The sequence below is a fragment of the Vicugna pacos genome, chromosome 1 (assembly GCF_048564905.1).
Source record: "Vicugna pacos chromosome 1, VicPac4, whole genome shotgun sequence".
NCBI classification, from domain to species: Eukaryota; Metazoa; Chordata; class Mammalia; order Artiodactyla; family Camelidae; genus Vicugna; species Vicugna pacos.
Window position 1 is genome coordinate 57,738,260 of NC_132987.1, and position 72,089 is coordinate 57,810,348.

At 38.7% G+C, this 72,089-nt stretch overlaps 1 protein-coding gene across 2 annotated transcripts; it reads right to left on the minus strand.

Annotated features, from left to right (window-relative positions):
- Positions 1 to 2,637: 2,637 nt before the first annotated feature.
- Positions 2,638 to 19,938, minus strand: CLDN1 (claudin 1). 2 transcript variants are annotated; one of them, XR_012073416.1, is made up of 5 exons: positions 19,469 to 19,938; positions 10,842 to 11,006; positions 8,514 to 8,598; positions 3,878 to 6,783; positions 2,638 to 3,317 (listed from the first exon to the last, which is right to left on the minus strand). XR_012073416.1 is itself a non-coding variant. In XM_006200963.4 (4 exons), exons 1-4 carry the CDS (start codon positions 19,689 to 19,691, stop codon positions 6,621 to 6,623), a joined length of 636 nt encoding a protein of 211 aa, XP_006201025.1. In that variant the 5' UTR covers positions 19,692 to 19,938; the 3' UTR covers positions 2,638 to 6,620. The 2 variants fall into 2 exon arrangements, 1 of the variants encoding a protein (XP_006201025.1); XM_006200963.4 differs by having other exon boundaries at positions 2,638 to 6,783.
- Between the last annotated feature and the right edge of the window lie 52,151 nt (positions 19,939 to 72,089).

Here is a 72,089-nt window from a genome sequence, read left to right on the forward strand (position 1 = left end):
ATCATTCCTATGTTTTCCTTTTTCCATTGAATAAGGTAATAAGGGTGAAGGCTGAGTAGTATTCTTGAGGCCATAAAGTAGCCATGAGAATGGAGCCACACACTGAGGATGATAGAGTAAGAAGATGGGATATACCTGGTTATTGATGATGTTACAGATTCTTCATGCCATCCCTGGTTTACCTACCTCTGGATGACTTGTTATATGAGACAAACCTCTATGTGGTTAATTCTCTGTACTTTCATGTGGCATGCAGGAAGTGCACTATTTACACCCCTCTTTTAACAGAGTCTGCCATGTTGGGGACAGTTTGCCAACAGCTTTTAGTTGCAGTGCCATTAGGGTCTGCTGCAGCCTTCTGGTTGAAACCACTCTCTTGCTGGACAGCTCTCAGATGATGACTAAGCACAGCAGGGGTACGAGAGTCTGGCCATTTCTGCCCAGTGAAGGTTTCTTTTATGGACATCCTTTAAACCAGGGCTCCCTTCCTCTCTCCTTTCACAGTTGTCAGACCAGATTGTGTTGACAAACTATGGCCAATGAGCCAAATCTGGACCACAGCTTCTTTTTGGACATCCCATAAACAGAATTTTTCTAACAAAAAGCAAAGAAGAATATGTGACAGAGACTATATGCATTCCACAGAGCCTAAAATATTTACCATCTGGCCCTTCACAGAAAGTTTGCCAATCCCTGGTAAAGCCTTTCTTGTCCACTCCTGCTTTCTTTCCCCTTTCTCTTCCACAAGCATTAACATTCCATCTCTTGCAATTCTGTCTTGACATCCTGCTTCCAAGAATACCTAACCTGGCACATTTGGTCTTGACTACTACATTAAATTACTAAAATGTAATCATTAAAAGATACTCTTAGTGAAGGGCAGAATCAGGACCAAAATCTAGGGCAGGCCTAAGACTCTAATACACCGCACTTCTTTGGGGATACTCTTGACAATACTGGAATAAAAAGTTTGGAAGATAATAAAAGATTCAATAATGGGTAAAATAGATTTAATTTCTACTTTTACTGACTTTTTAGTCTAGTGATGATAAACCTAATTTTCTCTTCCAAATCTACCCTTCCATACTTTTCCCTCCCTGGTTTCTGGCAGCTCCAGACTATTAATTGCTCAGGCAGGCCCAAAGTCTTGGAGTCATCTTTGACCCCTCTTTTAATCTGAAATCTCATTTCCAGTCAATCAGCAAAACTGGCGGGCTCTACTTTAGAATGAGATCCAGATTCTAAGCACTTCTTACTGCACATGCTATCACCAAGCCATCTCTGGCCAGGCTTATTGTGGTAACTTTCCATCTGAACTCATCGCCTTTTCTCCTTGCTCTCCTATAGACTATTCTCAACACAACAGGGAAAATTACCCCTTAATTTAGCTCTTGTGGTTTCTTTTCTCAAAAATGAACACTCTTTTACTGAAATGAAAGATGAAGTGCTTACAGTGGTCCACCACGTCCTGTACAGTTTAGGTGCCCTTTCCCATCATGCCTTCCTCTCTTACCACTCTCTTCCTAGCTTAAAGCGTTCCAGCCTCCTTACTCTTTCTTGAACATTTTTTACATTTATACATTTCATACCCTGTAGAGCATTTAGACCTGCTTTTTCTGGAATGTTCTTTCCTCTAGATAACCACTTGATTTTCTGCTTCATCTCCTTTAGGCTGTTTCTTAAACATCATCTTCTCATTGAGGACTTCCAAGACCTCATTATTTTTAATTGCTACCCTCCCCACACCCTCTCAGTCCTTGCCTACTTTAGTTTTTATCTATATGGCTTACCACTATTTAATATGCTACATATTTAGCATATATATTTTATTGTCTATGTTTCCCATCTAGAATATAAATTCCTGGAGTGGAAAGTGCTTTGTCTATTTTATTCATGGTTTCTATGTTGCACAAATCCAGGGCACCATTTCCGTTGTGGTAGAAAATATTTAACAAATATTAACTTCTTAAAAATATTACCTGAATGAATGAATGACTGTTTATGAAGTCTGCATGGTAGCAGTATATTACTATATACATGAATAGAAAACAGGACAGAAATCAAAATTATTTTTTCCATGTGATTAAAAAGTAAAAAATAACAACAAGCTCCAAAGCTTATCTTTAGGAAAGAAGAAAGACTAAGACGATCACATCAAATTGTTAATAGTTTTGCTTTTGAGTAATATGGTTATTATAGTCTTTAAAATAATTATCTCTACTTTACTTTTCTACTTTAATGATTAATAAGTTTTGATTTTATTATCAGAAAAATAAATATTATGGTAAAAATAATCATCAAAAATAAAGTCTTTTGTCCTTACTGTATTAGAGCTCACTTCTCTTTTTTTTTTTAATTTTTATTTAAGTATAGAAGTATCAATTTCTGGCATACAGCATAATGTTTCATTCATACACATACATACATTTATTTGTTTTCATATTCTTTTTCATTATAGGTGACTACAAGATATTGAATGTAGTACCCTGGGCTATAGAGAAGAAATTTGTTTTTTATCTGTTTTTATATATAGTAGTTAATATTTGTAAATCTTGAACTCTCAATTTTTCCCTTCCCACTCTCTTCCCCCCACCAGTAACCATAAGATTGTTTACTATGTCTATGAGTCTATTCCTGTTTTGTAGGTGAGTTCATTAGTGTCCTCTTTTTTCTTTTTTTTTTTTTTTAGATTCCACATATGAGTTCAGTAAACATTAATTACATAAATTCATATCTCCTGTCTAATTGCTGATACTGGCCATGTGGGGAAAAACCTGTCAATGGAAGATGGGTATACAAAATGCCATGAGGTCTGCAGTGTTTCAGAGCCTTGAGAACGTTTCTCACTGTGTTTTTAAACTCAACAAGCTGTCCCCACATAACCCTAGAACCTGCAGTGACTTCTGCCAGTTTCCATGGTACCACCTATTTGTAGAGATTTTAGGGCAGGCTGGAGGTACACGAGGTATGTCTGGGGTGGTGGAGGAGGAGGCTGTGGAAATCTTATACCCGAGCCACACACAAAGAGAAGGGAAAAAAATCCACTACCAGATTTTACTAGAATTAACAATAGGCTTTAAAATGTGGGAAAATGGGAATGGTACAAAGATTTCCTTGGACCAGGGCACAGGTCCACATAGAAAGTACTAAATGATGGGGGTGAGAAATGACATGGCTTTCAGGACAATGGCGTCTGATAAGGATGAGCTTACATAGAGATGAATGTCTACTTGGTATGATTGACAATCCAGGTTTTCCTTTGAAGAGTTTTCGTCAGAAGCACTGAGGAATTTTATTTTCTCTCAAACTTCATGAGCCTGGAACCCACCCCAGAGATTTAAATTCAGTAGAAAGAATGGGGATTCTGATGCATCTGCTTAATTTAAGGGGAATTCATGGGGAGGGTGTAGCTCAGGAGTAGAGTGCTTGCTTAGCATGCACGAGGTCCTGGGTTCAATCCCCACTCCCTCAGTTTAAAAAAAAAAAAGAAAAAATAGTCTAAAACAAATAAAACAAACAACAATTTAAGGGGAGTTCAGATCAAACTGCCTGACAATAATCTTAGTCTCTTACCCTTAGTGCTAATGTCTGAGACTCCACATAGAGCAGCAATCCTTTGCTTACAAGGCTGTCTCTTTATTATGAAAATTGCTTAGGGAGAGGTTTCAATTAAGGCTTTATCAATTATTGACATTTTCAGATAATGAGTGGATGAGTTTTATCATTTGCCAACCTAAAACTTAGTTTTAATAATAATCATTACAAAAACAATAATGGATTTCTGGCTATCTTCCTCTCTTCCAACCTGTGAGGAACACAACCACCTTAAGTTTTCACAGTACTTTACAGTTGGCTGTTTTTTCACTTAATTACTTACCATAGCATGTCCCTTTTCTATGGGTGAGGAAAATTAAGTAACTTCTCCTGACATTCTCTTCTATCACCGCCCTTGATGAAGAAGAAGCACAGTGTGTGAGAAATAGGGCATCCCGGTGGGTGGAGTCACTCAAATAGCTGACAGATGGCCCAGAGGCACCACAGCTCTTTCCCAGGGACACACAGTGAGTCAGGTGCTGTCCCAAGCCATCTTCTTTTCCAAGCATGGCAATCTTGAAATAAATGATTAAAAAAACAAACCAAGGATTTGTTTTATATTACAAAAAAAACCAATTTATTGAAAAAAGAGTAATGCTTTATACAAATTCCCATTACAAAACCCCAAGTATCTATTTGTCTGTTTCCAGGTATGTAGCAGAGTACAAAAATATCAAAATTAGATAAATTCTGGTGTAACAATCCTGTTGGCCACTTTGGACTATAGATTTCTTTTTAGAGTTTAGCAACTAGTAACCCCATGTATTTATATCTACCCATCATTAGGCTCTATGCATGTAGCAGAGGTTCTTTGAACTACACATTCTAGGAGCACAGACTTTTGGAAGATACACTGAAATTTATGAGGTTCAGATTCTATGATGCAGTCCTTTGGATAATTTCCCCATGTGGTTTCACTATGACTTACAGTCCCCAACTCCCTTTTCTAGCAGTGCTAGCTGCCAGCTGATAGCAACACCTCCAGTGACATCACTTGAGAGATATCCACCTTGTTTACCCTTGTAAGTCATTATAATTCAAAAAAATCTTCCATTCTTTGGTTTGCCAACACTGACACTTCTGTTTTATCCATCACATCTGCAAAATTGTCCTAGGTCAAGTCTGCATTCCTAATAGGAGAAAAGCTTACCCACAAAAAGCATCAGGCCATTCTGACTGAAGAAAACTAACACTTTCTTAGAATCCTTTTCACTTAAAAGCTGAATTCCACTTTAGTGTCTCATCACTGGAAAGAATGGTTAAGGCAAGAAACCCATGTCTTAAAATTTCTCTCTTTTCAGTCATTTGAAAAGTAATCCCAAACCCATGCACTTGAATTCCTTAATTCTTTCCCCTAGTCCAATATTTCTCATCCTACAAAATCACATTCACATACATCCCATCTCCTGGGATCCCCACAACAGCCCTGTGAGGTAGGCAGGTCAGGAATACAATCCTCTTTTTATAAATGAAGCAATAAATCTAGGGCAACCAAGTGCCTTGCCCAAACTCACACAGTAATTGATAGCACCAAGACTCAAATTAGGTCTCCAGACACTGAAGTCAACACCCTTTCCATTACATCATCTTGTTCAAGTGAAGGAGCATTTTCCACAGACCAGAAAACTAAGAGCAATTGTTAAAATGGGACAGAGCACCAACAACATGGTGGCCGCAGCTGAGAGGAAGGACATGGACCTGTGGAGAAAAGAAGGTGCTGAACAACGTGAATGCCTGCATGTAGGTCTGGTTCAATGACTTCTTAACAGCCAATTTAGCAAATACAAATACTACTTAGGCATATTTCATGTTCAAAGAATGAGCATAATATCAGCTAATTAATACTTACACCACTTTACCAGCTGGTTAAGTATCATTATTTCAATTTGACAGATGGGAAAAGAGGAGAAAGAGTAAATGACTCCCTTACAGAAACAGAGGGAATATCTGTCATCAGATTGTCACTGCAGATAGTCCAACACTCCATGCAGACAAGCAGGCTACCCGTCTCTGACAAGAGGTAAAGTGTATGGGAAAGCAGTACAGTTGAGGAAGGAGGGGAAGAAAAAGGTAGTTTGGGAGGATATACAACTGGGAAAAAGTAGCTCAAAAAATTCAATCAATGAAACTGTGTTACAACACCTGGGAAAGCAGCACACAGCTCCTCAATGTAACAAATATTTTCAAAGCAAACAGGCATGTTCTAGGTCAGAGTACAGGGAGCGTGTGGGAAGGTCAACAGGAATATACCATCTAGTCGCACAGAATGATTTGCTCCCAACGCTCTGATTTGTAAGAGATTCTTATAGACTTTAAGAATTAAATTATAGGCATATAAAATGTGTTGTCAGATTCAAGAGTTAAGCCCAACCTCACAAAAAGCAAAGGCATGAAGAATGACCGATGACAAAGCAAATACTGTAAGATCATAGTAAAAAGTATATGTAAGTATACGTAAAGGGCACATGGGAAGAATTGAAATAATTCATACTTGGTAAAGTAGGTCAGGTCTTCTGTGAAAGACACTATAAGCTGGTGAAGGACGGTAAATGATATTTGACTTATTATCTATGTGTACATAAACAAAGAAGAGGAAAATATCATATAAACTACCTATTTAATCAATATAGAATTAAATATATTTTTCTTTTTTAGATATATTTTAAGTATGCTGGTACCCACATAAGGAAAATAAGATTTTTCACCATCTAATTTTTTTTATAGAAAAACATGTATATGTACATATCTATATATATTTAAGGAGCGCCCTCCTCCCACAACTGAGATGATTACTCAATGGGAAGCAGTGATACAAATGGAAAATACTTCCCTCCTGTATTGAGGAAAGGAGCTAAAATAAGAAAAAGCCATTTTTAGTAATGGGTATTTAAAAAAATACGGTTTTTTAGTAACACCATAGTTCAGACTACAAGAGCCAAAAGTCTAAGCTCTTAATGTCAGTGACAGTATTTCCATGTCCATTTCCTGTTTTCTCCCCCACAGAGTTGTCTCCGCTTGCTTCTGTGTCACACATAGTCTTTCCCACTGGAAGGCGCAGGTTTCGGGTAGGGCCGTGGCGTTGGGTAAGATGTTGTTTTCCGGGGACACGAGCAGCAAAGCAGGGCACCTCCCAGGAGGGTGAGAGAAGCAGCAGCCCAGCCAGTGAAGAGAGCATGTCCAAATTCATACCTAGAAAGAAAAGATCATGCGCACCTGTTTAATCAATGAATCACTGGAAGTGTTTCTAACGTAATTAAGGAAAGAAATCAGTATCATACTTACTACGTTTTCCCACTGAAATAACTCCTCATCATCTCTTTAAGTTTTATGAAGTACTTTGAGGTTTGTGAACACACACACAAGAATGTTGACAATGCCGTCGTTGACAATTTGCAATAGTAGATCAGGCAACACAACATGCAATAGCAGGTTAATTTCACAACTATTACACAACTAAAATGAAAGACTCTCCCACGTGTAGGAGACTTGTAAAGCATGTTCACATGTTTCAGAAGTCAGCTTGGTCCTCGGATCCTAGGCTGACACTTAACAAGGCGTGGTAGCACGAAGCAGCAGCCATACTTTTTAAAGAAACTGCTACAGTGTGGTGGAGACTGCTAACGTTTGGCATAGTTAATCCCAGGTACCTATAAACACTAAAATCTGAAATTTGTGGTTTTGTGCAGAAGACTTCTCAGCAGCCCACAGGTTGTTCTAGATTAAGTTGACCCAGGCGGATGTATGAAGCCATACTTCTGGGGAGAAGACCTGCGATTGATGGTGGACAATAAGAATAGAGAAGGGCTGCATCTGGAGTGAAAAGGCCTGGGTTTAAATCTTAAAGCAAATTCTCAAGTGCTGCAACACTGGGCTGGGAACTCCACCGCTCAGCCTCAGTTACTGCTTCTCGTAAAGCAGGTTGATCCCATCCGTGTCACAGAACGGCTTTGGGGATCATGTGAGACAATGCAAACAAGTGTACAGCGCCTAGCAATTTGTACTGTGCTTTCATATCCATTACTGGTAAAATTTTAGCCTATTGACCTCCAGCAGTTTCTGCCCCTATGTGGTAAATCTTATGGGATGGGTTCCAACACAATCATCGCGGTACGTGTCCTCCTATGCATGGGTGATCATCACAAAGAGAAACACACCTTCTCTCTCCAACCACTAGAGTTTTCATCCATTCATCTTAGCACTTAACAAACAATAATTACAGCCTAACATCCTGATCCTAAATGTAGTTATTAGCCTCTAAAGATGTGAATACAATGAGACAAGGAGCCTTGTTCTGATCAAACAGTGTCATTAAGTGAGAGCCCGGAGTCAGCTCTTTAACTTCCACAACTTGCAGTATTAAGAAGGAAGACTTTTGTAAAGTTAATTTTATGGTTGAGATGAGACACAGAATTTCAAAGCGGTAACTTATCATTTTCATAAATAGATTGTTTTCCATAAATAAGATTAATAAACTGTTAGAAATGAAGTGTTATTTATTAACCTCTACAGGAGATACTATTTTTTCGATCAATCATAAGCTGTGTTCAGTTACAAATAGTCACAATTAAGTATTATAAGTATCAGAATACACTTCAAAATGAAATTTCAAATATATTGGTATCTTTATTAATAATATTTTTTTAAATATGGAAAAACATACATTTTGGCATACATTTGAAAAGCACACACCTTGGAACTTTTCTACCTTGAAGTTCATTTTGTCATTAATATAGGCTGTTAAAGCAAGTACCAAACTTAGTTTAACATGAGTTACAGGCCATTCAAATTATTTCAAGTTTGACAGAAAATTGCATAAAATTCTGGATGGCAAATCTGGAAGCTATAGCACGACCCAGACTATGCAGAACATAACAAGGGTATTTTCTCAGAGAGCAAACTATACGCGTGAACAGCATTACCTGGCATTGACCGGGGTCATGGGGTCATAGAATTCCTGAACAATTCTATTGCCATACCACGCTGTGGCGACTAAAACGGCCAGACCTACAGAAATTCAAAACAAAAGACTGTTAATCACCATGGAACGTGGAGCATAAATATACGGCTCATTACATGTATAAGTATTTTACTAGAATTAACTCTCATCAACAGTCCTGACATTTTTAATTTAGTCCATTTTAATTCAGATGACTTTAGGGAGATTAGTGGTTCAGGCATGATTTATCCTAAATATTCTCTTAAGACAGACAAAATATTAGGTTGGAGTTAGGCATAGCTTATACTCTTCACGTCATCTTATTCACTTATAGTTCAAGGTCATCGGCATAAGTAACACTTTTTGGGGAACAGTTCAGCAGGTTCATGTCATTTAAGATCTCTCTCAAATACAGCGCTATACGTTAGTGCACTTGACTACTTTGGATAAAGTCGAAGTCCTTATTAGTATAGCCAGTCCCATAGAAAAGGGAGGATGAAAACCCTTCTACATTCTTCTTGGCCAAGATTCAAAATTTACACTTCTGAAGGATCAAATCAAAGTAAAGATTCCTAGGTAGCAGGAAGGAGCAGGACCTGTCTCAGAGTGGGCCAGATCGCCTAAACTCCTACAGCCCACTGGCCAGACGTGCTAGGGGTTGCCTTGAGATTCGCTGACCACATCAGATCGACACGGACAGTACACTCCCAATTTCTCCTGCCTTTCATATTTCAGTAATAGAGAAACTGTATAGTCAAAGTAATCCAGTCTATCACTTATAAGAAGCATACAACACCTCAATTTTTCTTATCCAAAGAAACTAAATAATTCTTTTTACAGTAATTCTAAAAATTCATCAATTTAGACAGATTAAATGTTTCTATGCTACCCCCCTTCCTCCTTCCTCCCACAGAAAAGTGGTGCAATCTAATTGCCTCTAAATACTCAGGAGAAAACACTCCTGCTTTGGGCTGCTCAAATAGATCTTGAGAATGCTCTGGAACTTGTAACCCTCCCTCCCTAGGAAGTCCCAGAAACTGAAGTGGGAGTGATGGGTGAGACTTACAAGAGACAAGCAAAAGGAAGGGTCTACACAGTAACTTTTATTCATAGCCTTTGATGTAAAATCAAACTTCTGGGAATAAAATGCTATCCATGCTTTTCCTGATAGGAGCAATTTGAATAAACTAAATGCCCAGTCATGTTAAACTAATTAAGCCTTTAGCAAACCCACACGTACTCCTACATTACTGATGAAATCCACATACATGCTGGGGGCAGGACCCCTCCTCTTGTTAAAAACAAAATGAGAGAAGGAAGTCTAATTCTAGTGGTAGAATTTTCTAGTGGTAGATTATATCATTGGTGTCATTTTCAAAAATAATAGACTACTATATACACTTTATATAGTATACATAATAGTCTATTTCAAAACAATAGACCACTACATATAGTATATGACACATATACTATAGATAATACATAGTAATATAGCCTACTGCTTTATACACACACAATTTTATACCCACACTATCTCATTTAATATAAACCTCATTATAAGGCTTTACAAAGTGTCGATGTCTTCCTCCGGCTCTCATTTTCTCGAAGGTCACAGGATCTTAACTCTTTAATCAACATGTGAATAAAACAATAAATACATAATGATTTTCTATGGAAAAGACAACCTCATTCTTTTATCAAGGTTTTTCTCAAGACCTCGTTGTATTATTTTCTTTCCAAACTCATTTACTCTCATTTCCTAGGATTCCAATGTTCCACCTCCACTCCAATTGGCATTTCTCTCCACTGATGGATAGATGGCGGCGTGTTTGTTCTGAAATCAGACCTGCCCACGTGGAATGATGTCCTCATCTTCCTCCAATAACCCCAGCCCCATCCATTCTCCACACACCTGCATGGCTGACATGTTCTTCACGTTCTCTTTCAGTATCCCCCATCTTTTCCACACGGTGTCTGCAGGGACACTATGGAAAGTCTCTACATTATATAGAATTGCTCCTTAGTGTGTGCTAGGTAAGAAATCTCACTCTTTGCCTGGAGAAACCGGTTCGAACAAACCAGTTGGTACCTGAAACTTCAGGGAATAGACCTGTCCATTATGGGCAGCAATCTCAAATTTTCATGTAAAGGTCAACTGGACTTATGGTTTTCTGTCTTCAGATTTTAAAGGAACTGAATTAAATCGATCCAAGTGCAACAAAACCAATGTAATTAAGGAAACCAAAAACTAGATCTTAAACCATGCCAGAGAGAGTTTAATAAGGCCAACGGGGGACAGGACGGCTCTTACCTGAAATAAGAAATATCACGCCCCCAATGACAGCCATCCGCATCTTCTGCACCTCATCATCTTCCAGGCACTTCATACACTTCATGCCAACAGTGGCCACACAAATGGCTATCAGTCCCAGCAGGATGCCAATCACCATCAAGGCGCGGGTTGCTTGCAAAGTACCTGGCAGAAAACATTTCAGAACGTGTAAAAATCATGTCTAGACCAACAAGAGAAGAGTTGTAGAGGGCCAAGTATATTTCAGTGTTGTATGGAAGAGAGACAACATAACTAGGAATCAAGAGAGCCCAGTTCTAGTGATCTTTTTTTTTTTGCAGGTAATCAACATAGTTTCTTCTCCAGAAAAACAAACGCCTGAATGATGAGTAAGAATCCTTGCAGCTCTAGCACTTTGTGTTTTCAACATTCAGTTCAAAACCCTCTGACTAAATGATCACTGATCTAGTTCAATAGGTTTAGCTGAATTAATACATTTTTAATCCTTAACAATGGAGTATTTTAAATTTGAAATAACAATCATATGTGCCCTCTTCAATGTTAAAACATTCATAATTAAAACAGTTTACAATATATCTTGGTAATAGTCAATAGCTTTATACTCCAGTCATCAAGCTGCAGAGAATCTGGGTGGGCGAATACGGAAGACAAGAAATGAATTTCTAATACATTATCATGGCTGGATAAGGACCACTTGTATCTCCAGTGACGAGTGTGGGTTGGGGGATGTGCGTACTATTTCCTCAGAACAAAACAGAATACACTTTGAGACATTATTTTGGAACATAGTAGATTTATGTTCAGAGAGATCACCAGTTTCTAGAACTATTCAAACTGTCATGTTGTAAAACAGCAGAAAATAATTCAATGTAGTATTTCTCAGGATTCCACTAATTTTCAAATTCCCTGCTGTTGTCATTGGTGTACTAAGTCATTATCAAATAAATAGGGTCAGGTTTGAGAGCCTATGCCAGTAAAGTTCTTAAAAGAGTGAAAACCTGATACCATCCCTGTGGCATAAAGGCACAGACTTTCAAAGAAAAATGAGAAATAATAGTTGGATGAGTTTGATGATGTCCAGATTTATTTCCTTCTCCAAATAAAGATCATTATTTCATTGACAGTGCGAACACGTGACAAGCATTTTTGCATGTATAAATATTATTTACACTGCAAGCAAACATGCTATCTTGGGCAAGCTACTTATTATTCTTTGGGGCCATGCTTTTATTATGTAAAGTGTGAATGATGATATCTCTAACCAGGAAGTTTGAACAATTGACTTCCTGATGGTTTTCAAAAGTGGCGGACAAGATGGAGCTTCTATGTCTCACTATCTAATGTAGACCTAGGCTCAGCTTCAGTATTTTCTAAGGTTGAAAACTTAGGTTACAAATCATAACTAACACTAAAGATTTTTAGAACATCAATCAATTTGAATTTGTTAATATTGCCACCCTTGCCATTGCCAGACAATCTGTGATAACACTTTCTGAGAAGTATCCAAGGCTTCTTTTACAGTAATTTGAGAGATATTTTGAAAGCCACAATAAATTTTTACTTGATTTAATTAAAAGGCAAACCACAGACACTCCCCTGCTCCCCTTACAGATCCACTTTCCCATAAATGTGCGTGGGCAAATGGGCACCTACCCATACACTAATCGTAAGATCCCAGGGTGGTACAAGAACTCCTGAATCAAAACACGGTGTCATGGACCGTGGGGTTACCAGATAATACAGCTGCAAATAAGATTATTGTGAAACTTCTTCCTTGGAATCATAAACCACATCGGGACATCCAGAGGAAAGCTCCACGGACTCCGTTGCTGTGGTGCCTCCTGCGTTCCGATTAACCAGCAGTTTTTGCAAAGACAATCATTACTTAGAAGGAAAATGAAAAATGAAATAATTTAGCTCTTAGACATAATGCAGGTTGCAGATTGGTCCTAAGTTCCACTCAGAAGGAAAGCATTTCAGGCAAAGGAACACTGAAGAGGAGATGCTGAAGGTAACAAAGATAATCCATGTGACTGGAGGTTAGGGTGATCGCTTGTCCGTTTGCCTGGGACTCTATCAGTATTAAAACTATGAGTCCTGCCTCCTGAGAAGGCCTTCAATCCTGGACAAACTGGGGTCACTAATCACTCTACTAGAGGACGATAGGATGTGGAAAGTAAGAAGAGGTGGGTTTAGCAAGGTAGGCAGAAGGCATCTATCATGTAGGGCCTTGCAAGCTGGGGGTAGGGGTTTGGAATTTATTCTAAATGTAATAGAAGTCATTGGAGACTCTTAAAGAAGGGGTGAGAGGATTTTTATGCTGTCTTCTATGACAGCCCTTTAAATATGTATAGCCTCTTACATCTCTCAACCACCTTCTGCTTTGTTTACCCATAAAGCTCACTTTTCCAACCCTTTATTCATCACTTTTTGTTGCTTTCTCCGTTGACCTCCCTCTAAGTTTTCCACTTTGTTGGAGTTGGAGGGCCCCAAACCAGACTCAGCTTCGATAATAATCTTTCTGATCTGTACTTCACGTAAGAACACCAGGCCACCAGCCCAGCAGGTCTGAGCACTCGGATCACAAGGAGTCTGCTGGCCTCAACCTCCTGAGTCAGCTGTGTGTAAAACCACCCGGGCAGGGAGCACACGCGGATCCACCCCTCTAGGGCTCCACCTGCACTCGCCTGGAGTGAGCTCACCCCCACAGTCCCGATCTCTAAGTGTGTTCCTCTTCCAGTGCTCAAAGGAAACACATTGAGTTCCATGCCATACCCATTTTACTCTTCCCACGATTTCTACAAAGTTTCTAAGGAGGACGGAACAGATAATTTGATCTGTTGGCTACAAACTATAGTATGTTTCCTTTCTTTATGGGATAATGTATAATTTGCATAGTATGCACAAAATAATGGGGAAAATGGGGGAAAAACCCTATGCTTAGGAATTATACAAACCATATAGAGCAAGGGGATCATGTTTCATTTTTTTAAAATCTGATAAAGCAATAATTCTATTCTGCAAAGCGATATTTTTTTCATTTATATCCTGGCATCCATCGGCTTAGGAAATGTCTTACAAGTTTACAATACTAGATGGGGATCAAACACAAAGTCTCATCTTGCATCACTGGAAATATTTGGGTGAATTCTTAACTATAGTGATATGGGGAGGGAAAATGTAAAAATACAAAAAAAAAAAAAAACAGGCTGAGAATCCGAACGGTATGAAAACTCACTAGTTGGGCATATATGTAACGGTGGATTACAACTCCAAGTAAGCAAGTGTTGTGCTACAGTAATGAGAATTTAATGTGTGGATAGAATATAAATTGCACAGTCTTAAGCTGGAACCAGATGAATCCTTCACATTAAGGTCTTATGGAAGGCTTTTAAGTCAGAGAGCTAAAATATGTAATTGTGAGCTCCTTGATGACGTGGGCCAAGTATTTGTTCATGTTTCCAGCCACAGCACTAAGAACCGTGCCTGGCAAGCTTCCTGGATTATTTGATCTGTGTTCCACGAATTTAAATCCGAGCAGGTTTTTTCCTTTAAAAAATTCTAATACGATAGGTAAAAATACTCTCTTGTGTTAAGCTTAATCTTTGAAATAATACTGAGAAACACCTGCCTAGGGAGCCTAAGAGTAATAAAAATTTGCTACCTAAAACCAGACTTAGTTTAGATCATTAAAAGCTAGAAATTCACCTGGGGAGAAAAAAAGTTCAGACTTTTAGTTGAACCCAATCTTTTTTTTTTCATTTTTTTCTAAAATCTTAAATTATGCATCTAATTTTATAAGATGAAATTTTCCAGGTAGAACAGTAATTGTCAGGGCAGATAAATTGAGAAATGTTTGAAAACTACAAAATATTTTAGACCAGAGAGATACAGCCTTCAGCTGTTAACTCTGAGCTGGTCTGATTGGATCAAATCTAGAAGCAAATATGCTCCTTTCTGGCCCATTAAATTTGCAGATACCTCTACAATATTATTACCACTGACTAAAATTGTCCGTGGAGAACATGGTTAGCAAACATTCAGAAAGTTACACTACTGTTTCTCATCATTACTCAGCAGTACAGAGAGAAGGCAGTCTTTTAATTATACTTAGCTAGACTGATAATCTTGAGATTAAAGACTCCCTAAGGAGTTCTTGCCACTTGCAACTTGAAAGTACCATTTGAAAACATTCTTACAAAGATCTCTACTTATAAGACAAGAAATGAGTTAGAAGTTACTGACCTACTCCAGTGAGGGTAATCAACATAAGAGTAGAAAGACAAGCATAGACAAGTCAGTGGATTGTTTTTTCTGAAGTTTTTTTTCTTTTTCTGAAGTCTTACTATACAAGCAGCAGAATCGCCTTTAAATACCTGATATTGTTCAAGCCATTTACTAGCCATACTACTCCATCATTACCTTCTGGGCTCTGTATCACAATCAAGGTCGATTTTAATTATATCTGCATCTTCACATAGTCCCTCTTTGCATCAGTAGTTGCTTAGTAAGTATTAGGCAAATAAATGAACTACTCACTGCGTGACTAGAGCAAAAACTCTCTTTTTCTCGTCTGCACTTAAATGAGCTCATCACAGAGTGTCAGAACTATACTCTCAGCTTTTTCACTTATTAAATATTTCACTTTTACTCAAGTTCAAAGCTTCTCAAGAGTCCTCATTGTTAGTATTTCCATTTTATGGATGCATGAACTGGTGGCCACTGGGTGTGACCTCAGGACACCCAGCATAGTCGGTAACTGAAGTGGTCGGGGATGAGGCAGGACTTAGCACTTTTCTGGATGTCCTGAGCGGTCTTGCTCTCGTCTTTTGTTTCTTAGAGGAACTGTCTCATGATTAAATGTATTCTTCTTTGTTCCTTCTATGCCACTTAACTTATCACTCTAATCAAGGAAACCTAAACTATGCCACTTGCCTGTTTTCCTTCCATCACTGGAGTTAGTAACAAAGAATGTTGGCACTGGAAGGAACCAACCTTGGCACCTTACCAATCATCTTAGCTGCATCCCGAGAAGCAAGGACAGGGCCTGGCTCATGCTTGTTGAATGGATGAATGAATCATGGATTTGCCTCCCGAGTCCTCCCACTCGGCCCTATTTTGTAAGTGGGGAAACTACAGCCCAGAGAGACTGAGTGGCTCACCATGACACACATGGCTAGTTAGTGCAAAACCAGAGTAAGAACTGAGAACTTCTGATCTCAAGCCTGGGTTTGGGTTTTGACTTTCATCTTTCCCAGAGTCAGAACTAATGCTTAAAACAGTTCTGAACACCAGTGGCCCCTTGAACACCCTTGGTTTAACAGGGAAGTGTAAGTGGGTGCCCTCCTCTCTGCCTATGCTTCAAAGACTGTACAAGGCAGTGATTTTTGTCTCTTTGAGTGAGCTGACATCATGGTGAGAGTGCTGGGAAACTTCACTGACAACCAGTACTCATTAAAGCACACCTACACACATGTGGATTCATGCAAAGCGAGTTGAACAGGCTAGAGGAGCTTACAAACAAATTACAGAATCCTAAGGTTAGATGAGACTCAAAGAGACTCTGGCTTAACCTCCCATTTGTCTGGAGCTTGGATTTTCCCTACAACATTCCTTCAGAATGCTTACTTATTTCTCTGCTTGTACACCTCCCACCATGCAACCCAATGTTTGGACAGCTCTAGCCATTAAAGTCAAGCCAGAAGAAGCAATTAACTAAGCACATAAAATAGGCTCTAGCTTGCCAAAAGTTTGAGAACTGGATCAAAACAAGGCAAGACGTACAGTTTAATCAAGAAAAGCCTACTGCAACTCAGTCTGGCATTCTTTTTTGGATATTCCAACCAGCAGCTGCAGGAGTCATCAATGTCAATAAACATCACATACTTGGATAGAAGTGTCTTTATTGTCTCAGCAGTAGTAAAACCACAATAGACAGTTTCCCCAGGCAGTTCCTCACTTGTATTTTCAAAAACTGCTTTGCAAGAACCACCTAAGAGAAGTTTATATTGGTGTCAGTACGCTGCATCCCTTTAGACGCCCGTCATGTGCTTTTTTTTTTTTAGCTGACATTAGTTAGAGCAGGGGAACGAGGGCTTTTAACATGGCTAGTGCTACAACCTGGACAAATCTTGGAAGCTCGGCCCTAAGTTGTCAAGTGGGCTCCACTGGCAAAGAGAACAAGACACAATTTCAAGAAACTTCTAACTAAGCTATTCACCTAAAAGTACTTTGTAGAACGCAGCCTTTTACAAGGAACAGTACTTATATGTACAGCTAATCCTATTCACCTCTAGATGTCACAGAACTAAACCAAAACCAACCAATGATTCACCTCTCTGGGTCTCTGCATCAGGTGGGCGTGAGCACAACTGTCCAGGTGGAGAAAGGGAGACAGGTAGGTTCTCTGGGCTCCATCCAAAGGCATCTAGTGAGTCACTGGCAGGTTGGGGAGGGTACATGTGAGTCAAGGCTTCCTCTTTTGGGAATCAGTTTTGAGAGGAGAGCCTCAGCCCCACCTTGGATGAACCCTGGCTTTAGCCAAAAAGAAAAGGAGAATTTGATTTGGAGTTAAAAAAATTCATCAAGAATAAATCTCCAAAATGTGTACGGGGGGAAAAGGGAGGTATTATTTAGTTATTCCACCACAGCTTTAAAAACTGTAAGAGCTATATTAACTAAAATTAAGTGAAAATAAAACATTTAACACATCATGAGTAGGGATGACCTGTCTGAGTATTTACTACATGGATCAATCTGATTTCATTTGGTCATTTAAGGAAGTCAAAAGGACACCTATTTAAACATGTTGAAGATGAACTATTTAGCTCAGAGAAATCAGAGACCTCTCTGTAATTGCCCTTAGAACCATTTCCATCTGCCAGCCCCTCAATATGACACCCCAAACGCCTGACATAATTTCTACATCTATTTATCTTTCCACAGGGGGATTCAATGATTATATAAAGGAGAATGCCTAATATACTCCTTATATTTGGCATCAAGGAATCCTAACATGGGAACTTCGAAAAGCTGGAATGACAACACTAAAAACCACCATGTGTACATTGACTAACCAAATTCCACAGATACTCAAGAGGGTTCAACAGATTGCAACAGATTTAATAACTAAAGTGTGTGGCTTTTGACAAAACCACATGCAGGAAACGGACAAGCAACTGAAGTATAATATACCTGAGGGGTGACAACACTGCTCACCGTCAGCACATAAAGGGGCTGCTGGGCAGGCTTGTTCATCTAGGTGAAGACTAAGGAAGTTTTGTTGTTGTTGTTGAAGTGAGGAGGTAATTAGGTTTATTTATAAGTATTTTATTTTATTTATTTTTTCCTTTTTTTTTGGTTATTGGTGGAGGTACTGGGGATTGAACCCAGGACTTTGCGCATGTTAGGCAGGCACTCTACCACTGAGCTATACCTTCCTCCTTAGGAAGCTTTTCTTCAAGTTAGTTCAAGGGCATGACAGACACAAGGTTCAGGACAACTAACGTAGTATCTCAAGGAAGATACTCTAGCCACGAATTGTTATGACTCAAGTAAGTGGGAATTTAATGAGTTTTTGACAAGACACTCAAAAGCTTTTATTAAAAAAAAAATAATAAAAAGAAAAATGCCATCCTGTCATCCTTCTTCCCCCTTCCATCCTTAGGACTATTTCTTTCTATATAATCCTTTCCAACGTGACAGAGGTAAGCCAGCACCTGCCGCACAGAAACTCCTTTCCAGAAGAAAGAGACTTAAGACCTGCCCTCTCTCTCCTGACCTCTGCACTCATCAGCTGAGGCATTTGTCTCCAGTGCTTTCACTCACTTCTTCATATTATGAAGGGAGGTTATTTAGAAATTTTCTTTCTTGTCATCCTTTTTTTACCTGCCACCAATCTTCACTTTCTAAAATAACAGTACATGGTCTGTCTCTTCTGAAGACCCCTGGCTTTAAAGCTAAACTCTTCTGGGGAATCTTAAGAGGCTTCTTCAAGGAGTCACAAAAGGAGATGTATAGGGGCCTCCCCCACACTTACTGGATCTTAAAAGTCAAGAGAATCAAAAGATTCAGACTCAAGTGTGAGTTGAAGACACTAGGTTGGGAAATTCCATGTAGGAAGGTGAATTTTCCCTATGAAAACTGATAGTAAAGATAGAGTAAAAAACGTATCTAATAACTTTGGGATTATCTGTTTAATTTTACAAACTTGACAAGCTACCAAGCTCCGGACTTTTCAAGGCATAGCATATTCTCATCCCAACACTACAATTGACACAGAATCTTGGAATGTCCAAGGGAGGACTAAGAGCTCAAGTTCAAGTTTGGCCTTCACTTGCTCAATCGTCACCCCACCTCCATGGACATGTCAGATGAAACCACACACCGAGGAGCCGAGTGTCACCCAGGGAGCTCGAGAAAACCTTAGGACTGGGCTGCCCTTTCCCCAAACCACGGTCCCCTCCGCTTCCACGGGACAGAGCACACGATCAAAAGACTTGATCCACGTAAGGTTTACAGCCATGTCATCACACAACGAATTGGCTGTTAGCCACTAGTCCCAAAGTGAAGCCACTGAGGGGTTGGGGCCCCTGGGTCACAGCCGTGGGAGTGGGGAATGCACTTACTGTGTAGATTCAGCAAGGAGTCGAAGACTTTGCACTGGATCTGCCCGGTGCTCTGCGACACACAGGACATCCACAGCCCCTCGTAGATGGCCTGGGCTGTTACGATGTTGTCGCTGGCGTAGGAGTAAATCTTCCACTGGGGCAGCGCCGTGCTGACGATGGTGCCGATCCAGCCCAGGAAGGCCAGGATGAAGCCCAGCAGCTGCAGCCCCGCGTTGGCCATGGTTCGCTTGGCGCCCGCGCAGGCTCAGGGGCGGCAGGTGCACAAGGCGGAGTTGGCAGGTGCGCACGGAGGACTCCCGGGGATAGCGGAGCCGCGCCGAGGAAGTTACAGCGCGGAGCCCTGCTCCCTGCGCCGCCGCTGGAGAAACTCTGGGTCCGGGTCCGGGTCCGGGTCGGCGCCAGAGTCGAGAGTCAAGAAGCTTTAGCTGCTCCCGGGCCGGGACTGAGATGCGGACCCGCTGGGCGCCGCGATTTAAAGCAGCTCCACCCCCTCGCCGGGCACGGCCCTGCTGCCTCAGAGCAGCGCCCCCTGGCGGCCTCGGGGCGGCTCACCGGGAAGCGAGAGCGAGCGCGGGAGCCCGCTCCGGTCCACGCGCCGCGGGGGAACAGCCGGGGGAGGATCAGGTCTGCAGAGTACCCTAGTGCTCGCTTCCTCTCTCTCCTCCCTTCGCTCTTTCCTCCGTGAACCTTCCCAGGCTTTCCGTTCATTCAGTCTACATTGATCCCCAAATTATTGTGTATGGCTAAACACTAAAAATGCCTAAAGATGAAAACTCGAGCCCTCAAGAGACGCACGGTTTCATTTTCAACTTTTTTTCACCATCTGATTAAAAGGTATTTCCTATCTCTGTCCACTCTTCTTCCCTCCCTCACACATACTTCCCTCCCGGTTTCCCGCCCCGTTTCTCCTTTTTCCTCCCTCTGTCCCCTTCTTCCCTTCAGGGTCTCTGGTAGAATCATACATTTTTGCCAGGGCTGTAAAAAATCTTTACACTTTATAGATTAAGGGAACTGAGACCCAGAGAGTAAACACGATTTTCATAAGATCACACAGCTTGTTAGTAGCATGTCCAGTATTTGGTTCTCAGTCTACTTTGCTTCCTACTACATCTCAGCTTGACTGAAATCTATTTCCTTTAATCTATTATCATCCTTATGAAAATGCAGCCTACCCTCACCCACCCCTGCACACACACAGACACACACACACACATCCCAGCCTCTTTCCCACAGCAGTTTGTCTTAAAGCAGTGATTCATTCTCAGAGAGACCTGGCCAGTGGGCCCCACACACCCCTAAAAGGGTGTTGCAAGCGAATTATTAGAAGCTATTCATGAAATGTGACAACATCTAAAAAGCACCGCTACTCCCTACCCCCTCACCAAGTAGAAAGGGGCCTGGGCCAGATTTAGGAAGTCCAGTTTCTGGCTGTTTTTGCAGTGTCTGGCTTTGGCCAGGTTTTGGTCTAGTTCACTTTTTAGTTTCCCTCTATGGGTCTCTAGAGCTTCCTTCTTTGTAGTTACTCAGAAATTTACCTTAGGGATTGCGGTTTGGAATAATTAAAATGTTTTCCCAACTGCTTTGTGTGTGTGGTGTGAGTGTGGTGGAAGGAGAGGCTTCTATGGTTTTAGTTAAAAAAGGACCACCTCAGGGGCAGAAGTAAACATGCGAAGGAAAAACCAAGATATGTTCCAATGTTTACTATGGCAGCTGCCAGTTTGTAACAAGGAGAGAACAGTAAAAAAAAAAAAAAAAAAAAAAGAAAAGAAAAAAAGTTCAGGGTGTGAGTGAGTGGAGTGAAAGAACTCTACCATTAAAGGGATGTTGGTAAAGGAGGAGGCCCTGCACCTGATGGGGCAGAGTGTGTAAGGGAGTCTCTGTACCTTCTGTTCAGTTTTGCTGTGAACTTAAAACTGCCTGAATAAAGTTACAAAGAAGCAACCCCCCCCCCAATCCCACCACCCTCTCTTCCGCCTGGCTATCTCCAGATACCTTTTGAAAGTTTAAATCCAAACGATAGGTCTGCATGGAGATTTGGAGATGAGCAATGAAGAGGGTCATACATGAACTGGTTGATGAGATTTACTTTGGTGTAAGCAAGGTTAAAACAAGGGGGTGCCATCCCTTATCTGGAAGCCTCCCCAGACCCCAGGAAGGCTCTCAGGCAGCTCTGGGGGGCAGGACCACATCCAGGATGAGTCCTCAGAGTCTGGACCCGCAGTTAGTAATCCTTTCTAAGTCCAGATGGATGTTCTGTGGCTCTGGATACATCTCCGTCCACACATGAAGATGAAGAGCTGTGGGTGTGTAAATAAATCAGATGTGACTGTTGAGCTCAGCTCAGAGAAGGTGCCCAGAATCTGCTGTGGGACTAGACCACTACCATGTGAAGCAAACAGTCTTATCTTTTTTGTTCCAGTCAGTTCCAAATTATAAATATTTTTAGATGTTTCTTTGTTGTTCAGACTGGTTTAATGAAGAAAAGATTTGAGTTCAGTGAATACTTTTGGGCACAGGCCCTTTTAAGCTACATTACGACCTGTTTTTATCAACCTACAGTTGTCAGGGAGTTAGAGGGATGAACTCTGTGGTGAGTCTGGCCCCGTGTTTTTGTTTTTTTCCTTCCAGGTCTGTGTGAGGTTGATTACCTCACCGCCCACAGCACCTTTGTACATGTTGTTTACGCCGCGGTGATCTCTGACATCCCAAATCCTGTCTGGTTTTCTGTCCTTCTCTCAGAGCAGAGAGGTGAGATAATGGCTTAGCAGAAATCCATCAGCTCAAAAGGAAAAACAACTTACAGACACCGGCCTTTAATATATGAAGCATAAATAAGAGAGGCAACAAGAAGTTTCTAGAAAGGCCATGATAGTGCATCACATGTCCTGGCCTGGTGAGGAGGAACATCAGCTATGTAACTCAGCCAGATCTCTTCCTTTCTTCTCTCAGCTTCCCTATCAATGAAAGTGAGGAGTCGACCTCTAAAAGGTCACCCTAGTCTAACGCTTTGTGATGCTGAGTAGTGATAACTGACGCTGGTGGGGACGTGCTGTCATCGCCAGGTGCGGAACCCTGAGGTTTACATGCACCATCTCCTGGGTGAAGGCGACAGAGACACAGATGTCAGATCACCTACCCAGGATCGAATTCGGTAAACAGCAGCGCTGGGATTCCAGGCGATCCACTTTGACCCCGGAGCGCGTGCCTTTAAGCGCTGTCCTACGGGAGTGCGCTTGTGAACCAAATCTTCTGAGAATCTTTGGCTTTTAGGGATTAGGCACCCTATTCATGTGTTTCTCCCTCCAGGGAGATGTTCCGCACAGTGACTGCCCTTCCGCTCCTTCGTGTCCCGTCTCAGTCTCCTGGGGGCTGCAGAGTCATGCAGGGGAGGCGTTGCTGCCTAGGAAGCAAGTACGGGTGAAAAGAGCAAGCAGCCTGCTGGCTCCCTCCTATGTGACTGATGCTTGGGCTCAGCCACGATCCTGAGAACCAGGAATAAGTACAAGAGATACACAGAGAGATGAAAGCAAAGGTGAGAATAAGAGCAGTAGAAGAGAGTATAGACAAAGAAACGGCGTTCCAAGGGGCAGCGTGGCAAATTCTCAGAAACGGTAAATGATGAGAGGATGGAGGGCTGGCAGAGGTAAATGTTTCACTGAGTGACGATGCATGTTAATGCTGACTCTCCAGGGCTTCTCGGGTCGTAAAAACAGAATGGACGAACACACCTCTAAGTGAACAATCAGCTGTATCATTACTGAGGGCTTGAGAGAGGGATTGGAGTGCAAATGGGAAAACGGAACATGAATTCTAGTATTAGATCATGAAAGTCACTAAAAAGCCATTGGTGCTTGCCTGTCATAACTACTGCTTACAATAGTCCTTTGAAGCTCTCTGGAGGTTTTGAGAAAGCCATGAGGTGCAAGTGGTTAAAAGCATGAACCTTCTGAATCTTGATTTTGTCACTTACTAGTAGAGTAACTTTGGAAAATGTATACAACATATTTGAACTTGAGATTTTCCCTCTTTCAGATGAAAAAGTAAACACTTACTTCATCGTATTGTGATGATTAAGCAAGTTAACATGTGTGCATTACTTAGAACGTAATTAGTGTACAGTAAGTACATGAAATGGTATTATTATTATTTCAAGCAGAACAGATACATTTAATTTGCTAACCCTGCCATTTACAAATGACTCTCACATTTGTTCAGAAATACTCTTTGTCTTGCCTTGATTCTTTCAGAATCCCACTTAGGGTCCTAGCTTAAGCACAATGACAGGGTATGAACTGTTTCTAGCAGGCAGATACAATCTTGGGTTCAGAAATCGAAAAGGCAGCAATGGAAGGGATGGGAGCGTCAGATGAGATTTCTAGGCTCCACCTCCCAGCCCTGGAGAGTTTTGCTCTCGAGCCCTGCGTAGCGTCCTTGGCTGGGGCTGAAGGCTGAAGGGCTCTTTCTGAGAAGGGGTGAACCAAGAGCAGACAGAGGATGGAGATGTGGTACCAAACGACTGCAATCACATGGCTCTTCAGAGGGTTAGGTGGGAAAATCCTTAGTTCAAGGCTTGTATTAAGTCTCTGTCTTATCATGTGGACATAAATTTCCCCCTTAGGCCCTCCCCTCAGCTCCCTGCCTAACAGATCTATCTCTTCAGAAAAGAGGAAGAAAAAAAAAAAGATGGAATTTTGCCATAAAATCTGCTCTTTGAATCATAAAGATTTACTTTGAAGCAAGTTGGTAAAGGACTGTTCAATTACTTTATTCCCTTTGCTTTTGTCCTGTGTGGGGACAGGTTTCGTTTTAAACATTAGAGTTGCTAGAAACACCCCACGAACTTGATCATCATGAATCAAGGTCAAATGATGATATTTTACTTTTAATCTCCTTAATGTAACACTAAGTGTATTAGGCAGGTTTCTCCAGAGAAACAGAACCAATAGGAGAGATAGGTAGATAGATAGCTCCCTGCATTAGAATGATGTTAGGCAAGTTATTTATATTTATATATATAGCATATATGTTATTAATTATATTATGTATTATTAATTTTTGTGTATATATAAATAAACATATTTACAATATTTTAAAAAATCCTTTATGTTATAAAACAAATACCAAAGGTCAGGCTGTAGAAGGATAATTTCAAAAATCTTAGGGGTAGAATTTGGCCCATTAACAAATTTAGCTATGAGAATAGCACCAACTATTGTTATTTCCCACAAAAAGCTGCACTGCTACTTAAAATTAGACTGTACCTCTAAGATTTATTTTATTTGGGGGAGAGTTTGACTATCTATCTATCTATCTATCTATCTATAGAGAGAGAGATTTATTTTAAATGACTGGCTAATGAAATTGTGAAAACTGCCAAGACCAAAATTTGTAGTGCAGGCCAGCAGACGAGACTGAGGTAAAAGTTGATGTTGCAATCTTGAGTCCAAAATCTTGCAGTCTTGAGGAGAATTTCTTTTTTTTTTTTTTTTTTGTCCCCTGAAACTTCGATCTTTTTTCTTAAGGCCTTCAACTGATTGGGTGAGGCCCACCCACATTATGGCATGCAATCTGCTTTTCAAAGTTTGTGATTTAACTGTTAATCACATCCAACGAATACCTTAACAGCAACATCTAGACTGGTGCTTGACCAAACAATTGGCCACTGTAGCCTAGCCATGTGGAGACGTAAAATTAATCATCACGCTAACTAAGACTTACTGATCATTTAGATCCTAAGAGCTTTATTTGTGTGAACTCAGTACTCAGAAAAGCCAGTGAGTTAGGGATCAGTCACAGCAGATGAGGAAACTGGGGCCCAGATAAGCAGTTTTCCCCAAATGACACAGCTGGTAAAGGGCAGTAGATCTGGCTCCTGTGGCAGAGAGCTTATGCAGTGGCCTCCACAAGCCTGGAGCATGTGCTTGCCTTCTGCCTCCGTGGTGACTCTCCAAACCACCCATACAGGGACATCCACAGCCTGAGCCCACAACAAGTTCCCAGATCAGTTATGTCAGAGTGAATACTGGGTGCTCAGTGAGTGTTGGGTAATTTAGTGGCTGAGTGAGCATATAGGTGCACTGATGGAGGAGGAATCTCTAACCTTCATGATGAGGGGTCCGAGACACTGTGACACAATGGTGAATAAAATCAGTTTTGACTCTCGAGGAGATCCTGGTTTCTGTGGTGATAGTGGTGGTGGTGAGATCAAAACAAAAACAAGTGGCAATGTGATAAAGATCATAGTTTTTAATACATTGGTCTTTGGGATGAGACCAAATTGGGGTTATGAGACTGCTTTCTCCCTGCATTAGACATGATGCTAGCCAAGTTAGTTAACCTCTCTGTGCCTCTTCTTCCCCATCTGTAAAATGAATATATCCAACTCACAGTGTTGTGAGAAGGAAACAAAACTGAGATTGTATCTGTGGAATGCTGAGTCCAGAACATGGACAGTCTGTGATCACTGTCAGCTGTACCGGGTGAGCATTCCATGGCCACAGATTAGAGGGTGGTAGGCAGGCTGTCATTCCATCATGTTGAACTCAATATCTGAACTAAATTCCCAGCTACATAAGGGAGAGAACATTTTAGGCAAAGGAAAGGATTTACACTGAAACATAGAGCAGAGTTACAAACTGGTGTGCTGCCTCTCAAATTTGGCTTGAACACGCATTTTGCCCAGTAATTATCCAAAAATTAAATTAGCCTTAACTTTAAAAAATTGAATGAGTCCTTCTAAAAAGTCTAGAGTCAGATCAAAAAGAGATGGCCATACTGTGCGGCTCTCCATGGGCTCTCTGGTTTCCCATTTCTCCACAGTGTCTGCTATTCTTGCTTCATCCTCTTATGTTACTTCTCTGGATGCTGTAGATTCTTGGTGTTAATGTGCACATAGGAAGTGCGTGTAGTGAGTAGTTGAATTGACAGAACTTGCTTGCTCTGCTAAGGAGCATGTGCTTTATCATGTCCTAAGCAATAAGAAGTGGTCCCAGAATTTTAGGCAAGAACTTGAGCAGATTTGTGTGTTTTAGAAAGAGTTTTCTGGGTTGCAGGAGGCAGAGATAGAAGTCAGTTAATGAAAGGCTGTGGAACTAGCATAGAAATGGGCTGGGGAGAGGGTCTGACCAATGTCAAAGGCAGCAGCATTAGAGACAGAGAAGAGTGCACCTGCCAGTGATGAGTGGAGATGAATCTTGCACGCCTTTATGTGATTTAAAGTATTTATGCTGGGCCAAGAGTGATCAAATCTTTGAAAATGCTGGGTAGTTTTGTCCATCAACACAGGACAGAGACATTATTTGTGTCCCTGAAGGAGAGCACGTGATGGGAAACAGGACTCTGATTCCCTCTCTCTGTTTAACCATTTCAAAGACGGAAATGAAGCTGGGTCTCGTGGATTCACACAGTATGTTAGTATTTACTATGGCTCTTTCCTAAGAGATTTTTGAGGACAGTTGTATTATCCATGATTGTGAACTATAAATTGCAACTCTGCTTATTATGGAGAAATAATAAGATTTGAGAAAGGGAGGACTGGTGAAGAAGAGTGGGTATTAAAGATTTTTTCTTCCAATTAATATGTAGCTATGAATGATTAGCTCTACCTGGGAATTTGGATTTTTTTTTTTCTTGAGGGCAATAGAAAGACATGAAAAAGGTTTTAAGGAGGAGCAAGACCTAGTCAGGCTTGTTTGATCATGTTTTTAACAACATTACTCTGAAGAGTGAAGAATGGATGGTGGAGATGAATTGTGGATAGGGTACCACGCTGCATTCCAGTTAGAAGAATGTGACTGTGATCTGGGCAAATGCTGGAGGCCAGGACTGGAGGGTCCAAACTGAGAGAAAAATGGGAAGAATTATGAAGAGGTTAGCTCACTGGTATGTTGGAGACCAGTTAGCTGTCAAATTAAGGGACTGTAGAAATAGTATTAAGGGAATATTGAAATACTGTAAGCCAGAGACTTCAACTCCCTGCCCTCCCGCTTTAATCATATACACGGCAGGATGTGAGACTATGTGTTATGTGCCATCCCAGGTGCACTGGCCATAAATATGTCCCAATTCAAGAATACAGCACCTGACATTCATTGAGTCTGAATGTATGCTCACTATTCTAGGTCCTCTGCCTGAGACTTTTAGAAACATAAATTTGAATTACCTCTAGCCTGCTGGAAAAATATTATCTCATTGCCAAATGTTTACTCTAAGGTATAAGCTAACTAGCCGTTAAATTATTAGATTAACTACACTATTTTTATAATACTAAGATACTAATTATGATTTGTCTTCAGACTGATGCTCACTGGCGGTGTCCTGTGAAGTTGTTGAAGTCAATGTGGCAAAAAATGGCTAAGAGCAGGGGTTCTCCTTCCAGATTTGCTGCGTTTCCTTTGCCAGTTGCAGCTGGGAAACATAAGCTAGTTAGTTATTATCCTTTGGATGCTCATTTCTGCATCTGCAGAATAAGGATACCAGCGTCATCATCATCACTGAGTGGTGTGGTAAGGAGAGGGTTATTAAAAAAGGGTCTGGCACGTATTAACTGCTCAGTAAGTCTTATCTCTTATAATAGCTGGTACTATAGGGAGATAATCAGGATCTGAGCCAGTGCTTAACAGTCAGAACGGAGAGTTGGGTGGAGGTGAGAAAATTTTGCAACGAGAGAATATGCCTTATTATGTCATAAAATGAAGTATAAGTTCATAACTAAAATTCCATAACCCACTGAAAAATAATCAAGACCAAATGAAATAACTTTTCCAAAGACATGTATGTGTATGCACTTTTACCTTCAAATTAAAAACTAGTCTCAAAATAAAACTTGCCACTGTTTAGGTCCTCTCCCCCCCCCTTTTTTTGCACCACTTGAGAAAACCTTAGAAAAGACAAACTTATTCTATGAAAGTTGCATAAGGTAGAGGTTAAACCAGGTGGAACCAGGATCAGTGAGTAAACAGGAGAAATTCAAAGAGGACAAAGAACAGGACATTGCAAAAGTCCTACAGTTAGGAATGAATTTGAAACTGAATTTCTGTTACTCTGCCCTGTAATATCAGATGCGTGCGGGGTCAGGGCCACTGAATGTGAGCAGTTTGCTGGTTGGAAACCTCTGGTCTTACTGCAGCAGAGGCCAAGCCTGCTGGAATTTGGCTGCAGAAAGTTGTTATCTTCCTCCCAGTAACTGTCTTCCTCTTCCTCCTGATAGTCATGGCAGCGGCCACCACATTCCCACGAGCTTCATTAAATATTTACTGAGTATATAATTTACTAAACACAGCAGCTCCAGTACTTAGAGCAGGCAAAGACTTGTTTCTGACTTGTTACATTATTATTCTTTGAGAACTGTCTTTCAGTCCCTTGGCAGGATAAGGGAGAAGCGTTTAATCATAATCCAGACACTAACTGTGCTGGCCAGTTTGTTAGCCACCAGCCACACGTGGCTATTTAAATTTTAAATAAAATGAAAAATTCAGTTTCTCTGGTGTACTTGCCACATTTCAAGAGCTCAGTGTAGTGAATGGTGACCCTCTGGACAATACAGCTGTAGGACGTTCCATCATCTTAGACTCTACTATTGTTTGGCACTGTGCTGGTGTGTTCTGGTTGCAGTCCTACCATTGATTTGGCCAAATGCACAAGTTCTACATTAATTTTTTTTCTTTTCATATTCCTCTAAAATGAGTATATTTGGGGCTTAGAGGTCTGGTAACAAATTACCACTAATTTAATGACTTACAACAATACCTTTATTATCCTGCAGCTCTGTAGTTCAGAGGACTGAAATGGGTCTCACTGGGCTCAAATTAGGTTGCTCTCAGGGCTTCCTACCTTTCTGAAGGCTTCATTCCTTTTCTTCCCAGATTCTAGACGCCATCTGCATTCTTGGCTGCATTCAGACACATCCTTGGCTTTTGGCTGTCTCCCTCCATCTTCAAAGTCAGTAACTTTGGCTAAGTACTTTCCTCACTGCTAACTCTCTTCTCTCTCTCTCTCTCTTTTTTTTTTAACCTCTCTCTTGTACTTATAAGGACTTTATGATAACATTGGTCTCATCAGGATAATCCAAAATAATCTCCACAACTCAAGGTCAGTTGATTAGCAAACTTAATTCCATCTGCAACCACGATTCTACCTTTGCCATATAATGTGACATGTTCCCAGATTTGGGGCATGAAGGCACAGACATCTTTGGGAGGGACTATTGTTCTACCTACCTTGGTGAGTAAGTGTTTTATAAAGTACAGTGATTTTCCTTGAAGAGAGGCAACGTAAATATATTACAGATAATTTAATGAAAATTCTAATTACATGTAATGAAATAATTTAATTAAATAGTAGTTAATTATAAGAAAAATAAGATATTAATAGATGTTATATGCACCAGACACTAAGGTCTGAGATTCTAAGAGCTTACGTGTATGAACTCATGAATGAGTGAGTGAATAGAGGCATTAATAGCACCTTAATAGTAGTTTGGGATGAATGGAGATGCAGAGAATATTAATCAGGAAAATGGGTTTCTTGTCCTAGCATAGCCACCTACCCACCTGTGCAGTGTCTCTGGACTGAAGTTTTTCACATGGATAAAAAAAGACCAGATACAACTATCTCTATGGTTACTTCCAACTCCTAAAATTTTCCTTTATGTGTTAAGGTAGAAGGAATGAAAAGATCAAAAAAAAGCACAATATTGAGTCATGTAAATTTGCTCCCTAGTCTTCAGAATAAAACAAAACAGTAGGTACAAGAAAATTGAACACAGACGATTTAATCGGAGATAACAGAACACGCTTTTATCTTTATTATTGATAAAATATCCTATGACTGAAGAAGAAGCTGGGTAAAAATAGTGAAAATGAGCCTGTGAATTGTGGATATGTACAGTTTGCTTTACTAAGGACCAAGATTAGAAGGTGGAACACCAAGAGAACACTTGTATTTCCAGCTGGATTTGACTTGACATTATTAGTCTGAAACATGTTTAAACATCTTTTCATCTCTTTGCTTTATTTTAATCAGGTGTCTAGAAAAACAGATGACTATTTTCACTATTAGAATAGCTATAGTTCTGTCAAAAGCTATCAGACTTTGTGCAAATAAACCTTTGCACTCAACAGAGTTCATAAACAGCTGAGACTCCGTGCTGTAGACTCAACGTGTGTGGTAAGCAGCAGCTCACTAAAAGAGCACCCCAAAGAATGAGATAAAGGCTTCTTCTCCTAAAAGATTCTGCGAGAGAAGCTTTTTGAATGAAATAAATCTTGGGTTTCAGAACTGTAGCTGAAGAGCCACAACTTTCAGATCAAGGTGCTTTACAACTATTTTGTCTAAATGGTGTTGTTCTAAACATTAAACAGAGTCTTAGAAATCTTTGGGGGGGTGAAACTCTAAATATATTAACAAGTTAGCAGTGTTGGATACCTTAAAACACTGTCGCTTAAATGTATCCTTACTCAAAAACTATAGATAAAATTGCTTATACCGTACATTGGAAATGTTCCCTTATTGGAAGTGAGAACTAATCAGATAGAACTACTCTAAGTATAATACTCTCTCTCTATAAATCTATCATCTGTCTATAATATTCTGTCAAATACTGTGCAGCCTATTGAACATGCCACACTTATTAAAATCCCATTGTAATTTACAATCCTTCCTCTGATTCTGAAAAAAGGAAAATATGCTCCCTCTCCTGGAAATGATATGGTTTGTCACTGTCTATTACACTCATTCACTCTTTCAGTCATTTATCTATCTGTCACATTCTTCATGGAGCTATTATTTGCCAGGCACTGGAAATATAATGGTGAAAAGCTCATTTTTTAGTGCTGGTGACAGGCATCTGACCAAACCATTGTGATGCCCTTTGGTAAGCTCTATGAAAAATGTAGGTAAAGAGTGAAGGGACATCTAAAACTGGAGACAGGAAGGAGAGGACAGAGTTGGCATTAGAAAGATGTACTTAAAACTGAACTTTGAGGGATATGACTGAGTCATTCATTATTTCTTCCATTCATTCACTCATTGCTACTCTGTGCCAAAGCAATGCAAGAGCAAAGCTATTCCTCTTCTCAAGGAATTCAAGATCTATTTGAGAGATGGACTTATAAAGAAATAGAGTTGAATGATTGTTGTTAGGATAAAGCTGTGTGTGTGTGTTTGGCACAGTAGGAGGAAGCTTTGGTAGGGTGGGAGGAAGCTGTAATGATATTGGGAAGGGGAATACCAGGCAAGAAGAAAAGTATTTCAGAAGTAAAAGTCTGAGACATTGTGGCCAGAGCATATGCTGCATCAAGTAAATAGCCATGAAGTATAAAGATTCAAGGAAGGCCAGGAGGAGAGACTATGAAGAACCTGCTATGCTGAGGACTTTGGCTTAATCTTTTAGGTTATATGGAAACCCTGAGTGATTTTATGTAGAAGCACAGGAACTTTTCTAGGTGCTCCTCTCCATCCATTCTGCAACCGTTTCCACCCTGCTCTGTGCCCTAGGAGGTGAGTCTTTGCAATTGCCTCCCTGGTCTCTGTTGCCCTCTGACTTTGATCAAAGAGAAACACCTTTAACAAATCAGAGAGCTGGAGGGGAGTGGGACTGGCATGTCAGATCTTATTGGTGTCCCACCCTATTTTGTTTGCCAGGATGATACACTCATCTCCCAGATGCTTCAGGTATTGGCTACTGACAACTTTAATTTTAGCAATAATGGGGAGAGCCCTTAGCATGTCAGTGCTGTCTTATCAGAAGATGTCTAGGAAATTATGCAACCCTCCACTTTACCAGGGGTCAGTAATCAGTGGTTGACTAATACAAGTATGTAACAGCCCAGCACCCTTGGATACAGATAGTGCCACCTCTGTGAACAGCTGAGACTCCAGAACCCTAAATGGGTTCAGGCTGAGGGTGAGTTTTTCCTGAAATCACATCTTTGTTTAGCTTTGTCTCTTGCCCTATCCTGTTTTCTTCACCCCTTCAAAGGTTTATCCTGAGAGCATTCCCTGAATAAATCACTTGCATAAGATTCTCTGCCTCAGACTCTGCTTCTAGGGAACCTGATTTAAGATAATTGGTGCCAGAAATCGTCCCCAAAAGCAAACTCTAAAGATTTAAGTTTAGAGTTGGATCAGACATCAGCCGGATGGCAATGCGGACCCTATAAGTGATGTTGGATAGTTCCTTGGATGTTGTAGCAGCACCATTGCTAAGATGATGGTGATGCATTAGCTTTTGCAGGATCTCTGGCATTTGAGAGATACAGGGAAAATAATAAAATTAAGGAACATGAAGTTGGGTGGCTACTGGTGAGTGCCTGCTGGTGCATTCAGGAGAGAAAACTAACTAATCATCTATTTAAAACTAAGTGTGAAAGTCAGAGGTCCTCCTTGGTGGTCTTTAGAGAGATCCTTATCACCTATAGCTGGAGGACATACTGAGCTGGTGACCAGACACAGGACTTAATAGTAAGAACAGCAGAACTTCAGAGAAGGTTGAATTCATAGCTTAGGTGACTCTGGATACCATGATAAGACACGTGCGCTTCAGAGAGTGCGAGAGATAAGCCATAAAAAGATCCAGCAGCTTGTCATATCTGTGACCTTTTTAGGGAGCCAATGTTGGGGCACTGGTAAAGCAGAAATTATTGTACCTTGCGCATCCTACCATTAAAGAAGAAGCAATGTGCAGCAAATACCACACTTGGGAAAACAGCACTGAATGATTTAGCAAGTGATGTGGAAAGCTGCCAGGTTTCAGTAGGGGCCGTGGGCAAGGAAGGGCATGTAGAAGATATGGTATAAGCAGTCCTACCACTTGGGTCGTGTGATTCAGAAGAGCCCATAATGGTGCATGAATTATTTGTAGGAGAAAAAGATGTGTATGGAGCCCCTGGCAAGCTCCAACAGAAGAGTTTCAAACAGGCACCTGAGATTTTGAAACAAGGGCATAACCATCGGCAGTAGAGAACACCATTCAAGATGGGGCAGATGCTGGAATGCTTCTGGGCCTGCTGTATTAGTATTCCTTGGAGAAGCAGAACCAATAATATATAAAATACATTTATATTTTGTAAATATAAATAAAATTATATATATATTTATGATGGGACTTGGCTCACATGATTATGGAGGTTAAGATGTCCTACAATCTGCCATCTGCAAGATGGAGACGCAGAAAAGCTGACAGTGTCATTCAGTCCACATCTAAAGACCAAAAAACCAGGAGCACCAGTGTCTGAGAGCAGGAGGAGATGGGTTTCCTGTCTCAGGCAAAGAGCAAATTCACCCTTCCTTGAAGGCCCTTCTGTTCTTCTTGGGCCCTGTGTATATAGAATGATGATGGCCTGCATGTGTGAGGGAGATCTCCTTTACTCAACCTATGGATTCAAATGCTAATTGCTTCAGAGACAACCTCACAGACACATCCATGAATGTTATTTTACAAGTATTTGGGCATCTCTTAGCCCAGTCAACTTGACACATAAAGTTAACCATCACAAGTCCACTCTTGTCTACTTGTCATTTAAACACATTTTTTTTTAGTTTTAAATTTTATTTTGTATTTTTATTGAAGTATAGTTGATTTAAAATATTATATTAGTTTTAGGTGTACAACATAGTGATTCAGTATTTTTATAGTTTATACTCCATTTAAGATTATTATAAAATTTTGGCTGTAGAGTCTGTTCTGTACAATATATCCTGGTAGCTTATTTATTTTATACATAGTTTCTACCTGTTAATCCCTACCCATATCTTGCCCCTCCCACCTTCCCTCTCCCCATGATAGCCACTAGATTGTTCTCTATATATGTGAGTCTGTTTCTCTCTTGTCATAGTCGTTCATTTTACTTCTTTAGATTTCACATACCATATTTGTATTTCTCTGTCTGACTTATTTCACTAAGCATAATACCCTCCAATCCATGCATGTTGTTGCAAATTGCAAAATGTATTCTTTTTGTATGGCTGAGTAATCTTCCACTCTGTCTCTGTGTGTGTGTGTGTGTGTGTGTATGTGTGCCTATGTGTGTATCACAACTTCTTTATCCATTCATCTGTTGATGGACACTTAGGACACTTCCATATCTTTGCTATTGTAAATAGTTCTGTTATGAACACTGGGGTGCATGTGTCTTTTTGAATTAGTATTTTTGTTTTCTTGGGATACAAGAATGGAATGGAATTGCTGGATGACATGGCAGTTCTATTTTTAATTTTTTGAGGAGCCTCCTTACTGTTTTCCATAGTGGCTATACCAATTTACATTCCTACCAATGGTGTACTAGAGTTCCCTTTTCTCCATATCTTCACCAACGTTTTCTTATTGGTAGTGTTTTTGATGATAGTCATTCTGAAAGGTGTGGTGTGATATCTTATTGTGGCTTTGATTTGCATTTCTCTGATTATTACCGATGTGGAGCATTTTTTCATGTGCCTGTTGACCATCTGTATGGCTTCTTTGGAAAAAAATGTCTATTCAGGTATTTTCCCCATTTAAAAATTTTTTTTTCTGATCTTGAGTTATATGAGCTGTTCATGTATTTTGGATATTGTTTTGGTTATATCATTTGCAAATATTTTCTCCCATTCAGTAGGTTGTCTTTTCTTTTTGCTGATGGTTTTCTTTGCTGTGCAAAAACTTAAGTTTAATTGGGGTCCCATTTGTTTATTTTTTTCTTTTTTTTCCTTTTGCTTGGGGAGACATACAAAAATATTGCTACAATTTATGTCAAAGAGTGTTCTTCTAGGAGTTTTATGGCTTTCAGTCTTACATTTAGGTTTTCAGCCCATTTTGAGTTTACTTTTGTGCAACGTGTGAGAGAATATTCTAATTGCCTTTTTTTATACATAGCTGTCCTGTTTTCCCAGCACAACTTATTGAAGAGGCTATCTTTTCTCTATTGTATATTCTTACTTCCTTTGTCATAGATTAATTGACCAAGAGTGCATGTGTTTATTTTTGGGACCTCCATTCTGTTCCATTGATCAGAGTGTCTATTTTTGGGTCAGTACTATACTGTTTTGATTATTTAGCTTTGCAATGTAGTCTAAAGTCAAGGAGCATGATACCTTCAGCTTTGTTCTTTTTACTCAAGATTGGTTTGACTATCCTAGCTCTTTTGTGGTTCCAGATAAATTTTAGGATTATTCGTTCTAGGTCTGTGAAAAATATTACAGGTTGGGATTGCCTTAAATATTTAGATTGCTTAGGGTAATATGGACATTTTACCAATATTCTTCCAATCTAAGAGCACAAGATATCTTTCCATTTGTATCATCTTCAGTTTCCTTCATCAACATTTTATAATTTTCAGAGTGTAGGCCTTTCACCTCCTTGGTTAAGTTTATTTCTAGGTATTTTATCCTTTTTGATACAATTTTAAACAGGATTATTTTCTTCCTTTCTCTTTCTGGTAGTTCATTATTAGTGTATAGAAAAGCAAAGGTTTGTATATATTAATCTTATATTTAGCAACTTTACTGAATTTGTTTATTTCTAATAGTTTTTGGTAGAGATTTTAGGGTTTTCTATATATAGTATCATGCCATCTGTAAATAGTGACAGTTTTACCTCTTCCTTCCCATTTTGGATGACATTTCTTTCTTTTTCTTTTCTTTTTTTTTTTTTTTGTCTGATTGCTGTGGCTAGAACACACAATACTATGTTAAATAGAAGTGGCAAGAGTTTTTTGTTTTTGTTTTTGTTTTCCTTCTCCTTCAATTCTGAATGATAATCTTGCTGGGCATGGTATCCTAGATTGTAGGTTTTAAACCTTCTAGCACTTTAAATACATCATGCCACTCCCTTCTGGCCTGCAAAGTTTCTGTAGAAATTCAGCTCATAACCTTATGGGGTTTCCACTGTATGCCATTCTTTGTTTTTCTCTTTTCTCTTGCTACCTTTAGAATTCTCTCTTTATCTTTAACTTTTGCCATTTTAATTATGATAAGTCTTGATGCAGGTCTCTTTGGGTTCCTCTCATTTGGGACTCTCTGTTCTTTCTGTACCTGAATATCTATTTCCTTCCTCAGGAAGTCTTTAGCCATAATTTCATTAAATATATTTTTGATCCATCTTTCTCTTTCTTCTCCTTCTGGGACCCCCATATTGCAAATACTGATGCTTAATGTTGTCCCAGGGGTTCCTTAAACTGTTGCCCCCTTTTTAAATTTGTTTTTCTTTTTGTTGTTCTGATTGTGTGATTTCCATTATTCTATTTTTCAGATCACTTATGCATTCTTCTGCATCATCTAGTCTGCTGTTAACTCCTTCTAGTGTGTTTTTCATTTTAGTTATTGTATTCTTCAATTTTGACCACTTCCTTTTAATATTTTCTAGCTCCTTGTTAAAATTCTCACTGGGCTCATCTGTTCTTTCCCCCAAGTTCAGTAAGCATTCTTAGTACTGAGGCTTTGAACTCTATCTGGTAAATTATTTCTCTCTCTTTTATTAGTTATTTTTTCAGGTTTTTTTCTTGTTATTTCATTTGAAACAAATTCCTCCATCTTCTCATTTTGCTTGACTTTATTTATCTCTTGAAATTAGGTGAATAAGTTACCCATCCCAGTCTGGAAGTGGCATCTTTGTGTGGGATCATCTCCATAGGGTCTGCATGTACAGACTTCGGTGGGAGAGCTGGGTCTGAAGTGAACATAAGTCATGCCTTCCCTCAAGCTGCACTACCAGCTATCACCTTGGTGGGAGGTGAAGTTGGCAATGGAGGGGCTAGAGCGAGAGCCAGGTGGGAGCTGGGGCTTCTTCCCTGCTCAGTGATCAGTACTGCCTTATTGGGGATGGGATCAGTTCCCAAGCTGCTGGAGCACAAGGGCACTTGTCTCTGGCTGGGGCATGTGCTGGGATGGTTGCAGGAAACCAGCTAGCCCAGGGCAGTTTCAATCTGCTTCCTCTGGCCCGTTTCAGGAATAAGCTAGTGTGGGTGTGTGTGCTCCTCACAAGTCGAGTCTAGGCTTCTTGCTATCCCACTGTCAGTCCACCAGTTTGTGATCAAATAAAGGGGCTTTGGGTCCCAGACCTCAGGGACAACATATATAGTTCAAACTGCTCACTCCCCAGGGAAGATCTCTGCTCCCATGTAATTCCTATTATCTTCTGTGTCCCCTCCGACAGGCACAGGTCCCAACATAATCACTTCTCTTCCCTTCCTACTCAACTCTGTGTGAATCTTTCTTACAGCCTTATCATGTAAGAGTCTTTTTTTTTAACATTTTTTATTGATTTATAATCATTTTACAATGTTGTGTCAAATTCCAGTGTTCAGCACAACTTTTCAGTCATTCATGGACATATACACACTCATTGTCACATTTTTTTCTCTGTGAGTTATCATAACATTTTGTGTATATTTCCCTGTGCTATACAGTATAATCTTGTTTATCTATTCTACAATTTTGAAATCCCAGTCTATCCCTTCCCACCCTCCACCCCCCTGGCAACCACAAGTCTGTATTCTCTGTCTATGAGTCTATTTCTGTCCTGTATTTATGCTTTGTTTTTGTTTGTTTGTTTTTGTTTTTGTTTTTTAGATTCCACATATAAGCGATCTCATATGGTATTTTTCTTTCTCTTTCTGGCTTACTTCACTTAGAATGACATTCTCCAGGAGCATCCATGTTGCTGCAAATGGCATTATGTTGTCAGTTTTTATGGCTGAGTAGTATTCCATTGTATAAATATACCACATCTTCTTTATCCAGTCATGTAAGAGTTTTTCTGACAGTCCTCAGTTTGTCTTCAGTGAGAATTGCTCTGCATGTAAATATGTTTTGATGTGTTCCTTGGGGGAGGTTGGCTGTGTGTCCCCTACTACACCATCCGGCCTCCTCCCTTTATGTATCTTCCTAAACCGTACTTAAATCTCCAAATAAAAACAAAAACAAAGTTATAATTTCACCTTACATGATAACAACTGTCCTGCATACAACTGAAAATTTACTAGTCTCGTCTCAGGAGGAGGAAACAAAATAAAGCTATTTACTTAAATATATGTATAAATACACACAAAACTTATAACAAAATTAGGAGAAAATACTCATGACTCCTTGTTTTTAATGCTAGTCACATGATCATAGCTGATATTCATAACTACCCTCTTCTACTACCCATTCTGTATTTCCTTTGCCTTCAGCAAGTACGTCAGCTGGCCATGGTTCTTCATGTAGCAGGGTGACTCAAACCTTCATTTCCAAAGGGTCTGGGCCATTAGTGGTCCTGCCTAGATTAGGTGGTTATGCTTTTCCATTGACCTTAGTCACAGGGTATGGCATTACTAAGAGATGCCCTACAGGCTCTCCTGTATTCCAGACATACTCTATCGTACCTCCACTGTGGAGTAAGTAGTCCAACTTTCCCTTCATAGTCAGGATCACAAGGAGAGTAAATATCTGGCCAAGGGACATCAAGTAACTAACACCAGAGCTGCTCATTGTGAGTTGGTAACTGTCAGACTCACCAAATCAGAACCTTAGCAGCCTCAGCAGCAATTACTTATAAAAATGGAAGGGTTATATTTTTAAATGTCACCTTAAGTAGGTCTAAAGGGCATAAGTAAGCTGGATAAACAAGTACCTCAGACTTCCATGTTACCCAGCAGTCTCAAAACATACCACCCACATAGCTCACAGTTGTGGCCTCGTTGGATGATTCTTTATGATCAGTTTAGTAGAAGAAGAAAACAACCCAGAATTGGTCCATGGATGGTTCATCTTGGTGTTTTAGTTTGGGCCCCAAATGGGCTACTGTTACAATACAGCCTCACTCAGAGGCAACCTTGAAAGACAGTAATGATGAGAAAATTTGAATAGTAGAGAGTGCTTTGGACAGCATTATTCATCATCCAATTTTGTTGAGAGATATGTGGTTCAAAATAAAGATAAACACAAATGCATGGACAATGGTGAAAGGCTTGGCTAATTGGTTGGAGGCATGTAAGGAGGAAAATTGGCAGTTTAGGGACAAGGAGGTCCAAGGAGGAAGAATGTGGATGGACATATGGAAATGGACACAAAATGAGAGGAATTTACTATCATATGTTAACACCCATCAGAGGGCATCCACTGTCAAAGAGACACAAAACAATCAGGTATGGAGGATGACTGGTGCAACAGACTATAAACCAACTTCTGTGCTTGCCAAATAGACTCATAAATGGAGTGTCCGTGGTAACAGAGAGGGAGACTATCTATGGACCCAGTGGCATGGGCTCCCGTCTCACTGAAGTTGATTCAGATAATGCCCCAGCTAAATGTCCAACCTACCCAGAACCAAAGTCTGATACTGAGCCCCTGATATGATAACATGCTTTGAGGAAACCAACCAAACATTTGACAGTAAGTTAATAACACTGAGCCTCTCTTATCCTGAGAAGGGCAATTCTTTGTCCTGAGTACAGTGAAACATATTCCAAGTGTGTGTTTACCTTTTTATCAGCAGTATCTCAGCATGTCATGTAAAGAATTAATGAGTGATCTATAGACTGGGATCCCACATAATATCACTTCAGACCAAGAGACCCTTTTAATGGTAAAAGAAGCATGGTGGTGGGAACATGACAAGTAAATCCTCTGGTGTTACCAAATAGTGAGCCATTTGGTGGCTGCTGACCTGCATAGAGCATGGAAACACTCATTCAAGGCACATATGCAAAACCGGTTTGGAGATAAGACCCTGTAAATGCGGACACTATCCTTCAGGAAGCAATACCTTTATCCTAAACCAATGGCCATGTATGGTGCTGTGTTTCGAATAGGTAGAAAATGAGTTCAGAAACCAAGAGATGGAGGAAGGAGTGGCTCTATTACACAATCACTCCAGGACCCAACTGGGAGAATCTGTGTTTCCTGTTTTCTCAACTTTAGACCCTGTGGACCTAGAGGTCCTATTTCCTGGAGCAGAGATACTTCCACTCAGAGACATTGCAAAAGTCCCACAGAACTTAAACCATGGCTTACAGCTGATCACATAGAATTCTTCAAAAAGACCAGCAAGCAAAGAAAGGAGTTGCTGTACTGGCACAATTGTGTACACTAGGGTATTTTAACCTGATTGTCCCCAAGGGTTGCTGTCACTTAATAGGGACATGGAAGAATATGTTTGGTACTTAGCTGAACTACAGGATATCTCGTGGTACTTCCATGCCTAACTTAACTGTAACTGAACAAGTACAGCCATCGCTGCCTGGCAAGGGTATGGGAGCAAGGGTATCAAACCTCTCAGCCATGAGAGTTTGAATCATCTCATCAAAGAAGCCACAGACCATCTGGAGTTCTAGGGGAGAATAAGAGGAATTTAGAAGGGTGGGAGAAGGAGATGATGAGTATCATTTACAAATTTAAAACCAACTGCAGCAAAGAAGGCTGTAATTCATCCTAATAATGCTCCCCTTACAAGTTTTTTCCAGAAGTGTAGACCAACCCAAGAGCAGAAGAAGCTGAGAACAGATGGGTAGAGCTTAGGCTGGGCTGGTGCACCCACCCCGCAGTGGCTGCAGGTCTTGGCTGCTAACTGCTCAAGCTGGCGTGCTTCTCTGGAGGATTGCCCTCAGCTGTTTGAAGCTGTCACACCCAGAGATTTCTGAGAAGTTAAACTGTCTCCTCCCCCAGGGGTCAGGAAGCTGCCAATGACTAACTAGTGCACAGATTAGATAGCACAGTCCTCCTTTTTCTGGGCAGGAAAACGTTTAGGTGCAATCTATGTTCCAGAGTGTTCTATGGGGCTAGACTGAGCTTAAACCTCTCCTGAAATCACATTTTTGCCTAACTTCATCCTCTGCCTTTTCTCATTCTCGTTGCTCCCTCACAGGTGTTGGCCGAGTATCTATTCATAGGTCGCTTGCACAAGGCTACCTGTCTTATGCTCTACTTCTGGGTTACCTGATCCGAATCAGCTGGGCGTGGCAATGGCTGTGTTCCCCCACCTAGGACCACAGTCTCATCTGGCACTGCTTCTTATAGCTACCGTGCTTCTGCCTGATTCTGGTAAAGCTCCTGCCCCTTTCCCTTTTAGGGTGCCTTGTGGTAGCGGCTTTCTCCAGTTGAGAGTCCTGAGGTCTTCACCATTTCTCTAATCTTGCTCACATCTTTGAAAACAGTCCCTTCATTTAACTCTTCTCCACTACCCCATTTGTGTGTGACACTGATTTCCTGCCACAGTCCTGACTAATATAATAGGGTAGGGACAAGCAAGGAATGATCCGATCAGATTAATGTTTAGAAAGATCAATTGGGCAGCAGTGTAGAGCAGAGATTTTAAGACAGGCAAATCTGACTGCAGAAAAGTTACTTAATAGGCTATTGTAATAATCTGGAAAATAGTTGAAAAAATTTAAACTTCAATATCCATGAAGATAGCACATTGCAGGGGAAATTTGAGAGACAGGTAGGCAGTGAAATTGGTTTAAGGATTGGAATGTCCTAACTTCCTGAGAGAGCTAAAGTCACATATGGTGTCTTCATTAAACAATGGTTGTGTTACTTCATCAAATACATTTACTCTTACCCTCTAGGAACCTGTGGTCTTTTTGCTGAGCCCAAACTTGTTCTGCTCGCCGCACAACAGGCCAATAAATCGGAAGACGAGGTGTTGGGGCAGGGAATAGCGACTTCATTCCGAAAGCCAGCAGACCAAGAGGCTGGCAGACTAATGTCTTGGAGAACCATCCTGCTCTAGTCAGGATACAGGCTCCTTTTACACAAAAAATAAGGGAGGGGGTGTGGTTGAATTGTAATCTTGCTGCAGGCATTCTTTGTTCTTGCAGCCATCCCCGTAGGGCCAGGTCATGGTGTCCCTGTAAACCTCCAACAAAACAAAGGTTATTCACTACTACAGTCTTAGTGGAGAATCATTCCTATTTTGATAGTTATTATAAAAGGTAAGACAAAGTAAATGCTATGCTAGAGTTGTAAGCAAAAGACTGTGAAAACACATAATTAAGAACAGCCATCACTCTAAGGTTATAAAGTACAGAATTACCTGATTTTTTTAACTAAACATATGTCTTTAAAGAAATGGTTACATTACTAAACTATCCCTGATTACTTTCTTAAATTCCCCAAAAAAACCCATTTGTGGATTTTTCGACATTCCTCTCCCAAGGACAATGTTTAATTACTAAATATTATTTAAAGCATCTTTAGAATTAGATAGGCTTAATATACATATAAATTGCTAACTCTAAATTTTCATATGAGTATAGTGGAGTAATGAATAATATATATGCTATGTATATAGACTCCATGATTATACATGCTGTATACTTTATATCATATAAAATATACATGCGAAAATATTAAATTTATATAATACATTAAAATTATAAATGAATATATAATTTAGTCTGCATTTTTATTTTGGCAAAACCTTCAGAATCAAGTGATTAAGTTATCCATTGCTCCTCTAGTAATGAATAACGTGTGAAAGTGTAAAAAAGCACCTAAAGATTTCAGAGAATGGTATGGCCAGAGTATAGGGTATATGAGGATAAATATCTGGAGAAAAGGTAGTAAAAGTTCACCGAGGCCAAGCTCTGAAAAAAAAAAACCTTTTTGTCCATGGTAGGAATTTGGTTGGTATTTAGGAACTGATTGGATATTGGCAGAAGAGGGTCAGGTAACTGAGTTTTCCAGATTGGTTGATTAAGGAGATGTAATTCTATTTACCCAGAAGTTTAAGTAGAGTGAATAAGAAGACTGGGCTTTTACTCAGAAAGAAGTATAGGAAAAATAGGCAAAATTCTGGCCTAGAGAAGGAGTTAACCTAACACTAGTGTTGGCACTGGAATTTGTGAAGTTAAAGTAGAAAGGGATCTGACTAAAGACACCCGTCCCTGCCCTGGCACACATCGGGCTGCTGTGTTATCTGTGGTAAACTGCATTGTTAGTTCCTGGTTCTTCTTCTCTTATCAACCTTGATGGCATCCAAGGAGACAGAGAGCTGGCAGGAGCTCAGAGGGGCAGGTAGGCACTCAGGACTTTGGTGTGGATGGATACTATTAGATAATGGGACTTTCATAAATTTTCTTTTTCTTCTCTGTTATATCTCAATGTGGGGAATTTCTCTTCTCCTCCTCCTCAAATCACACACTCACTGCACTTCAGGAATTTAATTTATCCTCCCTTAGTTACACATTGCACTTAGGAATTTAAGTTACTTCCTATCAGTTTTGAATCATCCCATTTGGCAGTCCTAGAGTCATCTGAACATACTCTCGTCTCATTGCTGTGGTTTCAATCCTCTGTAAACAAGTCTAGTGTTTTTCCCAGGCTCATTCCTTCAGCTGCATTATCTCTTATTCATTTATTTTTTTAAAGGTCCCAGCTCCATTTCTCTTTAGTGTAAGCAGCATACTGCTATGGAAGAACTTTCTGGAGAGGAAAAAGGAATTCTGGTTCCAGTTTTGCCATCAATGGTTGTTCAGCTTTAGGCAAGCACTTTACCTCACTCAGCTTCCAGTTACTCATTCATAAAATACAGGAAGAGGCTAAAATAAATACACCTTAGAAACTTCTTATCCATAAAATTCTATGACTTGTAGTTCATCTTAGATGGCCTGAGAACCTACCCATCTGTTCTCCTTTTATGGGTCATGATTGTATATTTATTACTGTATTTATGTCACTTACTCATTTATTTATGTCATTTCTATTTATTGAGTTACTAGTAACTATATGCTAGGTACCAGCTAAATGCAAAGACCACAACAATTATGACCAGTCCTTTTAGAACTTACAGGATAACTAGGGATAAAAATGGACATTCACAAGTATGATGAAAGCAGCAGAAGAGAAAAGTAGAAAGTACTAAGAGATGCAAGACAGAGGGGTGTCTCCTCGTCAGGAAAGTTTCCATTAGAAGACTTTGCCCAGAGACCTAAAGGAAGAGAAAGGAAAGGAAAGGAAAGGAAACTCCAGACATGGGGAATAGCATGTTAGAATGCCTGGAGAGGGGAGGAAGAGCACAAGGATTTGAAGTAAGATCATATAGCTGGAGAAGATAGAATGAAGGAAAAAGAAGTATCCAGAGGTGGTTGTGTGGTCAGATTTTGTTCAGGGCATTTTGAGCTAACTTAAGGTTTATTCTCTATCCTGTGGGCAAGAGAAAGCCTCTGAAAAGTTTTAAGTAGGAAATATGCCCTGATCAACTTACATTTTAAGAATTTCAGTCTGGATAATTTCATAATGATAATGAAAATAAAATCATATCTAAGTTTTATGACATGCTAACTATAGGCACAGCTATAAATTCTTTATGTAAGCTGTCCTACATAACCCTCATGATGACTGTGTTAGCTTTCTGGGGCTCCTAGGACTGCTACAACAATTTGCAGGGAACTGGGTGGCTTAGAATAACAGAAGTTTTTTTGTTTTTTGTTTTTTTTTACAGTTCTGCAGGCCAGAAATCTGAACTCAAGATGTCTGCAATGCCATGTTCTCTCTGAAGGCTCTGGGAGAGAATTCTTCCTTGTTTCTTCTAACTTCTGGTGCTTGTCAGCAATCCCTGGCATTTCTTGACTTATGGATTCATCATTCCAATCTCTATCTTTGTTTTTATGTGGCATTCTGCCCCAAGTCTCACATTTTCTTCCCTCTGTCTGTGCCTCTGTGTCCCTCTTCTTATAAGGATTCCAGTCATTGGCTTAAGGCTCATGTTAATCCAGTCTAGCTAAATTTTAACTTGATTACATCTGTGAAGAATTTTTCCAAATGATCACATTCTAAGGTTATAGATAGACATGAATTCTGAGGGGAGACTAACCTACCACAATAACCTTAAGAGGTTAACCCAAGTAGGGAGGTGAACCGTGGCATTGTGAAGTTAAGAAATATGTCTAAGTTTACAAAACTAATATGTGGTCAAGGTGGGTTGGCCAGGAGACCAGTTAGGAAACCATTGCACAGCAATGATGGCGGTGGCAGTGGGGATGGAAAATGTGGCTGGTTCTGATAAATTTAAAAAGTAAAATGGATAATTTTGTTAATAATTTTGATGTGAAGCATAAATGAGAGAGAGGAATCAAGAAAAACTCCCAGGTTTCTAACTGGAGCAACTGGTGTAGGTTCTACCATTTATAGCAATAAAGAACGCTGGCCAAACAGCAGCTTAGGAGAGAAAGGGGATACATTCTAGATTGTCAATGTTGAGTTTGGGGTACCCAATGGAACATCTAATTGGAAATGGATAGGATAGTGTAGCACTCAAAAGAAAGGTTTGGGTTGGACCATCAGAAAACTGAATTAGGAATTCATAATTTATTTATGATTGCCTACTACAGACATAGCTATAAAAAGAGAGGCAAATTTCCTGCTCCCATAATAAATGCCATTTTATAAGTTGAAGCATAGTTGATTTATAATATTATGTTAGTATCAGGTATACAGCATTGTGATTCAGTACTTTCGAAGATTATTCTCCATTATAGGTTATTACAAGGTAATGAGTGTAATTTCCTGTGCTATACAATATATGCTCATTGCTTATCTATTTTATATATAGTAATTTGTATACATTAATTCCATACACCTAATTTGTCTCTCCACCTTTTCCTCTCCCCTTTGGTAACCACAGTGTTGTTTTCTATACAATATTGAGTCTCTTTCTGTTTTGCATATACATTCATTTTTTTAGATTCCACACATGGTATCATATAGTATTTGTCTTGTCTGACTTATTTTACTAAGCATAATATTCTCTAGGTCCATCCATGTTGCTGTAAATGGCAATATTCCATTCATTTTTATGGAAGAGTAATATTTCATTGTGTGTATGTATATATATCACATATTCTTAATCCGACCTTAACCCAATTGTCTGTTAAAGGTACTTGGGTTATCATATGTCTTGGCTATTGTAAATAGTGCAGCTATGAACATTTGAGTACATGTAGCTTTTCGAATTAGTGTTCTTATTTTTTCCTGCATAAACACCCAGGAGTGGAATTACTAGATCATCTGGTAGTTCTATTTTTAGTTTTTTGAGGAACCTCCATACTGTTTTATATAGTGGCTGCACAAATTTACATTCCCACCAACAGTGTACAAGGGTTCCCTTTTTTCCACATCTTTTCCAACATTTGTTATTTGTAGATTTTTGGATGATACTCATTCTGACTGGTGTGCGGTGATACCTCATTGTGTTTTTGATTTGCATTTCCTAATAGTGATGTTGAACATCTTTTCATCTTAGTCATCCATATGTCTTCTTTGGAAAAATGTCTGTTCAAGTTTTCTGCCCATTTTTTTAATTGGATTCTGTTTTTTTAATATCAAGTTGTATATGAGCTGCTTGTATATTTTGGATATTAACTCCTTGTCAGTTTCATCATTTGCAAACATTTTTTTCACATTCCATGGGTTGTCTTTTCGTTTTGTTGATGGTTTCCTTTGCTGTGCAAAAGCTTTTAGGTCCCATCTGTTTATTTTTGCTTTTATTTATTTTACTTTAGGAGCTTGATCTAAGAAAATATTGCTATAATTTATGTCAAAGATCGTTTTGCCTATGTTCTTTTCTGGGAGTTTCATAGTTTTAGGTCTTTAAATCATTTTGAGTTTATTTTTATATATGATGTAAGGGAGTGTTCTAATCTAATTGTTTTACACATTGCTGTTTAGTATTCCCAGCAACACTTATTAAAAACGGACTGTCTTTTCTCCGTTATACTAAAAATCCTGTTCTTAATAGGGGACATAGATGCTAAACAATAACAATAAAAAACACAGTTTCAAATAGAGAAAAGTTCTATGTAGGCAATAAAACTTGGTGGATGTGATTATGAATGATTGGTAGACAGTACCTTCTTCAGTTTGGATGGTGTGAGGAAGTTTCTCCGACGGGATGGCACTTGAACTGAGACCTGCCTGATATGAGGAGCTGGCTTCATGGAGCTCAGTGCACAAAAGCCCAGAGGCAGAAATGCCCTTGTACTTAGTGAGGAACAGAAAAAAGGCCAGTGTAGATGGACATAGGGAACCTAGGGGAGGGGGCAGGTAGTAAAGCATGAGGCTGAGATGCCAACGTCCGTAGGAAGCCTTGAACATTTGTATGTGTGTGTGTGTGTGTGTGTGTGTGTGTGTGTGTGTGTGTGTGTGTGTGTGTCTTTGGAAGTTACATAATCTGATTTTTTTTACTTATTTTTAAGTGAAAAATATTAAGTGCATTAACAGGTCCAGGGCTGAGGCCCATCTGTTGCTAAGGGAAAATAGGTGTAAAATAAATTGAAGTTGAAATAATAACCAAGAAAAATACTATATGTACAATTAATGCAAATATAAGTATTCAAAGAAATCACATAGACCTAAGGTTATTCACCCATTAGCCATCCAAAGTGAAAGGTGGTGTTTGATCCCAGGGTGAAGTAACCTGGCTTTGGTATTTTCAGGGGCACTGGGGACTAAGTTTTCTTTTGATTATGGAAAAACCGCGAGAGTGTTCAGGTTAAATCAGGCCAACATCTCCCAGTATAAATCAGAATGTCAGAGAGAGGTCTAGCAAGGGCAGCAAAATGTTTTTCCTGGCTTAAATTATCCAAGTAATTATGTACATCCTACATTTTGCTTAGGTTGAGGGCACACAGGTAATTAATGGTCTTAATTTGAAAGTGATTTCAATTTGGGTCATGCTTTACTCAACATTATTTGACTGAAACTGAAACTGGAGGGCAACTGGAGGAGTGAGTTTGTTTGAAAGAAAAGGAAAATAACTTAATAAAACTTAAAAGGGGAAGGGAGTTCTACATTGTGTCTTTCTAATGTCAAACATAATTCAAATTTTTTGAAGGATTATGGAGGGAATTTACCTTTTTTTCTCAATATTATGCATAACACATAAATTCTCAATAAATATGTTGTGTTTAATTATACTGGAATATTTCAGAAGCTAGATACAGGATTGGAATCATCTTCATGTAGATCTGCCCTACAGATCTAAACAAAAAGATGAAAGTAGAAGGATGAACAAGATGATCATCCAAGGTCATTTCCAGCTTTAGGAATATTTATGATACTATTTTGGAATGTTTAATCCAGCTGTAAATTCCACTTTCTGTAGCAAAGTGCTGTTTGAATTACGTATTTCAGACAGAGCTAATCAGGTTAACTTCTAATCATGTAATTAGAAATCAAATTAGCTATGGTTGGGAAAAGTTGCACAGAAAACTGCTGGTATTTGAATGTGATGGCTTTCTTTCTTTCTTTTCTCCCTGTGGCTCATTAGTGTAAACTAAAGCTATAATTCTAGGACATCAAAAGGACCTTGAAATGTTATTGTTGCTTTTAGAAGAGTTTGGGACCCCCCAGTGAGCATCTTTTAGCATTTATTAGGGCTCTCTTGCTTTCCTCATAGTAACTCCTCCCAGGCAATGAGAACATCACTGGCTTTAAGCAGCCATGACTGTGCTAAATTATTTCATAGTTTTCTCTCCTCTATTTTCTATCCTTCATTCTGTCAGTCAGAAACAGGTGTCAGACAGACCTAAATGTGACACCAGCTCAGTATACAGAAGTTGTGTTTTCTTGGGAAAGGACCTTGATCCCAACTTAATCTTAATTTCCCCTCAATTCCTAATAAACTACTAAGCCCGTAGTAAATGTTGAATAATATTTGTTGAATAAATGATTTTGTGAAATGGAATCAGCATAGTCCCAGCTCAAGTAGGACCTCTTTGGGGATCCTTTTCAGACGACTATCATCTTTGGTACATCTCAAATTTGTCATTTGTCTTATCTTTGTACATTAAGGTATTTCACACATACCTTTGGTACAGCGTTCATATCACAGTATTATAGTTCGTTTTTATTGCATTTGTTGATAAATTGTGAATGTCTTGAGGCCAAGAACTTCATTCAAACGATATCTCATTTCTCTTTGTGGTGGGCATCCTTCTCTCTGATAATAGCACATCCTTTTTCTCGAGAAACTATTCTTTATGTGGTTTTTGTTGACCATCACCATCTTTTTTGTCCCCATGATGGCTAGACGGGTGAATAAATCATCACAGACCGGGATGGCACATGACCTAAACTGGCTAATACAAGTCCTTTCTACTTTCTAAAAAATGATGCCTATAGGGAAGAATTTTGTCCTCTTTTGTTATAAGGTTGTGGATAATGTAAGTCCAGAACTGCCTGAAACCCTGAGTCAGATTTTGTGGAGTTTTTGTCATTAGAGAGTAAAGCCAATAGATAGGAGATGTAGGGAGACGAGACGGGGAATCCTAAAGGGCTTAGCATCCTGTATTTGAATATTCCCGAGACTAGATCTATCCTTGCCTTTTGTGATTCCCTACCTTTCCATGTCAGCTCATAAAATCTCTTTTGCTCAGGGTAACTGGGTTTCTGTATATTTACAGAGTTCTTCTTAACACTTCTAAAGCACTTAACAAGTGGGCTGGCTCACAGATCGTGTTCACAGTAGTTGTTCAATAGATAAACATTATTCTAGAGATTTTTCTGGTTGGGGTGGGGCACTGTTATATTTACCTGCACAAAATAAACTAAAAGAATCTCAAACATATATAAAATATTACAAAGTTATTGTTAGAACTCCCTTGTGTGGGCCTGACTCTTACACACAACAAATCCTCCTAGTTATCTGGCCTCTGTTTCTCACACCACCATTACACACTTTCAGAGATAATTAAATGTCTATGATGAGTAGGGATTACCGTGGCTAGACTTAGACTCATTTGCTTTTGACTTGTTGACAACTTTAACTTTGTTGTTTCCCTATTTTCATTTCTACCCACGTATTGATTTCCGTGACCTTTCTTTACACCACTTCAGCCGAATTCTTAGAACAGTTTACTGACTTGTTGAAAATCCCCAAGTCCTACTCCTTTCTCTTTAAATTTTTGATTTGGGACTACAAGGACAATGTGCTGTGCACTTCTGTTTATTTATTGCTTTTTGGATAACTTTCTAGTAAGAACTAATTGAGAAATAATTTTTTTAAAAAGCTTCACCTTTTCTCTAGGAAGATTTAAAAGTAATGAGAATTTAAAAGAAAACGTCATGTCTCAGATTATTAGAAACGTGTAATTTATGGGCTTTGAATATCACTCTCTAGTAATTCTAATAATAAACATTAAGGTTGCTATGATTTTTTTTAAGTTTCCTCATAATCCTGTGAAAACCAATATAGGGCATTTTAATGGAGTGTTCACATTCACGGACATCCCAGTGGCATGCTCATAGTCAATGCCAGGAGATGGCTCATGTAGAAAGAACACTGCAATATAGTTAATTATTACTGGAGCTGAAGTATGCAAACAAAAAGAGTGAAGCTGTATCCAGGTCCATAATTAGATTTTTAACTTGTGGATTTTTTTTAACTTTTCTATTTGACAGACATCTGAAGTCTTCCATTTTTACCTTTCAGGATATTTCACATGGAGATCTTCAGTCATTAAAAATTGAACTGAGCCTAAAAGAAGTCAAGAGGTAAACCAAAATGATTTCTGCAGAAAATAGTAAAAACCGTCATCTTGATAGATTAGGCATGTGAAATCTTTTTTCTTTTCAGTTTCTTACATCAAACAAGTGTGAACACTAATTAATAACTACATTTTTAGGTTATTTTTATAAGTGCATTTTATGAGATTAACAGACAAGCTTGAGTATATTTCTTTTTTTTCAGATTGTACTTTAATGGCTGATAAAATACTGCTATAGTAAGCATAATATGATCGTAGAGCATCATAATTTTCAAAGTTAGATTTTTTTTGTAACAATGTTTGTATATATGAAGCATAGATACATCATGTCTGGATGAATCTGTAGATTTTCAGACTAATGGAAAGTTTTTAATCTGCCAGGCACAAATAATACCGTAGTAAATTACCTATCTGTGGAACCAAAGACATGTTTATCTGTAATGATTATATAATCCTCCCCCAGTCTCATCTAAAACCAAACGTTATTCATATTCAAACATACAAAATAATTAATTTTGCAACAAAGCTAGCATTACAGATACTAACTACTGTATAGAAAATACATCAACAACAACGTCCTATTGTATAGCACAGGGAACTATATTTAATACCTTGTAATAGCCTGTAATGAAGACAAATGAAAAAAAAAATGTACAACTGAATCATTATGCTGTACACCAGAAATTAACACAACATTGTAAATCAACTCTATCTCACTAAAAAGTTAAAAAATTAAATAAATAAAACATAAGAGCAGTAGAGATATTGAGATAGCTCCTATTTTGAAGAAAATATTAATCTTTTCCTTATACCATAAAGTCTTGCTGAAATAAATATTCAATGTTACAAAAGAAAGCAAGAATTATCATTATAAGTTTGAATCATGTATATAATTTTGAATTTTGATGATTACAGATATCACTCATAATTTAGGTTTAAAATATTTTATTTGATTATTAAGCATATTATACAATATTGTATTTAAATTTAGAAGTTACCCTTTGTGAATTAATAAATAAGGATATTAATACAGTAGGTATATGATTCTCTGTCCTCTATTATACAGTCTTCCATTTTATATTCTCAAAAGATAAAAATTTTTAAAAAAGATAAAAATACTGTATATTATGAAAATGCTTTCTGATTATTACCCAATATATACAAAATTCTTTTCAGTATACCCACTTGAAAGAAATTCAATTTAATCATAATCCTTTTTTTTTTAACTTAAGGAGTTGCCTCCATTTTTACAGAAGATGTTCATATGGAGTGACTATCCTGTGGAGTGTGTCCTAATCCTAAATTTGGCAGAATTCTGGAGATGTGCTTCTAAAACGTGAAATTTCTCCAAGACTATGTAACTAGTAAACAACAGAGCTAGCATTAGCACCAAGATAACCTTAGCTCTACTTACTCATTAAGGCATACTCTTCTCTGAGAACTTTGAATTTTGTCTCTGAAAAATTTCTCACATTCTTTGTCTCCTCTTTATCCTTACAGCCAACATTGGTTCAGATGCTCTCTATCTTTAAAAAAAAAAATTTATTGAGGTAAAATAAATGTAATAAAATTTGCCACCTTAACTGTTTTTAAGTATAGAGTGCAGTGGTAATAAATAAATTCACAATCTTTTGTAATCATGACCACCATCCAACTCCATAACTCTTTTCATCTTGTAAAATTGAAACTTTGTACCCATTAAACAACAACTCTCCATTTTCCCCTCCCTCCAGCCTCTAGCACCTACCATTCTCCTTTCTGTCTCTGTGATTTTGATTACTCTAAATACCTAATGAAAGTGGAATCATGTATACAACGTAAAGATTCTAAGATCCTATTACAGTGTTGGGAGTGGGGTTCACCTACATATCCAGTGAGGAATTTTCTGTGACTCTAGCTGGATGTACTACAATTTAACTCAATTCTGACACTATCTACTTGGAAATAGTGTCAGATCCCACAGGCTTAGTCCCACCAGACTGCCCTTCTGCCACCAGAAACACCAGAAGCCAGTGGCAAGCCCGGGTAATCACTTGTACTTCTGACCAACAGGCTATAGATCAGAGGTTCCAACTACCCCTTATTTGGGTTCAATTAATTTGCTAGAGCAGCTCACAAAACCCAGGGAAACACTTAGGCTTGCCAGTTTATTAAAGGATATGATAAAGGAAACAGTCAGGTGAAGAGGTACCTTAGAGCAAGTTCTGGGATGGTCTCATGCTGGAACTTCTATCCCTGTGGAGTGAGGGTGCATCACCCTCCCGTTGTGGATATGTTTGCACACCTGGAAGCTCCTGAACCCTGTACTGTTAGAATTTTATGGAGGTTTCCTCATATAGATATGATCAAACATTAATGTCATTTCCAGTCCCTCTCCCTTCTCTGTAGGATGGGGTTGGGTGGAGCTGAAAATTCCAAGCTTCTAATCATGGCTTGGTGTTTCTGGTGACAGCCCCATCCGGGAGTCACCCAGGAGCCCACCTAAGTCATCTCATTAGATCAAAAAGTACTCCTAGTGCTTTTATCACTTAGAGATTTACAAGGGTTTCTGAAGCCCCCGTGAGGGATGGAGTCAAAGACAAATCTTAGAACAAGAATGCTCCTAGTACTTTCATCATCTAGGAAATTACAAGGATTTTAGGAGCCCTATGCCAGGAACCGGGCCAAAGACATATGTAGAGTTATATATAAATATATATACACACACACACAAACACACACATTCATACACATGTCTCTTTTTTCTCTATTATCTCAAATACAGTATTTGTCTTTTTTGACTGACTTGTTTCACTTAGCATAATGTTCTTAAGGTTCATCCATGTTGTAGTATATGTCAAAATTTACTTCCTTTTTAAGGCTGAATAATGCTCCATTGTGTGTATGTACTGTATATACTTACCCATTTATCTTTTGATGGGCACTTGGATTGCTTCCATGTTTTAGCTATTGTGAATAATGCTGCTATGAGCATGGATGTACAAATATTCTTCAAGACCTTGTTTTTAATACTTTGGGGTGTATATTCAGAGTTGAATTGCTGTATTATATGATAATTCCACTTTAAATTTTTTGAGGAACTTCCATACTGTTTTCCATAATGGCTGTACCATTTTACATCCCTAACAGTAGTGCATTAAGGCTATAGAAACCCTAGTTCCAGTTTCTCTACATCCTGGCCAACACCTATTTCCTTTCCTTCTTTCCTTCCTTCTTTCTTTCTTTCTTTCTTTCTTTCTTTCTCTCTTTCTTTCTTTCTTTCTTTCTTTCTTTCTTTCTTTCTTTCTTTCTTTCTTTCTTTCTTTCTTTCTTTCTTTCTTTCTCTCTTTCTTTCTCTCTTTCTTTCTCCCTTTCTTTCTTTCTTTCTTTCTTTCTTTCTTTCTTTCTTTCTTTCTTTCTTTCTTTCTTTCTTCCTTCCTTCCTTCCTTCCTTCCTTCCTTCCTTCCTTCCTTCCTTCCTTCTTCCTTCCTTTTTTTATAGTAGCTATTTAAATGGTTATGAGGTAGTATCTCACTGTAGTTTTGATCTGCATCTCACTAATTGTTAGTGACATTGATCATATTTTCATGCACTTATTGACTATTTGTGTATCTTTTTTGGAGAAGTGTCTATTCAAGTTCTTTGCCCATTTTTGAACTGGGTTATTTCTGGGTACTGCTGTTGTTGTTGTTGAGTTTTAGGAGTTATCTATATATTCTGGTTGTTAATCTCTTATCAAATATATTCTCTCATTATGTGGATTGCCTTTTTTATTTTTTCAGTATTACCTCTTGATGCACAAATTTTTAAATATTCAGGAAGTCCAATCTGTCCATTTTTTTTCTTTGTTACCTATGTCTTTGGCCATATCCAAAAAGTAATGTTGGATCTAATGCTGTGAAGTTTTTTGTTTTAGGTTTTCTGCTAACAGTTTTATTGTTTTAGGTCTTGTGTTTAAGACTGAATCATTTTGAGTTACTTTCTTTTTTATGGTGCTAGTAAGGGTCCAACTCCACTCTTCTGCATGTGGATATCCAGTTTTCTCAGCACCATTTGTCAAAAAGACTGTCATTTCCCCATTGAATGGTCTAGGCACCTTTGTTAAAATCATTTAACTGTATGTACACATAAGGGTTTATTTCTGGACTCTCTATTCTATTCCATTGAGTTATGTGTCTGTCTTTATGTCAATACCCCACTGTTTTCATTACTGTAGCTTTGTGTACGTTTTGAAATCAGAATTGTGAGTCTTCTAGTTTTGGTCTTCTTTTTCATAATTGTCTTGGCTATTCAAGCTCCCTTGATATTCCATATGAATTTTAGAATGCAGTTTTCTATTTTTGCAAAAACCATCATTAGGATTTTATAGGGATTTTATTGAATCTGTTGATTGCTTTGGGTAGTGTTGACATTTTAACAATATTAAATCTTCCAATCCATAAACATGCAATATATTTCCATTTATTTATGTCTTTTTAATATTAATATTATGTCTTCTTAATTTATTTCAGCAATGTTTTATAATTGTCATTATACACGTCTTTCAGCTTCCTTGATTAAATGAATTTCTAAATCTTCTATTCTTTCTGCTGCTATTGTAAATTGAATTGTTTTTGTAATTTACTTTTCAGATTGCTCGTTGTTGATTTATAGAAATGCAACTGATTTTTTTGTGTGTGTGTTGACTTTGTGTCCTACTACTCTGCTGAAGTCATTTTAGTTCTAATAGGTTTTGTGTGTATATATGTGTATGGAATTGTTTTCTACATGTAAGATCATATTATCTACAAACAGAGATGATTCTACTTCTTACTATCCAATCTGGTTGCCCTTTATTTCTTTTTCTTGCCTAATTTCTCTGGCTAGGACTTCCATTATGATGCAAGTGCTCTTTATCTTTGCCTGGACTAAAACAACAAGCCCTAAGTTTTTTTCTTGCCTTTTTTTTTTTCCTCATTCCAGTTATTCTTCTACACTTTACTCAGTTCTAAGGGAATCTTTCTAAACTCTAAACGTGATGTTTAAGGGCCTTTGATTTGCCAGAAGCTTAAATCCAATTTCTTAGCACTGCACAATTCTTCACAAATATGATCTGAACTTACTTTTCTGACTCCTACATCACACCCTGCACTCTCCATACAAAGACTACATTTTTTATTTTCTCACTTTGGTGCTTTACTCATTAGCCTAGATTGCTTTCTAGTCTTCTTCTTTCTTACCATCATAAATCTTTTCTTCCTTTAAAACTCAATTCAACACCTCAACCTGTCTAAAGCCATCTTTGAGTCTCGCTGTCACATTTCTTTCTGAATTATCCCACATCACTTTATACTAGTCTTATGGCCCTTATTACACTTTAATTCATAGTAGCATTAGTTTATCTCTCTGCCACAATTTGTAAATTCCTTGAGGGTAGGGATCATTTATTTTACTTTTATGTTTGCATCTTCTCCAGGTCATAGGGAGTAGCACAGAGGCCTATTAGTAGTAAATGTTCAATACATAGTGTAGACTGGGATTCTAAACAAGAGGCTTGTACATACTGAGGAATAAGATGTATTATAATATAGCAGGGATTTGAGATTTTGATCTTTGTTCGCTGGGTTTTCTCATTTTTACATTTCTTTCACAAATGAGATTGAATATAATTTTCCTTGTGATATGGGGAAAATTACTTTCTTCTGGCTTCAAATTCCTGTTTCATAAGGCCAGAATGTGACTTTGTGAATTTTACATCATGATAAGGGCCACTAAGAAATACTGTGAAGACAAACTAGAAACAAAGTATGAGTTATAAAGCATGGCTCTTCTCACAATGTAAGAAGAATATCTAACCTTTAATGCACTCATTTCTCCAATTCAGCAATTTTCAAAGTAGCAGTGCCACATAGTATGTACTCAGGACTCAGTACTCAGGACTGAGTATGTAGAGTAGAATAAAAACCAGCAAATCCCTCATCGGTACAAAAAAATGAATCAGTCAGATAGAGAAACTCACTCTGTAAATTCTCTACCACATAAAAAAATGTGGGCTGGAAGGTAAAAACATCTCCAGAGACAACACCACTTGCAAGATAATCGTAAATTGTGTGGGATTTTGAGATGACAGCTTGATGCTTATTCCCAGGGTGTCTTAATTAGTTTCTAGAGTGAATTTTTTTCCTGGAAAATTCAAGCATAAGTCCATTGCTCAAAGCTTCAACAAGCCAAGATTATATTAGAAAACAGATGATGGCCTGACCTATTGTATGGGCCTGTCTAAATTGAAATTCAATGAACATAATCTTTTAATTAAATCAAATTCTGCTGCAGATCATCTTTGTTTTTCTCAGTTGTCATTCTTGGAAGGTCTTCAATACTTACTGAAATTTTTGGTTCAATTTAGTTGGTAAATTTACCTAAACAAGATAGTACGGCCCTTCCTTTGGAAAATATTGATGATCCAGGACATTACTGAAACCTAATTTATTGTTATTATTTTTAAAGGATGCAGGTTCACAAATTGCAGAGGTCTCATTCTGGAATAACTTTCTAATATTCTGTTGTTTTGATATATATATTTACTCAAGCTAATTAATAAACTGCTATTGAATAGAAGCCTTTGGAACTTTCCTAATAGCACAGTAAGTAGGATTTGTAATCAGGCTATCAATTTTCTGCATATAATTGAGTACTTGTAAAGTGCTAGAACTAGGTAATTGAAGTGTTTTAAGCACTTTCCTCAATCTTGTTTGCGCTATAACTTGCCCTGTCTATGCAAAAAATGTTGCTGAATAAAGATTATCATCAACTTTGCTTCTGAACAAATAACCTTAACATTTAAATTAAGTTTAGACTTCACACATGTTACATGAAGGACTTCTAAATTTGATCTCTCCCTACTTACTAGGTATTATTAACCATAAATTCCTTCCACATACTCCTGAACTCTAACTCTATATAAGTTCTTAGGGAATTTTAATTGAATTAAATGAGTGAATTTTGTGTGACTTTATTGTAATCCCATAATTGCTTCTAACAAGTTAATGGGTATACTCTTTATTCTTTTATTGCTAGGCTTCTTGTTCTAGTTTAGTTGTAAGTGCAAAGAGGACGCAATGATAAAATCTTGTTCCTCACAGATTAATGGTTAGAGCAGGCAGACACTACTTAACAACTAATGTGATCAGTGCAGGTTCAGAGTAACTTGGGATACTGAGGAAGTGGAGGCAGACTAACTCTGCTCCTCACAGTATGTGTGAGATTGGAACCAAGTCTTAGAGGATGGGTAAGAGTTCCCAAAGCAGAGAAGATGGTTAGGGTATTTCACAAAGAAGAAAGAGGGAGCATAACGATGCAAACTAATGACATGAAACGATGTGTCCAGGGAATTTCTGAAATTTAAATGTCACTGAAAGTTATGGCTTAAAAAAGCCATGGGGCTTGATGTGAAGGAAACTGTGTGCTGGAGGTTTTTTTAAAAATTTTTTTAAATAAAAAATGTTTTTTAATTGAAGGAGAATCAGTTTACAGTGTTGTGTCAATTTCTGGTGTACAGCATAATGTTTCAGTCATACATATATATATATTCATTTTCATATTCTTTTTCATTATAGGTTTTCATTATATTTTTCAATATCACAAGATATTGAATATAGGTCTTTGTGCTATACAATACAAAACTGTTGTTTAAAATAAATAAAACATGCTGGAGTTTTGACAGTGCAAAGTATTGAAATTCTCCTGCTGGCCAAGCTGGTGATATTCTGACAAGGACTGGGATTCTAAATTGGGCTGAACTGCCTAGGTTGGGTTGAGCTGGAATTGAGGCTTGGTTGACCTTTAGCCGCTAATTGTGGAGCCAAGAGGCTGACTGCAGTGTTTAGGGCAAAGTAAACAAGACAAAGAAACCTTACAAACTAAGCAGAGATGCCCAAAGAATTAGAGCTGAGAGTCAGAAATCCAGTCCAAGATAAAGGGTCTACAAAACTCTCTGAAACAGTGTAGACTGTTTCCAGGGAGGGCAATAGGGACATTTCCTCAGGTTCCAACATTCAGCTACAGAGCCTCTTTTACAGATAAGAGACCTGTAACCTCACATCTAGGTGGGAGTGGAACTGGCCAGGCAATAGACAGGATTGTGTGAGCTGAGTTCCATGGCAAGGTTTGAGTTTCAGAAAGATTTTCCTGGTATTGTGGCACGGGAGGAAATTGAGGCAGGAAGACCATTTTAGGAAGTCCTCTCAGTAGTTAACACAGATGATAAGAAACTGAACTGTTATAATAAGAGTAAAAATGGGGTGGATGGGTGAGGTAAGAACAATGTGCAGCTAGAGCTTTCAGGTCAGTTACATTTAATGTAATTATTGATTTGGTTGAACGTAAGCCTACCACCTCATTTTTTATTTTTCCCACTGTTTTTTTTATTCCTTTGTTCCTCCTTTGCTGCTTTCTTTAAACTTTATTTTTTCTTAGAGTTGAACTTAATTTTCTCTGTTGCTATTTTAACTATGTCCTTTTGCTTTATTTTTACTTTTTTCTGGTGGTTACTCTAAAAATTAAATTATACATTCTTAAATTATCATAGTCTACCTTGAAGTACTATTGTAACATTTCACTTGTAAAAGTAAGACCCTTACAAAATATATAGAGAGAGATTTAACCCTCCTCTGTGCTATTTTCAATGTGACAAATCCCATAAAATATTGTTACTATTCTTGCTTTAAACCATCATTTTTAAACAAATTAGTTTAATTACGTTTAGTGTAGAAATTAAGGAATTATGTTTAGTATAGTTTTTCTATACTATACTAAATTTTTGTTTATATGAAAATGTCATTTTTCACCTTATTATTATTTTTTCTGATAAAGAACAAACATCTATTATTATCACACAGACATTAAGCTCTTATATGCACTGTGATTGTTTAATTCTTTTATTCAGCCCACATTTATTGAGTGTCAACTGTGTGAGTCACTTCAAAGGCACTGACAGCTCAGTCTTCACACTATTTATGAAGTGCCCATTATTTCATAGTTACAATTATTAATTGAGTGTGTCAGCCCATTACCCCAATTAGTCCTTTTAACTTCACATTGAAAGGATATTTTTATTGGATTAAAATTATAGATTGACTTTTTGTTTTGGTTTGCTTTGCTTTAACTCTTTTAAGTGCCCTTCGATTTTTTCTCACTTGCATTTTTTCTAATGAGAAATTAATCATTCTCATACTTCTGTTTCCCTATACATTATATATATTTTTCTCTTTGTTTATTTTTTTCTTTGCCTTTGGCTTCTTTCAAAATTTTCCCTTTATTTTGAGTTTTCACCTCTTTGCTTCTCTTTGTATTTTTCCTGTTTGAGTTTATTGAACTTTTGAGATATACATATTGATTTTATTTCATGAAACGAAAACATTTGAGCAATAATTTTTTAACATTTTTTATTAAGTAATAGTCATTTTACAATGTTGTGTCAAATTCCAGTGTAGAGCCCAATTTTTCAGTTCTACATGAACATACATATATTCATTGACACATTTTTTTTCGCTGTGAGCTACCACAAGATCTTGTATGTATTTCCCTGTGCTATACAGTATAATCTTGTTTATCTTTTGAGCAAAAATTTTTTAAACATATTTTGCTATTCCAATGTATTTTTCCTTTCCTTCCGAGACTTCAGTTACTATCATCTGATACACTTCTTACCAATTCCCAAGCCACTAATTCCTGCCCCCACCCCACCTTTTTCTCTTTGTTTCAGTTTAGGTGATTTGTATTGGTTTATCTTTAAGTTCGCTGATCTTTTTTTTCTTTTACTGTCCAGTTTGCTATTGAGTCCACTCATACTAATATTGTAGTTTCAGATACTGAATTTTTCAGTTATCAACTTTCCTCTCGGCTGTTTTTAGAGTTTCTATTTCTCTTTCTCATTGTATTCATCTTTGCTTAGAAGTGTTTTATCACATGTATAATTATTATTTTTAAAGTCTTTGATAATTCCAATAGGTAGGTCTGGGTCATTCGTGACCCTGCTGTCATTAACTGTGTTTTCTTTTGGTTATTGGTCACAAGTTTCTGCTTCGTTGACTGTTTTATACTTTTTAATTATACTTTTTATTTACATTTCAGATGTTGTGAATAAAAAGACAGTGAAGACCAGGGTATAATTTGGTTTGTTTTTGTTTCTTTCCTCTGTCTGGCAGTTAGGGTCATGTGCTATCGGTCAGATTTCTCCAAGAGTTGGGCTGAGGCTATACCTTCAAATAAGTTGTACTTACTGGCTGATGTCAACTGCCTGTTTGTTTATTGTCTATTTCATAATAGATACTCTCTGGTGGGCATTAACATGTGATCCACTTTGTGCCCAGCCCTATAGATACACCCACATGTCTCTTCCCTAGACCTCCTTTTGCAAAATCTAATATTTCTTCCAGTGTCCTGTCCATCTATTTGCCCTTGTCCTTGAGTTTGTATGTATTCTTACTACGAAACATTTCTCTGATCACACGTGGTGAATAGTTTTACCTGAAGTTCTGCCTACTGGGAGGACTTCTCCTCACTGCTGTCTTCTAGTGCTGTCCTGAGGGAGGCTGTAATGCAAAGTGGTCCATATTTGGTTCTCACCATATGCTGAGCCAAACTATCTGTGAACAAAGCTTGTCCTTTTTCCCCTCTTCCTTCATCCAGCCAGATATAAGGAAGTCCCCATGTGAACATAGTTTTGGCTCAGAGACAGGTGATACACAGTTGATACACAGTATTGCAGTGATGTATGGCTTGGGAATCCAGACCCCCTGTTCGTGTAGTTCCAGCCCTGTGCACGCCGTTCTGGATGTGCCTCTTCTGTCTAACAATAAATTGCAGTGGACATCCCTGATCTTACGGCTTTGTGGTTCTGATAGGACATAGTTCATGCTGGGTATCTCTGGCCGGTTTTTGTTGTTGTTTCATGAATAGATACCGCATCTCTCCCAGGCCCAGCAGCGTACCAGGGATTGGTTTTCAAATGGTGTTTACTTTCACAGCCTTGTACCAGAACTTGCTCCATAAAGCTAGGGATTTATATTGTTATTCTAAGTCCTCCTGGGACTTGCCATACTTCTAGTAACATTAGGGTTTGCTTGTTCACGTGGCTCAAGTGATGAGGCTGCCCTCACTGCAGTCTGAATCAACAGCTGAGCTCTGGGCCCCCTCAAAGCTGGCAACCTTGCACGTCATCTGGTAAATGAGTCAAATGCAGAATATGTTGCCTTCAAAGAGGGCTGCCTGAAGCTTTGTTTTATTTTGTTTTGTTTTTTGAGAGGAATCTTAGCATGTCACACACCACAGAGTCCCTCACAATCTCACCAGTACAGCAGGCCCCTAGGCGCTTCCTTAGATTTTCTTCTCAGTGGAACTCTGTCTTTCATTTCTCTCCTTTAGCCAATGGATTCTGGTCTTGAGAACTGGTTCAGATCTGGAAACTAGGACTTTTACTGGGACAGTTGCCCCCAGCCTCCCATTTATCTATCCTTGATTTGTTTGGTTGTGTGAATTAAGCAATGCTGTTTTGGCTGTCCAGCCATCTTGTGCCTAAGAACGCTGTGATCTACTAACCATCTCCACAGGCTACCTACGCACACCTCTCATGACCCCTGCCTGCCACTCTGACCATCACAATAATTATACGTCTTTGCTTTAGGCAGTTAATCGCTACCACTGGCCTGTGTTCTTTCGGGAGCCCTCATTCTTCTGTGGCTGCCTCTCTGCCATCCGTTTTGACCTGCTGATGAAGGCCACGGCTGCTCTTTCCAACCACGCTGCTGCCCTGCTTCCTCTTCATGGTGTTGGAAAGTGGAGCATCTCCTGGGCTTTTCCATAGAAGATAGTTGGCTGGTGGGCTTCCAGCCTTAGATAGTATAATCTTTCTGACCTGCTCTTGTCTTTGAGCCTTTTGATATCTCCTGCCGCCATCCTCCATGAGAGTTCTAGTAGTTTTGCTTCACCTGATAGGAGCCATTGTTTAGCTTCCCAGAGCCATCCTAGGAGCTTGTTCGCAGAAGGGTGATGCCACATCAGTCAGTTCTTCCTTACTGAGCTGTGTGTTCTGCCCACGCTCTTTCAGTTTGCACTCTGGGGGCCTCACCCTCTATATTCTCTTCTAGCTGCTGTCACTGTATCTTGACTAGATCCAACAATTTCTTCAGCCTTGTGTCCCATTCCTCCCTATGAGGCCCAGTTCTTCTCAGCCAAGTTATGTTGTTACTTAATCCTAATTACTGGTCTAGTGGAGAAGTGTTGGTATATTCAAAGGTGGGGAGGGTGTGTGTTGCCTTGCAGAGCAGAAACCTCTACATAGTTCTCAAGTAGGGAGAAAACCTAGTCTTTAACTTAGAAGAGTGGATCACTCTTATAGGTCCAGTGGATATGGGCTGGAGAATTGAGGTTTTCAAGTGCATCAACTCAGTTATTCCAGCTCCACATCTAAGGATCCTGCTTCATCCCAATCAGGGCCCTGATTGTGGCACAGCAGACTTTCTAGGCAGCAATTCAACACTCTTTGGAGCTCTTGAGTCCTAAGTTGCTCTTCTTGGCCTTCCATCTAAGAGAGATGAGAACCTTTGTATATATTGCCTCTGACTTGTACTTTAAGTTAGTAATGTAAGTGGGTAATTTGTCACTGTTGGCTTTTTTGTTGCCGTTCTCCAAATTTATGGCATACTGTACCATCAGGGTATTCTCTTCCAATGTTATGCCATCCAAGTTAATCACCAGTGAAGTTTTTAACAATTTCACTAACATAGTAAGCCACCAGCAGGTGATCTGGCTTCTAACATCCCATTTCTTATCCCCACTCTGGATACTAATGGTCTTAAGTCAAATTCCCTGGGAACAACAATTCTGAGATGGAGACTAAGGAAGCAAATTTTCTGAAACATACACATAAATAGGTTAGGGGAGAAGACTGGACAGAGGGAAAAGTTGAACTGTGATGCAGTTGTAACAAGGATTTAGTTAATCCCATAGGGAACTCTTGACTTGGGATGACCAGAGTTGTCCCAAACTGGGGAAAGAGAACATACTTTTTGTTTCCCTACATACTAAGATGTGAGCTCCTTCTTAGGAGGGGATGTGTGCTTGGGTGAGAAGCTCCCTATAACTGAGATCAATACCTGAAGAGCAGCTTAGCTATGATCCACCAGAATCCAACATTTCCAGAATCTTGGGGGAGTGAGTGGTTTATTTTTTAGGAAGGTTTTAGGAAGCTTCCACTATATTTGATATGATGTGAGCTCGGTCCTCCAAAAATAAGAATGTCTGAGGATTGCAAAAACATTAAAATTGCTCCAGAGCAGGATGTGGGATTTGTTCAAGGAACAAGATAAATGCAAACATTCAAAATGTTCATTTCAACACAAAATTTGAAACCATGAGTTATTTTTAAACCCTTCTTATAGTAAGTGAAGACTATCTTTCATATCCCGCTTCATTTTGAGTAGGGAGATTAATTTTTCATTCTGAAAGAAAAGGTTTTTTTTCTTCTTTCTTTTATGATAGGATAATTCATTCTGTCCTGATAACTACAAACGTTTGTATTTGACAGTGGATGTAAAAGTGCATTGTGAACCTGTACAGTGTGATAGAAGACAAGAGAATATATATCATTATTACTTCCATGAAATGATCTTTCTATCCTGTGACCTTTTGGAAAATTGATGATGCCTACGATTTGAAATTATAGGCATAAATTATCTTCCCCCAAGAATTTACTCACACACCAGATGAAACCTATCAAATAGTGAAATTTGGCCTGTGAACTAGAGACTCAAAACTATTATTCTGGTATGAATTTCTCAGTGGGGATATTCAATAAATACTTGCTGGCTAATCAAGGGGTATGTAATATATCAGGACAGGGGAAAATTAAGGTGAAGAATTCCTCCAACAAGTGTCCAACTAATTTTTGCCAAAGAGGATTCCATAGAAAACAGGACCTACAGAATATTTTTTTTAAAGTTATATTATCCAAAAAGAAATCTATTAGTTTTGCTTTATTGCTTGAATTTTTTGGTTACAGAGCCCTCTTTATTGTGGAGCTCCTTATAATTCATTAGAATTAGGGTTCCATGGGAACACAGTGGGAGTTCATTCATGTCAGGCTCCCAGGTGATGTGACAGAATCTGATACTATTCCTGGCTACAGGGTGGTGCACATGGCTGTGGCAGCCAGCCTCCAAAATGGTCCCCAATACTCTCCCTGCTCCTGGTATTCATACCCTGTGTAACCCCCTCCCACATTTTATAGGTCTGTGTGACTGATAACGTTTGGCAGAATTTATGGTATGTTTGAGATTAGATTATGGAAAAGATGGCAGCTTCCTTCTTAGGAACACTCTCCCTCATTTTCTCTCTCTGACCCCTCACCCTGTGGGAAGTCAGCTGCCGTGTTGTGAGGACACTAGGCAGCCAATGGATGGGCCCATATAATGAAGATGTGAAATGATCAGCCAATAAGCAGTGAGGAGCTTAGGTCAACAGTAGTGGAGTGGAAGCACCAGCCCCAAGTTGTGCCTCCAGATGAGGCTGCAGCCCTGACCAGTCCTGACTCAGAATCACCCAGCTAAGCCGACCCTGTGTTCCTGACCCACAGAAACACGTTTGTTTTAAGCTGCTACACTTGGGGACAGTTTGTTACACAGCATCAGATATCTAATGCAATCAGTTAATCCAGTCAGTGCATTTCATTCCTCTCACCACAGTAATAGGAATAGAGGTGGGCATTGGACCCGAGATGGTGCATTTGGGTTGGGTTTCAGGACTTTTAGTGGGGATTCTAGATTATGGAGAGTCTCCTATCTCCTAGATGGTAAAATGTGTGTATGTAAATGTTGGAGTCATTCTGTCAAGATGAGAAAAGCCACCTGGAGAACAAAGCTGTCATTCTGAAGAAGATAGAACGTAAAGAATTATGCAACCACACCTGGAACTCTAATTAAAAAAAGAAAGAAGCAGCAGCTTGCATTTCCATTTTCCTCGAATTCTTTTCACTTAGGAAAGCCAACCAAACCCCTTAGTTATTTAAACTAATTTGATTTGGGTTTTCTGTCAACTTGCTACCAAAAAAGTCTCTTAGTGTATACATAGGCAAAGACCATGTCTTTAAACCTTAACCAGCATCTTAGCTTATGACGTTTTATTAGAGGACAAAGAGTAGTCTTATAAAATATAAAATATCCTGATTCTCTGGATCTCAAACACCTAGTCATGGAGCGTGACAACCTGATGAGCTCTCCTTTGCCTTTCTCTGGATTTTACTGTCTTAAGTATTGTTTCTTGACAGATGAATTCCCTCCATATAACATTGTTGTTCACTCCATGTAAGTCATCTTTACTGAGTAGCAGATCCTGCGGCCATATGCCACGCTCTAATTCAGGTGCCATCCCCGGATAGGAACTACCTTTGAGAGGCCAGTCCTACAGTTAAGTCCATTTTACAAGTCTGTTCCACCTGATTTTGTACCTTTTCTTTTCTCTCTGGTTATTACCACTAACGTTTCAGGTCCAACATGTCTTTTAACTGACTCACTCAGGAGCATAATGAGGTTCAAATGAAATTGTGTCTAGGTCTGATTTGTATAGTAGTTGCTCAGTAAAGGTATATTGGATGCATGAACGATCTCTTAAACTTCATTTATAAATGTTCAAAAAGGAACATGAAGTGGAAAACTAGTGTAATTTGATTATTCTGTCATTTTTATTATGCAGTGAATATTCATTGTAGAAAAATTAGGAAATCTAGATAAGTAAACTACTGTCTTAATTAAAATAATCTAAAATGCATCCATCAGCTATATATTATATTTGATATATTTTTTCTTCCAGTTTTATTGAGGTATAGTTGATGTACAGCACTACATAAAAGTTTGTAGTGTACAGCATAATGATCTGACTTATATACATCTATGTAAGTCACAGTAAGTTTAGTTGACATTTATCCTCTCGTATAGATATAAAATTAAAGAAATATAAAAAAAATTTGATGATGAAAATATTAGCATTTACTCTCTTAACAAGTTACAGCATACAACAGTGTTAATTATATTTATCATGATGTTATCATTACATCCCTAGTATTTATTTATCTTATAACTGGAAGTTTGTAGTACCTTTTGCTGCATTCATCCAATTTGTTCTTCTCCCCTCCTCCACCTCTGGTAACCACAAATCTGACCTCCTTTTCTATGAGTTCCTTTTATGATTGTTTGTTTGTTTTTGAAGCATAAGTGACCTACAAAACTATGTTAGTTCCTGTTATACAACATAGTGATTTTTTTCTATACATTTCAAAGTGATCACCACAATAAGCCTAGTTATATGTCACCAAAGATATTACTTAGTTATTGACTGTATTCCCCACATTGTGCATTTCATATCTGTGACTCATTTATGTTTCAACTGGAAGTTTGTACCTTTTAATTTTCCTCACCTATTTCTTTCCCCTCAAAGCCTCTTTCCTCTGGTAACCACCTGTTTGCTCTCTGTACCTATAATTCTGTTTCCATTTTGTTATTTTTATTCACGTATTTTGTTTTTTGGAGTCCCTATATAAATGAGATCATACAGCATTTGTCTTTCTCTGTCTGAATTATTTCATATATATATGAATATATATAGTGGAATATTTCATAAATATATATGAAAATATATATGAATATAAATATATATATTGGAATATTAGCCATAAAAAAGAATGAAATCTTGCCATGAATGGACTTAGAGGGTATAATGCTAAAAGGGAAGTCATGACTGTTTGAATTTTGAAGTGAATTATCCTAGCCTTTTTATAAACTTTGAAGTAAATTATCCTAGCATTTTGCTAACAAAAACTATACATCTACTTTACAAACATGAACCCTTACTATTTATTAATTAGCTCTTAATCATTTACAAATTTATCGTGTCTTTCCATGTCAACAAATATAAATATGCTAATTTGTTTATTGAGTTTTATGTCTTAAAAATCATTCTATCCTTTATTCTTCCTGCCTACTTTAGGGAGAACAGTGACTCAGGCTCCTTATGATAAACAAAACCTTATGAAAGAATGGCTGTAAAAATGACTTCACAAGCCTTGGCTTTGTCGAGACTTGTTTGTTAGCGGGAAGGACTAACTGTTAGTTTCCCTTGCTCAAATAAAAGTAGGTGTGGGTAGGTGAAACCTGTGAAGCTTCTGTGAACTGAGTCAGAATTAGCACAAAGTTTCAAGGCAAATTTTATACTCTGAGGAAACCTGAGGCAGAGAGAGAACATTTCCTTTCACCCTAAACAGACGACATTCTCTATACGAAGGTCATAGTAGTATGGTGGACAGAACATTCAGCAGGCCTTTAGAAATCTGGATTTTCTAAATCAGGACTGCCACTTGCACTTTTATGACTTTGGAAGTGTCTCTTTCCATTTCAGATATCTCTTAGAGGTAGTCGAACTCTGCTATGTTATGACTTTTTAAGATTAGGTTGAAAGATTTTTTTTTAAACATGTGGAGAGTTCTTGCTTCAGTTATTTTTATTTAATTTGAAAGTTCCTCCTTTCACTTGCAAAAAAGACAGGAAAAATATAAAACTTCCTCAATTTATGCTATATCTTTAGCTATCTCCTTTTGAATGCTCTAGTTAATTTAAATAGGTTAATTTAACTTTATATTTTGCAGACTAATTTTAGTAAATGATTATAGTGTCATATATCTTGGTTAACATCAGTCATTACAGCTCTTGGTAAAAGTTGAGGGCTGCTGGGTATGGCCATTCAGGTTGTGCACTGCATATCTGCAGGGATGGAAATCACATAGACTGTGATCTGAACAATGAACGAGACTTCTGTAATGTGCAACCTGTATACATTTCTACCGTGCCCATGGGTGTTCTCGTGAGCATTAAACTTCTCATATAAGCAATCAAGTGATATGAATAAGTCATATGCATGTGAGAATTCCATTTATTCATGATAATTTTTCTTTTAAATATATCCTCTGAGACCAGCAGTGCCTTTCCTGATGTTCTACCCCTCCAACCTCTACACCGTGCAGGTCCAGTGTCACTCTAGGCTTTGAGACCAAGGATGTTTCTATTAAGAAGCAACTTTTTAAGTCATAGGATAATAGTTCAGGTGGAGAGAACTGAGTCAGGCTGTCTGATATTCTCAGTTTGCCCACTAATCTCTGCTCTTAAAATTACACTCTTGCCTTGTTCTTTGGTACCTGAATTACTTGCTAGTTTCTTTTTTCCAATAGAAAGTAAGTTCTATGAAGGTAGGCATCTTTGTCTGCTTTGTTCGCTCATGTAACCTCAGGCTAGAACAAAGCTTTGAACTCAGTATGTACAAAATAAATTGTCGATTTGTTCATTAATGGACAGAACACTAGCCTGTTCTCTCCAGTTCACCTGGCAGCTGGGCTTTTGCTCACTCCTGAACCCCAGTTCCAAGCGAGGCACCCAGACATCTGCCCTCACACCTTCTGCCATTCTTCTTGGTCAACATGTTGTCAGCCCCTAGACTCTCTGACACTGGCATCTATGTGCCTGCTGCCCCAGGTGGTTGAACATTTGCCTGGCTGGGTTGCTCCCTGTCCACGGCCACCGTAATCTTTTTTTTTAAATTAAAGTATAGTCGGTTTGCAATGTTGTGTTAGTTTCTGGTGTACAGCATAGTGATTCAGTTTTATATACATATAATATTACATGTATATATATTCCTTTTCATAATCTTTTTCATTATAGGCTATTACAAGGTATTGAATATAGTTCCCTATGCTATACAGTAGGACCTTGTTTATCTATTTTATGTGTAGTAGTGTGTATCTGCAAATCCCATACTCCCACTTTATCTTCCTACCCATCTCTCTTTCCCCCACTGGCAACGATAAATTTGGTTTTTGTTTCTGTATGTTACCCCCTGAGCTGTTTACTGACATATCTCAGAGGGCTTAGTCTGGCTCTGAGCACCTGATCCAGTGTCTGGGTGCTAGGACTTACCTCCTAGGCTCCTTCAGTTCCTACTTAGCTCACATCTTCTCAGGACTGACTGTACTTGAAGTCTGGTTAGTGATAGATCTTTAAATTGGACATCTGAAGATTTTTTTCCAACACAAATTGAAAAGTTTTGCAAAAAGAACCAGGGCTCACTTTCAGCCAAAGGGCTCATCAGCAGATCCTTTCAGAATGGACATCCAGCTCTTTCATGTTCCCAGAACCTTGAGAAAGTTACTAACATTCTCTGAACCTCAGTTTCCTCAAAAGCAAATGGAATTAAGGAGTGAGCATTTGGGAAGTGCATAACATGGCCCTTGGCACCTAACAATTACATGCAAATTAGCCCTCCATTCTTTTTCTTAAAGAGAAGCATAAAAGCTTGGAATCTGGCAAAGGCCTACCTTAGGTGTCAAGGTCTTCCTAATGCAAGTGGCCTGTTTCTGATCTGTGTATCTGATCTACAAGCTGGAGCCGGCTTCTCCAGCTCCTTTTTCCTGACTGTTGGCATTATTAGCCTTTGACTGCTCATCTCTGATCTTTCCCCTTGCCCCTCATTCCTTATTGGTCATGCTGATATCTGCTCAATTCTCAAAATGCAGCCCTTTGTGTATTCTACCTCCAGTCCCTGACAGAACCCCCGACTCTGTCTCTGTGTCCTTGTTCAACATATGCAGGGTTTCGGAAGCCCCCTGTAAAATAAGACTTTTCTTGAGAACTCCCTTCCCTTCCTCCCGTTGCTTTGAAAATGAGGCTCAAAGCAGTGAATATTTTGTTCTTAAAGTAATGAATATAAGTCCGAGTTGGAGCTGAAACCTGGGTCTTCCAGAGCCTTTGTCCATTGATTCATACATCTTGCTCCTTGTTCCTCATCCATAACTTACCTCCATCTCCAGGGTGTCCCTGAGATGCTAGCAGATTCTTACTTCACATCTATGACAGTAGAAACATTTTATTAATGATTCCATAAAGCGTACAGACTAAGAATATGCTGTATTTTTAGGAGTGACTCATTTATGAAAAAGAAATATGTTCCCTGATTTCTAGCCTGCTTGACAAGCTTATGGAGAGAAACTTTGACTTCGTTGTTTTTTAACAGCAAAAGTTTTAAAAGAGACTGTCCTTTTTTGAACTTCTTAAGTGTAAGGGGTGTATATGCCTCAAATATCACTATAACACATGGCATTTAACTAATTTACATTGCCCCAAGGAATGCTGTTGTGCTCAAGGTAGATTGTGAGTGCCTAGAAATATTCTCTTAGTCATCTTTGGTTATCCAATATCTAGTGTAGGACTCAGGCAACATTTTTTCTTTATAAATGAATTCCTTAGAACCAGTCAATGATGTAGAAAATCTATGGCTGATACTTCAGAACCAACCAATAACATGGTAAATATATAACAATTCAGAATGCACCCATACGTCTAAAAGTATCAGACAGGCACAGTATTGCTTTGATAGTCTGGTTAAGGATATGAGAGATCCTTATACATATTGTCCCAACGAAAAAAAAATCATCTTATTTGTTAGAAAACTCTTGACTCTCCTTTTCTTCCACTTTTGTGAGGAAAAACTTCCCAGAGGTCATCTCATGTGTTTATCTTCCCTTATGGATGATGACAGTAAGAGTAGGCGTTTTAGGCAGCAGAATTTGAGCTTGTTTACATCTTATGAATCCTAGAGTTTTGACGCAGAAAGGTTCTAGAGAGATCAAAATGCAAGCGAAAGGAAGAAAAACTCCAGATACCGAGAGTCTATACTGATCTACCACGTGAGAGGTGGGACCATCAATCACTGGAAGCAACAATAGGAGTTTCACCATTTTCCCTCCAACACTGAAAATAGCTTTTTTGGGGGAGAGGGGACTAATTTCCCCGGAGGCAGAGTCAGAAATCTTTAACTTGTACAGGATCAAACATGTAAGTGATCAGCAAGTTCCATGAGTTGCTTTAGACCTGAAAAAGTTCAAGGCTTCTGAAGGATGCCGTCGAGAGGAGCGGCACACTGACTGTTTACTTTTCTTTCCTCCTGCCCTTCTAACGCTCTGAATCACTCCCCTCCTTATCACTCTGCAGGACTGGACTCGCTGTTGGCCATCTCTTCACAAAGCAATCCTCTTGTGGTTGAACTAATACGTGCAGCACACGGAGTTTAGCATGTAAGAAGCTTCGTGAGTTCGCTCCCTCATCTAGACACCAGTTTATCTAGCTAGA

Coding starts and splice junctions, on each gene's coding strand:
- CLDN1 (XM_006200963.4), bottom strand. CDS start 19,691: ATGGCCAACGCGGGGCTGCAGCTGCTGGGCTTCATCCTGGCCTTCCTG. Junction 11,007..19,468: donor CTCCTTGCTGAATCTACACA/GTAAGTGCATTC, acceptor GTTTTCTGCCAG/GTACTTTGCAAGCAACCCGC. Junction 8,599..10,841: donor CGTGATATTTCTTATTTCAG/GTAAGAGCCGTC, acceptor GAATTTCTGTAG/GTCTGGCCGTTTTAGTCGCC.